Raw genomic sequence first — 70,204 nt, 5'->3', positions numbered from 1 at the left:
GGTGGGCTTGACACGAGTGGTTTTTTTTACTCTCTGGGTGACCTCAATGTGCACCCAGGGCTGAGAACTCTGCTCCAGAGGCTCCTTGAAGGCGCCCCCCCTCCAGCAGCACCGGCAGCCCCTGGACAGATACTGTCCATCCCCACCCAGGACCTGCTGGGTCAGAAGCTGCCTGTCAGCAAGATTCCTAGAGAATTTACACACAATTTGCATCTTACACTCACAGCCTGGGAAATCCCTGGAGGGCTCGCCAGGACACAGGTCCCTACGCCTTTGATTTGGCAAGCCTGGGAAGGGGCCAAGAATCCACATTTGGAAGCAGTCCCTGAGCGATACAGATGCTGCTGGCACAGGGGCCACACACGGAGGACACCAGGAAGGCTGTCATGTCAAGCTAATTGGCCAAGTGCAGCCCTAGGGTCTATCAGCCAGACAGGGAACCCATTTCCAGGTCCCCGATGCAACACAGTAATCCCTACGTCCTGGTCATTGCCCCCTGTTGATACAGCCTTATTTCACCTACAGGGCTTGGAATCTATAGATTTCTCCAGCCCTGGCCTGAACATGGTGGTGAGGGCTTGCAATCCTGTGGCATTCCGTGTTGGGATCAGACCTTGCTTAGGGTCAGGAAGCAGTGGCAGGTGGGGGGCGAATCATGAGGAAAATCGGCCCTGATGTCGGCATGGAGCTCTGTCTACACACAGAAAGGCGTCTTCTCTCCCATGATGTGGTGTGGGGATCTCTGCACAGAAAGTCACCTTTTCCCCACTGAGGTCAGCGTGGAGGTCTCTCTATGCACGGAAAGGTGCCTTCTCCCCACTGAGGTCAGCGTGGAGGTCTCCCTATGCACGGAAAGGTGCCTTCACCCCACTGAGGTCAGCGTGGAGGTCTCCCTATGCACGGAAAGGTGCCTTCTCCCCACTGAGGTCAGCGTGGAGGTCTCCCTATGCACGGAAAGGTGCCTTCTCCCCACTGAGGTCAGCGTGGAGGTCTCCCTATGCACGGAAAGCTGCCTTCTGCCCACTGAGGTCAGCGTGGAGGTCTCCCTATGCACGGAAAGGTGCCTTCTCCCCACTGAGGTCAGCGTGGAGGTCTCCCTATGCACGGAAAGGTGCCTTCTCCCCACTGAGGTCAGCGTGGAGGTCTCCCTATGCACGGAAAGGTGCCTTCTCCCCACTGAGGTCAGCGTGGAGGTCTCCCTATGCACGGAAAGGTGCCTTCTCCCCACTGAGGTCAGCGTGGAGGTCTCCCTATGCACGGAAAGGTGCCTTCTCCCCACTGAGGTCAGCGTGGAGGTCTCCCTATGCACGGAAAGGTGCCTTCTCCCCACTGAGGTCAGCGTGGAGGTCTCCCTATGCACGGAAAGGTGCCTTCTCCCCACTGAGGTCAGCGTGGAGGTCTCCCTATGCACGGAAAGGTGCCTTCTCCCCACTGAGGTCAGCGTGGAGGTCTCCCTATGCACGGAAAGGTGCCTTCTCCCCACTGAGGTCAGCGTGGAGGTCTCTCTATGCACGGAAAGGTGTCTTCTACCCACTGAGGTCAGCGTGGAGGTCTCTCTATGCACGGAAAGGTGCCTTCACCCCACTGATGTCAGCGTGGAGGTCTCTCTATGCACGGAAAGGTGCCTTCACCCCACTGAGGTCAGCGTGGAGGTCTCTCTATGCACGGAAAGGTGCCTTCTCCCCACTGAGGTCAGCGTGGAGGTCTCTCTATGCACGGAAAGGTGCCTTCTCCCCACTGAGGTCAGCGTGGAGGTCTCTCTATGCACGGAAAGGTGCCTTCTCCCCACTGAGGTCAGCGTGGAGGTCTCTCTATGCACGGAAAGGTGCCTTCTCCCCACTGAGGTCAGCGTGGAGGTCTCTCTATGCACGGAAAGGTGCCTTCTCCCCACTGAGGTCAGCGTGGAGGTCTCTCTATGCACGGAAAGGTGCCTTCTCCCCACTGAGGTCAGCGTGGAGGTCTCTCTATGCACGGAAAGGTGCCTTCTCCCCACTGAGGTCAGCGTGGAGGTCTCTCTATGCACGGAAAGGTGCCTTCTCCCCACTGAGGTCAGCGTGGAGGTCTCTCTATGCACCGAAAGGTGCCTTCTCCCCACTGAGGTCAGCGTGGAGGTCTCTCTATGCACGGAAAGGTGCCTTCTCCCCACTGAGGTCAGCGTGGAGGTCTCTCTATGCACGGAAAGGTGCCTTCTCCCCACTGATGTCAGCGTGGAGGTCTCCCTATGCACGGAAAGGTGCCTTCTCCCCACTGAGGTCAGCGTGGAGGTCTCCCTATGCACGGAAAGGTGCCTTCTCCCCACTGAGGTCAGCGTGAAGGTCTCTCTATGCACGGAAAGTCATCTTTCCTTCACCAGTGTTGGCGTGGAGGTCTCTCTATGCACAGAAAGTCATCATCTTCCCTCCAGTGCACTATCCCTGCACCTGCATCAGGAATCAACGGGCCATTTGTGTGTGCGTCTGCCTCTGATCTATCAGTCTGTTCAGTGATCTGTGTGTCCATCACTTAGCATTTGATGACTGTGGCTTTATATTAAGTCTTAAAGTCAGGTATGGTGAATTCTCTGATTCTGTTCTTTGCAAAACTGGCTGTTCTAGTTCCTTTAGCTTCCCTGATAACTTTTAGAAACAGAGTGTTGCTTTCTACGTAAAGTCCTGCTGAGATTTTGGCTGGGGTTGTGTTGAATCTATAGATGATGTCATACGCAATGACATCTCCATAACAATGCTCAGTTACGACTGACTTTTACAAGTGCTGTAAACCCACTACGTGACCACTGTGTTTTAGACCAAGGGTTGGCAAACTATGGCCCATGGACGAAGGCCAGGCTACCTATGAGCTAAGAATGGTTTTTACATTTTAAATATTTTAAGTGTGAAATGCCAAAAGGACTTTGCTGTTCTCTTTTTTTAATTATATTATTTCTAGGTGGGGTATGGCGGCTCATGCCATAATCCCAACACTTTGGGAAGCCGAGGTGGGCAGATCATCAGGTCAGGAGTTTGAGACCAGCCTGGCCAATATGGTGAAACCTCGTCTCTACTGAAAGTACAAAAATTAGCCAGGATAGTGGCAGACGCCTGTAGTCCCAGCTACTCGGGAGGCTGAGGCTGGAGAATCGCTTGAACCTGGGAGGCAGAGGGTGCAGTGAGCTGAGACTGTGCCACTGCACTCCAGCCTGGCAACAGAACAAGACTCCATCTTAAATAAATAGACAATATTATTTCTTTGTAGACGTGGGGGTCTCACCATGTTGCCCAGGCTGGTCTTGAACTCCTGGCCTCAAGCGATCCTCCTATCTCGGCTTCCCAAAGTGCTGGGATTACAGACATGAGTCCCACGCTGGGCCATTTCTGTGGTGACAGTTGTTTAAAGAGTTAGGACTCTCCCAGCCTGTGGCTAGGAAAGCATAAAATATTTACTGTCTGTTCTTTTGCAGAAAAAGTGTTGGTTTTTGTTTTAGACAATTATCTTTTAGATGATTAAAAATCTGGGACAAATGTTTTTTATATTGAGTTAATTTTAGCCATTCCAGGGTTCTTCGTTTCCTTGTCTGGTTCTCATATACCCTTCTACCTCAAGAACTTCCTTATCGTTTCTTAAAACATAGTCTGCTGGCTATAAATTCTCTTCATTATCTTTCCTCTGAGAATGCGTTTTCACCACCTTTTCTGAAGAGTATTTTCACTGTTATTAAATTCTGAGGTGAATTGCCCTCGGCACTTTCACAAGGTCATTTCTGCCTCCTGGCCCTCACAGTGTCTGATGAGGAGTTTGTGGTGGCTCGAACTGCCTCCCCCCAAGGTGAGGAACTGTTCTCTGGCCGACTGCAAGACACTTTTCTTTATCTTTGTCATGTTCCTGATTGTGGTTTTCTTTCTTTTTATTATTATTATATATTTTTTTAAGATGGGGTTTCACCATGATGGCCAGGCTGGTCTTGAACTCCTGGCCTCAGGTGATCCACCCACTTCGGCCTCCCAAAGTGCTAGGATTACAGGTGTGAGCCACCGTGCCTGGCCTCATTGTGGTTTTCTTTGAGTTTATCTTCTTTGGGGTTTGCTGAGCTTCTTGAATCTATAAATTTATCTCTTTTCAGTAAATTTGTGATTTTTTTTTTTTTTTTTTAGTCTTTATTTCTTCAAACATTTTTTCTTCACCAATCTTTCTGGGACTCTAAAGTGACATGAAAATTAGACCTTTGTTCTTTCCCCGACAGCTAGGTGTCTGGGGCTCAGTTTAGTGCAGTTTTAACATTTTATGTTCTTCAGATTGTATTGTTTCTACTGACTCCCTTTCAGGTTCACTGAATCTTCCTCTGCCAACTCCATTCTGCTTTTGAGGCCAGCCGGGAGATTAAAAAGTTCCTGATACTATTATTTTTAAATTCTAAGTTTCTTTAGAAAATATGTTTTCTACTTCTCTGCTGAGAACTTTGGTCTTTCTAAACTCTCAAAAGAGTTTAACTTAAGCAATCAGCAGAGCTGGGCATGGCAGCACATGCCTGCAGTCTCAGTGACTTGGAAGGCTGAGTGGGGAGAATTGCTTTGAGCCAGCAGTTCGAGGCTGCAGTGAGCTATGATTTTGCCACTGCACTCTAGCCGGTGCCATGGAGCAAGACCCCGTTTAGGCAGGAGAATAGGGTCTGGAGGCAGGGAACCTAAGGCAGATTCATGCTGACTTCCTAAAATTAAATGGAAAGGAAAACCCCAAGTTCCCACACCTCAGTGACAAAAGGAGTGGAGGCTACTTGTCCTGTTGTCTCACATACAATGTCTGGCTTTCAGTAAATAATTATGACGCACAAAAAAAGAAATAAAAACCCCATAACCAAGAGACAAAAATCAGTAGGACTAGATTCAGATATGACTCAGATGCAGGGGTCGTCAGATAGGAATTGATGTTAAAGGTTCTAGTGGAGAGGTGAACAACGTGAATGAAACGGTGAGAAACTTCAGCACAGAGACTGCAATGCTGAGAAAGAGTCAAATGAAAATGCTAGAGAGGAAGGCTGCCTCCGACAGGCTCATGAGTAGGCTCAACACAGCCAAGCACAGAAGCAGTGAGCTTCCAGATAAGTCCACAGAAATTATCCAAGCTAAAAATATGAGGAAGAAGTGAAAACGAAAACGTCAGCCACAAAAGAGCAAAAAGCCCTGGAGTGATTTCAAATGGTCTAACGTGTGATTGGAGTAGCAGAGGAGAAGAGAGAATGAGGGAGAAGAAATCTTTTACAAATAATGGCAAAAAAAAATGTTCAGGAATAATGAAAGACACCACACCACACATCCAAGTTCAGAAAACCATAGCCAGGGTTAAAAATGTTTTTAAAAAGAAAACGCCATATCCAGCTGCTCAAAATCAAAGATAAAGAAAACATCTTGAAGGCAAATAGAAAAAAAAAAAAAAAAAAAGACACATTACACCCAGGGGAACAAAGATAAGGCGTACAACACACTTGTTAGCAGAAGCTATGCAAGCCAGAAGACATTGAAGTGACTGACATCTTTCAGGATTATAAACCCGATTTCTATACCCAACAAAACATCTTTTAAAAATGAAGAGACTTCCAGTGCTGGACAATATGGCGCATTCTTACTGAAGACAACTGAAAGCTCCGGACAATACATGAACTATCTGAGGACTCGGAAAAATGAACAGTAGGAAGCAAATTGGGAAACGAGACTGAAACACAAAGAAAAAGCTGGTGGGGAGATTTTCCAAGTATTCTTGTCTTTCATCGCCCAGCTTAGACTGCAGGCTGACCCCTGTGTGGAACTGCAGGCCATATGTGGACAGAAAAAATTCCAAAAGAAATTCTGTTTTTTTCTGGCCAGAGGAAAAGAGACCCTACCCTGCAAGCCAAAGCATGTGAATTGAATTTGGACTTTTGGTTTGCTTTGGATTTTAACTTTTTAAAATCTTTCCCAGCCCTCTCTCAAGAGCATCCCATCAGAGCACTGCACCAGGGTGGCAGAATGGACCCCAAACCTCAAGACAAATACACATTTTCTGGCCACAGAAACTAGAAGAAAGGAAGAAAGGAGCCTTGTGATCCAAAGAGCATTGGGGACGTTCCTGCTATTCTCCCCCTCTCTTTTCTTCTGCCGTTTAGCTGCATGGGCAACCCCCTTGACACTGTGGGGCAGTGTGGGTGTTAAAGTGTCCAGACAAATCCCTTCCTTGTAATCAGAGGACTGGTAAAGGGGGCCCCTGGGGGCTGTGAACGTGGTAGAAATCTCAGTGAGGAGAGTGCTGGAGGTGGGGGTCCCCTGATTCTGTAAATGAATCAACCCTGAGCTGGGCATGGTGGGGTGATTTGTAGGGGGGAGATCTCATACGTGCCGAAGCAGGAGCCAGAAGCCTCTTTCCATATAAATAATGAAGAAGAAAGTAACTAGAAACATAACCATAGTAGTTATTATTCATAGGTGATCCTAGTTACTCATAGGTGATCCTAATTCTTTTACTAATGCCTCTCAGGTCAGAAGTGTGAACCCGGGTGACACTGTGAAAGGAATGACCCTAAGGCAAGATGCTCTAAGCCTTCTGTCACACCCTTGGAAGGGCTGCTGGAGGGCGCCTCGGCTGGGCAGCAGTGCCAGCACTGGGAAAGCGCCCGCTGTTTAGCCAGCTAGGGAAGGAGACGTCCAAAATAACTGAGCTGCCTCCTTCCCCGAGGAGTTAGGAGAAAACTCCGCTCCTCCGAGCTCTTGGGGTAGGTCTGACGCTGTCAGGAGGCCCGCAGACATCCGGGGGCTTAACTGTCTCTCTGTGAGGCTGCGCTTCAGCGGTCACGTTCCATGTCCACTGTCATGTTCCGCTTCTGCACCTGGTTTCTTTTTTCTTAGAAGGGATACTCGGTAAAAGTAGCGTAAATCTTACTGTCTTTGTTCTCTCTTGACAAGTATGGAAAAAGTGCTGCCGGGCGCGGTGGCTCACGCCTGTAATCCCAGCACTTTGGGAGGCCGAGGCGGGTGGATCACGAGGTCAAAAGATCGAGACCATCCTGGTCATCATGGCGAAACCCCGTCTCTACTAAAAATACAAAAAATTAGCTGGGCACGGTGGCGCGTGCCTGTAATCCCAGCTACTCAGGAGGCTGAGGCAGGAGAATTGCCTGAAACCAGGAGACGGAGGTTGCGGTGAGCCGAGATCGCGCCATTGCACTCCAGCCTGGGTAACAAGAGCGAAACTCCGTCTCAAAAAAAAAAAAAAAGGAAAAGAAAAGAAAAGAAAAAGTGCTGGTGCATTACGCTCCTTACCTCATCTCGGCTACCTGAAATTCTTGGGCCCCTACCTATATGACATGTGATGTACTTGACCCTATCACTGCCACGCCCTATCTGCCCCGCCCCCAGTAGCTGACCACCAAGGCCACGCCCTACTACCCTCCCCCCAGATTTGCAATTCAACAGAAGTGAGAACAACAGAGATCTCGGCTCACTGCAACCTCCACCTCCTGGATTCAAGCGATTCTCCTGCCTCAGCCGCCTGAGTAGCTGGGATTACAGGCGCCTGCCACCACACCCAGCTAATTTTTGTATTTTTAGTAGAGACAAGGTTTTACCATGTTGACCAGGCTGGTAAAGTTTCTTCTTTATAAATCACTTTTTCATTGAAATTAAACATGCATACTGAAAAGTGCATACATAACTTGAGCATTTTTCTATGTGTGTAAACCCCCATTATTCTATCAACAGATATTAGTATCTTTATGTTTTCACCTTGAACAGACAAGAACTGCAGTATCCTCTCTCCCTCTCCTGTATCTGCCCCTTCCATCTGCTGTCATAATCCTCTGTGATTTTAGTCCCAGATACTGTATTTTTTTCTACAGTATGCAGCACAAAGTATTTCGTATTAAAAATGACTTTTGCTGGTTTCCTTGCTCACTTTTTTTTTCCAGCCAGGAAACAACACAGAACTCTCAGCGTCATCCATCACACTGTAGTGGTGTTCCGGAGCTGCGCAGTGCGTGGCCCACTCAACAGCTAACACTGGTCCTGCTTGAATGTCTCTGTCATGAGTTCCATTGCATTTTGCTGCAGTAAATCCATGATGATTCTTTCAATGAGGATCCATGGATGGAAAACCCAGTGGGTATCTGCATTTCTGAAAATGTCTTAAAACCCTGTCCTCCCCTTTCCCAGCTTTTAGACACCGCAAGAACACTAGAACACTTTAATTCCTCCTGCTTTTGTGCTATCATTGTCACTCATTCTAATTCCACATCTATTTAGAACTCCAGAAGACGTGATTATTGTCGTTCTATGCAGTCAGCGTTCATCTTGGTTTACTCAGATACGCAGCCTTTTCATTGTTCTTTATTCCTTCCTGTACTTCACACTTCCATCTGGGGCCACTTTCCCTCTGCTGAAGAAATCCTTTTAGTATTGACTTTACTGTGTGCTTTCTGGCAGTTAATTCTGTAAGCCAAAAAGTGTCTGAGACGGGGCTCAATCAATTTAGAAGTTTATTTTCCAAGGCTAAGGACAATTCCTGGGAGAAAAAAGCATGGAGTCATAGAAATAGTCTGCCGTCTGTGCCTTTCGCTCAAGATGACTTTGAGAGTGTTAGTATTTAAAGAGGAAGGGTGTGGTCACATGACTGAATGTACATGGTGCAAGAGAAAAGGAGTCAATGGGGAAGAGTCAACTGTGCATTCATCTCATGACCAGCAAACTGAATTGGCATTTTCCCTAAGATAAGGTGAACTTAGAGCAGCTACCTGTAGAGATGTTTAACCTTTTATCTGTAGCTATCTGCTTAGGAACCAAAGGAAATGCAGCTTCTTGCAGGACTCAGCTTTCAGCTTAATTTTTTCCTTTTGACAGAGTGAACTGGGGTCCCAACATTTTATTTTCCTTTCACATTTCTCTATGATTTGCTTTTTCTGAAATATGTTTATTTCACTTCTACCTTTATACGATTTTGTCATTGGGTATAAAAGTCTATGTAGATAGCTATTTTCTTTCACCACTTTGAAGATGTTAATTCCATTGTTACATGGATTCCACGTTTATGTTGCAAAGTCAGTTGTAAGTCCTTAGGTTCTCCCATGTCTGTCTTCTTATAGGGTTCAGCCCTGCAGGGTTCTGTGAGCCCCTCCCTGCTGGTGTGGAGATGAGAAACTGTAGAAATAAAAGACACAGACACAGATAAAGAAAAGAGAGTTTGGGCTGGGGGGTCCACTGCCAACCGAAGTGCGGAGACCTGCAGTGGCCCCGAGTGCCTGGACACTGACTTTTATTGAGTACAAAGCTGGGGCAGGGAAGGTAGGGTGAGGTCACGGTGGTCAGTGACAGGGTCAGGTAAATCACGTGTCTTGAAGACAGGGGGCCCAGGACTTTCAAGTAGCCGAGGCGAGGAGAAAAGCTAATGCGTCAGCGCTCTTCACATATTTGTTAGAAATGTCAGGGACGTTAATTCTTATCTTCTGAGAAGAAGAGAAACCAGGTGCAGAAGCAGGGCCTGAGAGTGGACATGGAACGTGATCACTGAAGCACAGCATCACATAGAGGCAGTTAAGCCCCCGGGTGTCTGTGGGCCTCCCTGACAGCGTCAGGCCTACTGCAAGAGCTTGGAGAAGTGGAGTTTTCTCCTAACTTCCCCAGGAAGGGGATGTCTCGGCCATCTTGGATGTCTCCTTCCCTAGCTGGCTAAACAGTGGGCGCTTTCCCAGCGCTGGCACTGCTGCCCAGCCGAGGCGCCCTCCAGCAGCCCTTATGCGGGCGTGACAGAGGGCTTAGAGCATCTTGCCTTAGGATCACTTTGTTCACAATGTCACCTCAGTTCTATGTTTCATAACCTCATAGTTATTAGTAAAATTAAAGGTTATATTGAGTATATATCTTTCTGATTATAAGTGAGTAATCATAATATTATATATGATTATATAAAGGAATAAGTATGTGCCTACATTTCTAATTCTTTTCTAAATTAATATTTATATGGGAACAGGCTGAGGCTTCAGACCCTCCCCACGGCACTTGCGGGGTCTCCCCGCTACAGCTTCTATTGTCTTTGTCTTTGGTTTTCAGGTTTAGTATGTAACCAAGCATTTTTTTTTTTTAAATCTATTCCGATTGTGGTTGATAGTATATTTGTAATCTGTGTTTTGTTACCTTTGATCAATTTTGACAAATTCTCTTATTACCTCTTCAAATATCACTGCTGGCCTATTCTCTCTCTTTGTGTTAACTCCATTTTATAAATGTATTACACCTGTAATCCCAGCACTTTGGGAGGCTGAGGTGGGCAGATCATGAGGTCAGGAGTTCGATACCAGCCTGACCATTGTGGTAAAACCCTGTCTCTACTAAAAATACAAAAATTAGCCGGGCATGGTGGCATGTGCCTGTAATCCCAGGTACTCAGGAGGCTTAGGCAGAAGAATAGCTTGAACCCAGGAGGGAGAGGTTGCAGTGAGCCAAGACTGCATCACTGCATTCCAGCCTGGGCAACAGAGCGAGACTCCATCTCAAAAAAACCTATGTTACACCTTTTCACCATATTGCATATCTCTTAGGTCTTTTGCTATATTGCCCATATTTTTTCTCTCTCTGTTTCTGTCAGAATATTCTCTTTTCTTTCTTTCTTTTTTTTTTTTTTGAGACAGAGTCTTGCTCTGTCACCCAAGCTGGAGTGCCGTGGCATGATCTTGGCTCACTGCAACCCCCATCTCCCAGGTTCAAGCAATTACAGGCACCTGCCACTACACCTGGCTAATTTTTTTTTTTTTAAACAAGGGCTGAAGAACTGGCTAATTTTTTGTATTTTTAGTAGAGATGGGGTTTAGCCATGTTGGCCAGGCTGGTCTCAAACTCCTGACCTCAGGTGATCCACCCACCTTGGCCTCCCAAAGTGTTAGGATTACACTGTGCCCACTCTGAATATTTTCTTCTGATCTATCTTTCAGTTCATTAATTATCTCTTTCACTGTGTCTAATCTGTTTCAAACACATCCATTGAATTTATAACTTCAGCTAGTGTATTTTTTGTTTTAAAATTTCCATTAGATTCTTTTTTATATACTCCACTTCTCTGCGGAACATTTTCATCTCATAATCTATTTTCTTGAACATATTAATCACATTCCTTTAAAGTCTATGTATGACAATGTCAATATCCTGTTGACATAATAATTCCACGGGATTATTTCTTATATATATTTTGTCTTTGGATCATTTGTCTTCTGGTTTTCTTTGAAAACTTTAAATCCGGATATTGTGTATGGAAATATTTTTGTTGTTTGAGGCCCTGAATGATGCTATTTTCCTCAGTATATTTCCTTTTGCTTCAGGCTGGCCATGGGAAAGAGGGTAGATAGTTGAATCTGGGATTGAGCCCTTTGGAAGCTTGATTTCAGACTTTGAGAGGGATGATCCACTCACCCCTCAGCCTTCCTCCCCTATTGCAGCACTCAGTGCTCTCAGCTGAAGGTCTGGGTCACTCAATAGAGCCTATCTTGTGGGCCGTCACCAATTATTGTCTCCCCAACCCTATAAGACTCAAAAGCTCACTCAGAGTGTTAACTTCTTTCCAGTGCATATGTGAGACTAACTTGTGTCCTCCAGTATCCACATATTGATGCCCTGCCCCCCAGTGTTGATTTCATCTGGAGATAGGACCTTTAAGGAGGTGATAAGGGTGGGGCCCTAATCCCATAGTACTGGTGTCCTTATAAAAGGAGGAAGAGACACCAGAGATCTCTCCGTCTGCACACACAGGGGAAAGGCCATGTGAGAACATGCCAAGGTGGCCACATACAAGCTGGGAGGAGAGGCTTCACTAGACACCAACCCTGATGGCTCACTGATTTTGGGCTTCCAGTCTCCAGAACTGTCTGGAGGCTGGGAAATAACTATCCGTGCTTTGTATTTTTTTATGGAAGTCTAGGCTGAAGAATACAGGATACTTATCACCAAATGCCTCAAAGAAAAAAAAAAAACTTGCCTTTTTTTTTTCAGGTGGTGGGAGGTCTTTGCCCCTCAGAGAAAGTTTTGTTTTGGTAACTATTCAATATCCTTAAACAGATTTAAAAATATTTTATACCGATTTTTGGGCTATTTTTATTGGGTTTGTCTGAGGCAACCAGTCCTCCCTAACTGTAAGCAAAAACTTCTCTGAACGCTTCAGGGATTTCTCCTCACACACCACCCATCTCAGTGTCCATCTTCTCTCAGCCATTCAATACTCAGGGGTCCTTTCCATTTATGGAGTCAAATATTTCTTTAGTTCAGAGAATTTTCTTTTCTTTTAAGACAGGGTCTCCTCCTTTCGCCCAGGCTGGAGTGCAGTGGTGTGATCTCCGCTCACTGCAGCCTCTCACTCCTGAGTTCAAGCGATTCTCCAGCCTCAGCCTCCCAAATAGCCAGAATTAAAGGCATGCATCACCACACCTGGCTAATTTTTGTATTTTTAGTAGAGACGGGGGTTTCACCATGTTGCTCAGGCTGGTCTCAAACTCCTGACCTCAGGAAATAACACCTGCCTCAGCCTGCCAAAGTGCTGGGATTGCAGGCTAAGCCACTGTGCCAGGCCTCAGAGATACTTTCTTCAATCCTTTGATTTTTGTCCTGCCTTCCTTTTTTCCACCTTCTCCTTCTGCAGCTCCTGTAAGTGGACACAGCCCTTCCTGTACTGATGCCCAATGTCCTGGCTTCCCACCTTCCCTGTCTTTAGTTCTCTGTCACGGGAGAGTCCTGTGACTTTGGCAGTTGTGTCCTCAGTCAGGACCCCTCTCCTAGTCGGCACGTGGGTCGAGCTTTCACGTCAGCAATCCTGTTACTCATTTCCTAGTTCCTGCCTTCTTGTGAGTCTTCTTGGGACCATCACCAGGTGTGGCGACACTGCGGAGGGGCTCTGGCAGTCTCGGTTCTGTACCCCGTGCTCATGGTAGGCCCTGGTTTTTCCAGAGCTCCGGTTTCTCTGTCCATTCGATCCCCTTTGGCTGCGTCCTTCGGAAACCTCTTAGTGCTTGGTCCACCAGCAGTGCCCTTTGTGTCCCCGCAGCTGCAACGGAGGCTTTTTGCATCTTTGTGGTCAGAGTGTGGGAGCAGCGTTCTTTCTTCACAGACACAGCATGACTTGAATTCGGACCACCATCGTCTTTTAGCCTGCTCTTTGAAACTTAATGTCATCTGAGCAAATTTGTTATTCGTGACACGGCTTGGGCTGCATGTCTCATCAATTCTAAGTTGCGTGTTTCTCACTTCCACAACACCGAAGCGGGCTGCCCTTATCCACAGCCTGTCGGAATTTAATGTCTGTGCTACCTACGGTCGTGCTGTTTTATCATTAACAGTGTCTTGGAGTCGGTGACTCTACGAACCCTGTCTGCCCTAGGGCTCTTCCCACCAGCAATCTAGGGGCTCTGAGGCCCCGCTTCCCCTCGCAAGGGGCTGATTGTAGGGGCCCCCCTCCCAAGACAGCCTAAGCCGGCCGCCCACCTCCGCATCCTCTGCGAGGCCTTGGGTTCCAGGTTCCAGAAAGAAGGGACCACACCCGGGGAGCTGCGCTGACCTTCCGACCCTCTCACCGAGACTTCACCGGCCTTCCCGCTCCTAAGTGGGGGCTCTAGCCAAGAAACGGAATTCTTAAGAGTCGAAGACGGTTTGTGAAGTCACGGTCCATTAAGGTTTGTCCCCATGGCTTTGCGACCGCGCTCAGTTGGCTGGGCCTTACCCGGGCTCAGACGCTCAGGTTCAAATCCAGGCCCTGCCCTTTCCCAGCTGGGCTGTGGGGTCCGGCCTGCCCCGCCTCTGGCCGGGCTCACCTTCAGGTGAGGCCGCCATGCCGCGGCTGGCACCGCCCTGGCACTGCTGACGGACGCAGGGGCGTCCCCTCTCACGCCCATTCCATCCGAGAACCTGGGATCACGGACTCAGAGGCCGGGGAGGGCCGGGCATCCCAGGAATGGCGCCCGCAAGTCCGGGGAGGCCGTCCTGCCGGCCCGGCGCTCCAGCGCGTTTCCCGCCTCCACGGGCCCCTGTTCCGCCGGCACCGGCGGCGTCCAGCCTCGGCGCCGCTCGCCAGCGCTGACCTCCTAGTGCCTCAGTTTCCTCATAGGTAAAACGTGTCTTCTTGAGGACGGGTGCGGAGGGCCCGGCACAGCCCTGTGGGAGCGGCGGCCGAGGGAGCCCGGCCCCGGGCTGACGGCGGACAGGCAGCTGCGGCTGCAGGGAGGCGCGTGGCGCCCCCAGCTGTCCCGGGTGCGGGCCTGATTCGCGCGGCCTCGGCGGCCGGGACCCCGCGGGCCGCCTTCTCCGCACCATCCGCGGCTCCCGAGAGAGAACGTCGCCCCCGGGGGCCGCCCTCCTCCGCCTCACGTCCCGGCGGCCCCGGCCGCACTTCCCGCACCCCAGGAACGCTGTCCCCAGGAAAGGAGTCGGGGCCAGGGCGCGGGAGGGGAGGCGGGCAGAGGTCCCCAAGGCTCGGGGTCCCCAGGGCCCGGGCTCCCCGCACGCGCCTCTGGCCCGCGCCCCCCAGTGCCCTAGGCCGCCTGCGCCCGCCGGGGTCGCGCTGGACCCGCCCCGTGACGCGTCTCCAATCGCCCGGAGCCGCGGCCAGGCCGGCGCGTGCCCGACGCCCCAGGGAGCGCGCATCGTGCACGCGCACAGCCACGTGACCCCCCGCCGGCCAACGAGCGCGCCGGGATTTGGGGGATAAAGCGCGGCCCCGCGCGCAGTTGCGGCGGGAGAGCGGCGGGGCCGTGAGCGTGACTCTCCCGCTCCGCGCTGCTTCCCCCGCGCCGCCCGCCCGCGCCGCCCGAGCAGCCATGTCCGAGGAGAAGCCCAAGGTAAGCGCGGCGCCCCCGTCTGCACTCGCGGCCATCGCGGGCGTCTTGGGCGCGTCCGCCGCCGCGCGCCGCTCCCCCTCGGCCCGAGAAAACCGTGTTGCCCTCGGGGACCCGCGTCCAGGCCGGCAGCGCCGCCCGCGCTCCCGTCCCTTCCCTTCCCTTCCTTCCCCTCCCCCGCTCCCGCCCGGCTCGCCGCTCCCCTCCCCCGCCCGGCGGCGCTCGGCGGCGCGCCCCGCCCCCAGCCGGCTCCGCCCCCAGCCAGACTCCGCCCCTTCTCCCCGCCCCCGCCTGGCCCCGCCCCTCGCTCCTCCCCTAGCCTGGCTCCGCCCCGCGCCCTTCCCCTTGTAGTGTCCCGCCCCGAAGTGGACCCGCCTAAGGCGCGCCCCGCCCCGAAGCGCTCTGTGCGTCCAGCTCCGCCCCCGCCGGGCCTGGCCACGCCCTTGCTCCACGCCCCTCCCCAGCCGGGAAGCGGCAGGTCTTGCACCTCATTGACCTCCGGCTGTGGGCCCCGTGCTGCTTCTGCCCAGCGCGGCGCCCTCCGATCCGCCCCGGCGGTGTCCCCGAGGCGTCTTTTCTTGAGTCATTGCCCGGTGGCGTCGCCCTCTCCCGCGGCATCGCCCTGGGAGGGTTGCATGTTGAGCGCTAGGGTCGGCTCTGGAATTAGCGTCTGGGGTTAGAGGGGCGTGCCCTGAGGGGCTTGGCCCCTGTGAACAGCACTGCCATCCTTCCAGGGCGCCCATCGCGCCCCTGGTATTCACCCATTTCTCCGCATCGTGCCCCCCCATCGTGTCCCCGTGTGTGTCCACCTCTCTCCTTCGCGACCCCCAATCGTGCCCCCAGTGTGTACCCACCCCTCTCCACCATGCTCCCAGTGTGCGCCCACCCCTTTCACCTCGTTCCCCAGTGTGCGCCCACCCCTCCCCATCGCATCCCCCCTCGTGTGCGCCCACCCCCTCCCCATCGCGCCTGCCTCCCATTGTGTACCCACCCTTCCCCATCGCGTTCCCCAGTGTGCGCCCACCCTTCCCAACCCCCACCCCCACCCCCGTCTGTGCCCACCCCCTATGCATGCCCACCCCTCCTTAGCTAGCCTTGGGTGTGTTTTAGTTTCCTCGATTGCCACGCTGGAGTTTGCAACCCTGTCTCAGTCCTGTGGTGTGCACCCTTGACTAAGGTGCACTGGCCTGTCTTTGGGAGGGTCTGTAGTCACATTGACGACGATTAAAAAAAGAGAACCTTCTGAAGTCCTTGGTGTGCACTGGCAACCTCTGTGTCATATTCCAGTGGAAGATGACTAGGGCTGAAGGCTCTGTAAGGAGGCTGTCTCTGATACTGGCCTGGTCTGGAGGTGACCACCCGCCCTTTACAAGTGAGAGTGGAGGCTCAGTGCTAGACACTAGTGGGAACTGGGATTGAACCTCCTGGAACCAGGTCGGGGTCTCTGTGGAAGTCTGCACTCTGCTTGCTGTTTAGTGAAATTCCAGGGAAACCTCTATCCAGATGTGTTTGGAGTGACGTTTGCTTTTTACATTTTGACTCCAGTGAACTCAAACTTCTTCCACCCCCGGGGTTGTTGGAATATTTAAATACTTGTTAAAACTAGGCCAGATATACGGGTAGATCACCTGAGGTCAGGAGTTTGAGACCAGCCTGGCCAACGTGATGAAACCCCGTCTCTACTAAAAATACAAAAATTTATCCAGGCGTATTGGCACGCTCCTGTAATCCCAGCTACTTGGGAGGCTGAGGCAGGAGAATCACTTGAACCAGGGCGGGAGAGGTTGCAGTGAGCCAAGATCGCACCACTGCACTCCAGCCTGGGTGACAGAGTGAGACTCCATCTCAAAAAAACAAAAAACAAAAAAACTAGGCCAAGGATAAATATCCTTTATGTTTTTGTAGGTAGCTTCCTCTTAATGAAGAGTACATGTAAAATACATATGATACTCATTTTCTCAGCAGTGTTTAAACTTAGCTCTGCCATGTGGTCAACTTTAGGGTCCAATTCCGTTGAAAACACTTGTTCGATTCCAGAATGACTGCGTGGCTGCCACCTCACTGGACCCACTTGTGGTGGGCCCCCTCTGTGCGTGTGGGCGCAGCTCTGCCCTGGGCCTCTGAGGAAGGGGAGGACGTGGACCCTGGGACCCAGTGGTGCTGGGAAGAAGAGCTTTTGGGTCAGGCGGAGAATGGTTCTGACTTCCCTTGATAGCTGAGGCAGAGGATTGACTGTAGCGAATTGGGTGGCGCGATCTCAGCTCACTGCAACCTCCACCTCCCGGGTTCAAGTGATATCCTGCCTCAGCCTCCCGAGTAGCTGGAACTACAGGCGGCTGCCAACACGCTCAGCTAACTTTTGTATTTTTAGTAGAGACGGGTTTTCACCATGTTGGCCAGGATGGTCTCCATCTCTTGACTTTGTGATCTTCCCGCCTCGGCCTCCCAAAGTGCTGGGATTACAGGTGTGAGCCACTGCTCCCGGCCCAGGGCTTCATTTTTTAACTCATGAGTTCACTTGTTTATTAGGAATTCACCAGGGGTCTGGGACAGACTGTCCATTCCTGGCGTCTGTCTGTTACGGGGCAGAGGTGCTGTGGCTGGCCCTGCCCTGCCCCAGCCTCTTCTAGGGCTGCAGCCATTGCCCGGTGTGGGCGGGTCTGGGTCCTGCATCTGTGCCTTTGGACACACCCATTTCTTCCTTCCCTCAAGAAGCCAGTGTGTCCTTATGCTTGGGGAAGTGAAGGGGGTTCATGCAGGGGTCCCCACTATCATCCTGCCCGGAGCGGTCTGCGTGCCCTCACTTCCTGGGCCAGTTTTCTCTGTGCTGGAGGCCACATTGGGGGTGTCGGGATGGGGAGTTGGGGGGTGTGCCAGCTCACCACTCAAGCTGCTGCGAAACCACCGGCCTCCCTGGAGTGGGCAGGGATGCCTGGTCCAAGACGAGTTAGGGGGTGAGTGCCACCCCAGAACATACATCTTCAGGCTTGTGGCTGGAGCCCCTCACTGCCAGGGCCCATCACAGGCCACTCTAGCTCCCTTGACAGAGAGTACCATACTTCCCTAGGGGTCTCCAGGGAACGTACAGTGCTCCCTCAGGGAGCATCTCAGCGTAGGGTGAGAAGGTACCAGGGTGCTCCAGACTTGACGTTCAGAGTGACCCGGAGGGCCATCCCTCATCGCTTCACTCAAACGGCTTCGTCCAGCAGTGCAGGCTGGCTGAGGGGTGCCCCACTTTCCTGCTCAGACAGCTGCCCTGAAGTTGGCTCCCAGTCTGTTGACACAGCTTCTTGCCTCAACTCAAAATGCATTTCCAGGCAACAAGACACCCTGATCGTGCCATTGCTGAGTAGCTTCAAGCATGGCATGAATGAAAAAATAAAATACTACCACCTACTGCTTCAGATGGGACACTTTGTAACCAGAAGGTACTCGGAGGTGGCTCCCTTCACATTTGCCGGCGACAGGGCAGTGAGACAGGGCCTGGCTGCCGCTGTGGGAAGCGGCTCCTCAGTGGATTCCTGAGGTCACCACTTTAATGTCCCACAGGGTTCCTCCGAGTCGCAAATGTTCTGTTTTTGGTTTCTTTTATGAGTGCCGTAGAGCTGTAGTGACTTGTGGATATGTGTTTTTACTGCTTTCATAAGAATAATTTTTTAAAAAAAGAGATGGGGTCTTGCTGTGTTGCCCAGGCTGGTCTCAAACTCCTGGGCCCAAGCCATCCTCCCACCTCAGCCTCCCAGAGTGCTGGGATGATAGTTGTGAGCCACTGTGCCCAGCCCGCAAGAATAACTTTAAAATAAAGATGGATTTTCTCTCATTTTTCCCTAGATTTATTAAACAGGTTTTCTTTGAATTAACCATGTTAGAGGACTGTAGATTTGCATTGTTTTACCCAGAGATGCTTAACAAGTGGAAGTTAAAAATAAATTCCGTGTAAAAATAAAACAATCACATGAGTGATTCTGACTTGCTGGAGAATTTTAAGAACTAGGTTGGCTTTAATGACTTTAAAGAGCCAATGGTTACCTAAAGACTTGCCCTGTAAAGCCGTGGTTATTTTGAGACCCGGTTTTGAGGCCAGTCTCTGGTGTCCCCTACAGGAGGGCGTGAAGACAGAGAACGACCACATCAACCTGAAGGTGGCCGGGCAGGACGGCTCCGTGGTGCAGTTCAAGATCAAGAGGCACACGCCGCTGAGCAAGCTGATGAAGGCCTACTGCGAGAGGCAGGTGCGCGCCTCGGCCCCCAACACGGCCTCCCACGTGTGCGCAGGTCCCGTGGGTTCCAGGCATCCCGGGAACATGAGCGTCGGGGCTGGACCCAGATGCAGCTGCTCGAGGCGCCCTCTTCACGGACGGGCGGGTGGGCGGGTGCTTGTGTTGTAAACTTGGCCCAGGCTGGGCTTGCTGACTGTGTCCCCGTGGCCTTTTATGTGGCGGGGGACCTGGAGGCTCAGACGAGCATGGTGGGGTTTTCTTCCTGACAAGGCGGCTTCCTGGGTGCTGCGTTCTTCATGGGGCACTGACATCTGTGAAGTCTGTGACGCTGAAGGCTGTTGGGAGCCCCGCCCGGGGATGGCCTTTCTGGAGCTGCAGGTGGCGTGTGCCCCATGGCGCTGTCACCCTGTCCTCACGTATGAGCTGGAGTGGCCCTGGAGAGACAGCGCCCTCATCTGCAGTGTGGTTTTCCCTTTTGTTAGGAAAGGAAAGAAAGTGTGTGATTCTTTCTCCTCCTCCTCCAGCTTCAGGATAATGAGCTGCCTCGCTGGCAGTGCCCTGCTGGGCAGACGCCTTCTGGTGGCTGTGTGATTGTGGACTTGGTGTGTGTGTGCGCGTGTCAGTCGTTCTTGGTGTAATGCTCAGAGGACTCGCCCTGGGCCGGGGGTCCCTCTCCAGGCCACTCCCATGGGCTTTGCCCGCTGGCTGCTGCCTGGAGTGTTGGGGGTCCGGCCCTGCAGCCAGGTGCCTTTCCCCAGGGAGCCCTGCTTCCCTGAGTGGGACCTGGAGGCTGCTTTTCTTTAGCTGTTTTGAAAATACAGCAACTCGTCGCCCTTTTATTTTCCTCTCTTGCCTATGGATTTTCGGTTAGATTTTCTCCTCTTTACCTCGCGCTTCTGATGCCCTGCTTGTCGGGGCAGTCACTGGCCACCGCCTTGCACGCTGTTGGCAAGCAGGCTCCAACTTCTGTTTGCTGAAGGCAGATCTTATTTTCACCTGCAAAAGGTGAGACTGAGCGTCCGGACATGCAGGCCCCGGTCTTCCCAACAGAGCGAGCGCCCCGGCCTCTGCCCGGTGCTGGACCCTGGCCCTTGTTGGAGTTTGTGCCGCTTGGGCTGGTGGTCACTCTGTGTGTGACTTCCCGGGTGCCCGCATTGTCTGCTGTGCTGCGGGATGGCAGGCGTGTGGGGCCGTGTACATGTCTCGGGGGCTCTGCTCTTTCCACTGCTCTGCAGGGCTCCCTGCCTGCCCCACCTGCACTGCTGCTTGTGAGGCTGGCTGCACAGTCGTGGTCCCAGGGCCTCCTGTTCAAATCCTTCTAGAATTTCCTGGATTTGTCCTCCTCCCGTTTGTGGTGGAGCACATCCTCCAGGGTCTTGTCAGAAAGGGCACAGAAGGGCAGCGTCTTTGAGACCCTGCATGGCCGAAAGCGACTTTTGCTTTTGTAAACCTTCACACTTCAGTATGTGGCTGCATACAGTATTCCTGGTTAAAACTTTTTTTTTCTTTTTTAGAGGTCAGCCGTGAGTATAGCTTCCAATGTTAAAAATGAATACAGGCGTGGTGACTCATGCCTGTAATCTCAGCACTTTGAGAGGCTGAGGTGGGAGGATCACTTGAGGTCAGGAGTTCAAGACCAGCCTGGGCAACATAGGGAGACGCTGTCTCTACCAAACATTTAAAAAATTAGCCAGGTGTCATGGTGCAAGCCTATAGTTCCAGCTACTCAGGAGGCTGAGGTGGGAGGATTCCTTGAGCCCAGGAGGTGGAGGCTGCAGGGAGCTGTGGTCACACCACTGCACTCCAGCCTGGGGGGCAGAGCAAGACCCTATCTGGAAAAAAAAAAAAAGGGTGAGAATTTGAGTGGATTCTGATTTTCTGTGCTTGTTTGTGACTTGTTTTTCTCCAGAAGTATCTGGACCATATGCTGGCATTCCAGCGTTTCCTTATCATGGCCTCAGAGCTGGGCGACTCTCTCACTTATGCTGCTGGGTGCTTTATGGCTCTAGACATTGATTTTTATTCAGGAAGTATGCCTTATGTTACTCCTTTGATACTGTGTGTGCTTCTCCAGACTCTGTTGCCTCTTTCTGGAGTTCCTGTTCCTCCTGCTGCTAGTTGTCCCAGCTGTTGTGAATGGGATAAGTTGTCTCCCGTCTTGCTTTGGGCTTCATTTTGCTGTTGGCCTCCTTTCTGGGAGGTCATTTCAGCTTTGTCTTTCCACTCTTTATGGACATTCTCATCTCTGTCATGATTTTTAATTTCCAAAAGTTCCTTTTTCCTTCTGTTGAGTGTTCTTTTTTTCTCAGTACCAATACAGGGTCTCTCTCTATTCCCCAGGCTGGAGCACAGTGGTGAGATCATGGCTCACTGCAGCCTTGAACCCTGGGGCTTAAGTGATCCTCCTGCCTCAGCCTCCTGAGTAGCTGGGACTACAGGTGCACACCACCATGCCTGGCTCATTTTTTTATTTTGTAGAGATAGGGGTCTCCCTATGTGGTCCAGGCGGGTCTTAAACTCCTGGGCTCAAGTGATCCTCCTGCCTCTGTCTCCCAAAGTGCTGGGATTACATGTGTGAGCCACCGCCCCCATCCTCAGTAGCAGTTTATTGTTTTCTGAAGGTAGTATTATGTTTTACTTCGCATAGAGGTTGAATCGTGTGTGTAGCTGTGTGTGGTGTATGTATGTGTGTGGGGTGTGTGCGTGTGCAGGCCTGTGCTGGGAGCATTCTCCTGCCTCCTCCCTCTCCATTATTCTCTGTGCTCCTCTCCTCCTCTCTGGGCTGCTGCACAGTGGAGCCTTTCCCTGACTGCTCTCACGAAGGCCGACTTCTCCTGTGCAAGCATGGAGCACTGAGAAGCTGCTGAGAAGCCGTGTACCTTGATGGCTGTGCTCCCAGGGCTGTGCATCCACGTGGGGTGACCTGTCTGGATTGGGGGTTCTTCAGGTGCCCAGATGCTGCAGTTTGACAGATGCTCCAGGCTCTGGCCAGCCTCCTGGGGGCACATCCAGAGAGAGAGGGGGCTCGGTGCACAGGGTTGAGGACATGGGCTTCCATGGGCCGGCTTCCGCCCTGCGACTAGACCTCTGCACCCACCTCTTCAGAAAGCAGACCTCCTGTGCGCTGCGGTGGGAGGCACAGGGTTGTAGGGTCCTGCCTGAGGGCTCTGCATGCCAACTTCCAGGCAGCTTTTCAGAGTCAGCTGCCTGCCACAGCTCTGCCTCCCAGGCTGGGGCCTGCCCAGTCCCTCCGCCCCAGGATTCTAGTGCAGTGTCCATCAGACCAGCAGTGTCCACGCCCCAGCAGCCTCTGGCCCAGCCCAGCGGGACATCTCTGCCCATCCCCGCACCCATATTCTTTGTCCTTGCTGTTCGTGCCTTTTCCATTTCCGTCATTTCAGTGGGGCTTCAAGGGAGAGCAGATGCACGTTTTAACCCTGTGGGTCCTGCTTCAGTTAAATGAGAATGCTTGTTGAGGAAATGTTTCTGCCCCTGGCCATGTTTCTCCATTCCCTCAGGACACCAGAAAGGCTGCGTGCCCTCTTTCCTGCTGCCCTCCTCCCTGCTGCCCTCCTCAAGGCCAAAGTCATGGTGGTGACTGCTCCCCGGCTTTCCGCAGCCTCTTGTCTTGTACCTCATTGTCACACATCCAGTTCCTTGCTGAGAACTTTATAAAAGAGGGAGGTGGTGGTGCCAGCAGTGTAGAAGCTCTACTTGGCTTCTGGGAGGAAATGGGAGGGATGAGGCGGGGCAGGTCAGGGCACCAGGAGAGAGAGGGTTCAGTGTTTGAACTGACCATTCTGCGAGGCCACTGCACTGAGAAGCTTTGATTGACAAGCTGGCTGCTGGAAGGTTAGTATTCACCCGGCAGCTCATGTCCCCTCCCCTGGCACACTGTCAGTGCTAGTCCAGTTTTTCCTGCTGAGGGACAGCTATCTGAGCTAGCATCACCGTAACATGTTACCCTCCCTCTCCTGGGTTTCACATGTAAAGCAAGGGTGGATTTTAGAGGCAGATGAGTCCGGGTGTTAGTCTAGGACATCTCTTGTTTTCTGCTTTCCTTCTGCCATGGACAACTTACCTATCTGCTTTGAAACTGAACTGACCCTGATTTTGCTTTAAGAATTTCCCAGTATCCAATGGTGTAATAAAACCTGGGTTGAAAATGACCCGTTTTAGCCCATCAGAGAGAAGATGGTAGAACAGTGGGTTCTGAAAGCACTGGTGTCAGGCACCGCGTGAAAGAGATTGGAGGCCCACTGGCGAGTTTTTAAACTGGATCCTACATCTGCGTATCAGAATGCTGATATTGGATTAAAATGTTTGGTTTTTGAATTAAGCTGTATCTGGAAATATTTAATGGTGACCGCTTTTCCTTTTCAGGGCTTGTCAATGAGACAGATCAGATTCAGGTTTGACGGGCAGCCAATTAATGAAACCGACACTCCAGCACAGGTACGGAGCTGGCTTCGTGTGGGTTCCAGGGTGACTTGAGATTTGTGTGGGGTAACTGCCATTTGGGATGTGCTTAATTTGAGAATCACAGATGGGAGCTCATACAGAATGCCTTCTGCTTTTTCCTTAATGATTTTGATTATTAGATTATTTACTTTTCAAATTTAAAATATAATTTTCAAATGAGAAAACTGCTTTGCAGACATCATTCTTGCTGTCTGGAGATGGGGCCGAGTGCCGGGCCCATCCTCATGGTGGGGGAAGCGGGGCGAAGGAGCGCTCAGTGGCGCGTCCCACTCATTGTCTGGACACCTGTGGTTGTAGCCCACGTGCAGCTCAGTGGCTGGCTTGATTCTTGTGCCCTTTAAGCGTCTTGTGCAAGTGACATGAGTGGACAGAATGTGCCATCACACCTGATTATCAGTCAGCACAGGTCGTTTCTCTCAGGCACGTACCTGTCACGTGGTGAAATGAATGAGATTTCATATATCACGTCGCAGTGCATCATACTGTCGTGGAAAGAGCTTTGGACTCGGAAACAGACATTTTTTAAAACTTGGTTCAAGCTGCAGCTCTTGCCTTTTGTCAGCTGATGTCCCTGTGACCAAGAATCACTTCATCTTGTGGAGTCTCAGTTTTGTCTGTCTGTAAATGGAGCTAATACATGCTTTTTCTCCCTTTTGAGCTTGTGAGAATCCACTGGAATGTTTTATGTGGAAATATTTTTGTAAAACATTTAATACTTTAAATATTTAATATTTAGTATTTAATAAATATTGAAAACATCTTTGTAATAAATATCAATTTCTAGCTACTTTAGGAAATCTGCACAGCGCTGAGACAGTGGCAGCTCTGGGAGGGCTCACCAGGGAGAGGCTGTGAGATCAGCTGAGCAGGGAGGGCCTCATGGAGTCTCCAGGGCTTGACTGGGAGTCGGGGGGCAGGCTGTGGACAGGTGGACCGAGGGGCAGAGGGAGTCCTGCTGAGGGCTCTCCCTCCAGCCCACCGTCTGCGGCAGGGCGAGGGTGGCGTGCAGCCCTGATGGGACTCCTTTCCGTCTGGGAGTATGAATGCTTCCAGTCCTATTGTGTCTCTGTAGCAACTGGCAGAAGCTTCCGCTTGCTCAGAGAATGGAAGATCAAGGTGGGTGTTTTGCGCCCACTGTGTCAGGAGGAGGGAAGTGAGCCCGCATGTTTCACTGCCTTGCCTGGGCTTTGAAGGGGGAGGTGCAGGGAGAAGCGCCTGTAGACCCCCACTTGATGGGCCCTTCTGTGAGCTGGGGACTTGGCTTTCATGGCGTGTTTCCCTGCACATGGCTCCTGCAGTCCTAGGACTCAGTCCTGCTCATCAGATGTTCTTAACTAGAATCGGATTTTGTGTAATTTTCAGTAAGAATTTTAGATATTTCAGTTGATTTTTTAGACTCAGTTTTTCTTCTTCTTTTTTTTTTTTTTGAGATGGAGTCTCACTCTGTCACCCAGGCTGGAGTGTAGTGGTGCCATCTCAGCTCACTGCAACCTCCACCTCCCAGGTTCAGGTGATTCTCTTGCCTCAGGCTCTGGAGTAGCTGGGATTACAGGCGTGCACCACCATGCCTGGCTAATTTTTTTTGTGTGTGTATTTTTAGTAGAGACAGGGTTTCACCATATTAGTCAGGCTGATCTCGAACTCCTGACCTCATGATCCACCTGCCTCAGACTCCCAAAGTGCTGGGATTACAGGTGTGAGCCATTGTGCCCAGCCTAGACACATTTTTTCTATCAGCTAACATTTTAGCTTTGAATATGCTTTTGTGAGTTTTGTTAGGAGAAGCTTGGTGAACTGTAGGCCTGTGGTGAGCATGTAGTGATGCCTCTTACACGTGTGCTGAGCTGCAGTCCAGACGGACGAGAGCCAGGGTGTGATCAGGTGATGTCACTAGTGTCAGGAAACACTCGTACCAGTGAGGCTCTCATCCTCTGAGGAAAACTAACAGGCTCCCCTCTCTTTTGCTGTGCCTGTTGTGACAACCGTGACAGCTGGAGATGGAGGACGAGGACACCATCGATGTGTTCCAGCAGCAGACAGGAGGTGTGCCAGACAGCGGCCTGGCGGGGCATGGTTTCTAGAGGGCCGTCCCCAGCCTGGGCCGTCCGTCCTTGCATTGCTGTTGAATGGTGACCATGCCGACCACAAAGTCGTCTGTGGAAACTCGAGGACGTTCACCACAATGATTTTCCTCTCCTTGATGTACTTCAAGTGCAACTCCAAATTCTATCTGCAGGGATGAATCTGTAACTTAAATTAGGCCAATCAGAATTGTTACCTTTGTTCAGGTAAAATGAGTTGCAAGGTCTTTTGGGGTTTTGTTTTCATTTTTGTTTTCCCCTCCTGTAACATTTTCTTAACCCCAAAATTGTAGCCTGAATGTTCGCTTTTAGTCTGGCCAGGGATCCGACTCCCGAGTTGGTCGCCTCTCCTCGGCTCACTCCAGTCACATAGAGAATTGGTGTTTCCCGCAGTGGGGGTGCGGCTGTCGGACAGGCGTTGGGGGAAAGGTGGGGAGGGGGGACAGACTGTCATTTGTGGTTATAGGCACAGGTGATTAAAATGCTAAATATTGCAAATTTAAGCTTTGTGAGTATATGGTAAAGTTTAAGGGAGAATACTGGAATGTTTTTTCAGAGTAAAAAATAAGCGAGTCCTTTGGTAATTTGGCCCCATAGGCTCTCTAGCCCTTGAGCATGTGACCTTGGGGTCTGAGACCCAGGACCCACCCTCCTGCCACCCTCCCACCCCACTCCCTGCTCAGTACCTGGCACTGGCACACAGGCAAGGATTGGCACAACCAAAATTGGCTTTTTCTTCTTCTTAATACTGAAGAAATTCCCACATTTCTTATTTGGTATTGGTGTTGTGGCCTCAGATTTCTTCTAGTATTTGCTTCTGATGAATAATTATGGTCTATACATAAAAAAGTAAGATTAAGTATTGCTGAATTTGCAGTTACGTTTTTGTGTAAAAGAGCTACTTCCAAGTGTGGTTACAAATGAACCCACGGAATGATGACTTCGTGTTCTCGTGGGTTTGTGCTGTGCTGCTTTACAAATATGTATTGAATTTATGCATTAGTCTGGTGATTTCAGTTCTGTGAAATATTTTGGGATCTATAGCAATTAAACATTTTCATAGTTCTGCCTCTCGTCCTTCCCTGAGGATCCATTGCTGCTTGGTGGCCATTCTCTGCCTTTTTATAGTCACCTGAACAACCCATCATCTCTTGCTTGCTTGAAATCTTGCTAAAAATGTTCTCATTTCCTGTTTGCTGTATGGGCTTGGGTGGGATGTTTGTTGGCTCTGTTGTGTTTATTCACCGATTTGTACATTATTTGTTGTCCTTTACTACTGTAAACAGTAAATATAGTTTGGTATTCTGTCTCTTGGCTTCTACTACACACTGCATTTGAAGGGTGGGTCGTACTGGTACAATTCAGTGTTTGAATTGATCATTCCACGTGGCCACTGCACTGAGAAGCTTTGATTGAAAAGCTAGCCGCTGGAAGGTTAGTATTCACCCGGCAGCTCACGTCCCGTCCCTGGCATGCCACCAATGCTAGTCCAGTTTTTCCTGCCGAGGGATGTATCCTGTCCTCAGAGACCGCCTGGCTGACAGCTGTCTGAGCTAGTATTACTGTGACATGTTACCCTTCCTCTCCTGGGTTTCAGATGTAAAGAAAGGGTGGATTTTAGAGGCAGATGAGTTCGGGTTTTAGTCTAGGACATCTCTTGTTTTCTGCTTTCCTTCTGCCATGGACAGCTTACCTATCTGCTTTGAAAGTGAGCGGATGTTGATTTGGCATTAAGAATTTTCCAGTATCCAATGGTGTAACAAAACCCGGTTGAAAATGACCTGTTATAGCCCATCAGTTGAGTGAACCCAAGGTGAAGATGAAGGGCAGCTGTGGAGATGGACCCCACGATTCACGTGCACTAGGAAGAGTGCACGAATTAGGCACCATACACAGACGGGGACATCTGCCAGATGCCCTAGGTCGCCTGGGTCAAAGGGAATGCCAGAATCCATGAGGAAAGTGCTGTGTCCCAGGCTCCATAGGTTAGATGAGAATAATGGCCAGGAGCATATGTGGAAGCTTCAGGACAGCGAGGCTTGAACTTCCACCCACAGCCTCACAACAGAGGAACCAGCAGGATGTCCTTTTTAAAAAGGATTTTTAGAGATGGGGGTCTCACTGTATTGCTGTATTAGTGCATTCTCACATTGCTATAAAGAACTACCTGAGACTAGGTAATTGATAAAGAGGTTTGATTTATAGTTCTGTAGGCTGTATAGGAACCATGGCTAGGGGGACCTCAGGAAACTTACAGTCATGGCAGAAGATGAAGGGGAAGGAGGCACGTCGTATGTGGCTGGAGCAGGAGGAAGAGAGCAGAGGGAGACGCCATACACTTTTAAACAAGCAGATCCCTTGAGAACTCACAACATCAAGTGGAAAATCTGCCCCCATGATCCAATCACCTCCTACCAGGCCCCTCCTCTAACCTAGGGATTACAATTCAATCGTAAGATTTGGGCAGGGATACAAATCCAGACCATAAATCAGTTGCCCCAGCTGATTGATTCTGAGGTGGCCTCAAGTGATCCTCCTGCCTCAACCTCCCAAGTAGTTTGGATTACAGGTGTGAGCCACTGCACCCAGCAAAGGTATGTTCTTGAGATTGTCTTTTTTCTGAGATTTATGCAAATTGTGCATTTGGAGTAATAGATCTGTTGGGATTACTATTTTCAAGAACATTAATTATGTGAACTTGACTCCCAGAATCCTTGGGTTAAATTGATGCTCCTGGAGGAGAGAGGCCCTATTTATCCTGGTTATCTATGCCTGGGGTCCCAACTGGATCCTCTCCAATTTTTGCACCCAAAGGTTCACATCCCAAGAACCCCCACTCCCAGGAAACTTGTCACGTTAGCCATGCTGCAGGAGTGCCCAGCTGGAAACTCGTGGTGTAAACAGGAAAGCCCCACCCTATAAGTGGTTAAGCTGTGAGGTCCTTTTGCTGTTTCAGAACTTTAGTTGCTAAAGCTATAAGGCATTAATTTTATTCTGTCCAGTTGGCCTCCCCAGGGTGTGCTGCCATGCAATAGTACACACTGCTCGAAGCCCCTGGGACTCCAGCACTGACTGATCCAAGTGATAGTTGGCACGAGTTAGCCAATTAAAATACAAGATGCCCAACTAAACTTGAATTTCACATAAAGAACTCAACGATGACCATGAGGAGAAATGTTGCAGAGAGCCTGGTTCTCTGAGGGTAAGGCTGTTGTACCAGCCCCGTTGAGGGGAGAAGCTGCCATCTTGTTTCAGCAACTCCTATTTTGGACTTTTGTCACTTGAAGCTGAAGCTAATCCTGATAGAAGCTGTAAACTGCATTTCTAAAAAACAATAATTGGAGAACATACTGTGTTCTACAATAAGATCATGTCTGGAGAAGACTGATGGAATCATGAGAACATTGAGCACATGACGCTACAGCGAGCATCACGGCATGGACAGTCATGCTTTATTACCCACATTTCCCGTAACTGGAAGAGAGCTGCCTGCCTTCGGTAGCACTGGACAGACTGCTTTGGGGGGCGGGGTGCTGTCTGATTAGAGAGAGAGCAGCTCTGGAATGGGGGAGGAAGCACCTCCATTGTGACTTTTTGCACATTGTAGTTGCACAGATTACTCACTCTGAAACAGTCTCAGAGGACCGGGTTATTTTTATAAAGCACTGTGGTCATTTAAAATGATAGAGGTCGACTGAAATTTTGAATTTTAGGGAATTTTCCTACAACATGCATACTGTGAAGTTTGTTTGTATTGTTAAATTTCATTTGATTTGACAAATCTGTGTTAAGAATATATGGTGTCCAGGTACAGAGGCTGCGCCAGGAACAAGACAGAAGTAGGCAGAGACCCTTGGCTCTCATGGAACACGCTTTTGGTTAGAGGCGACAGATAAGGGTGATACATATATTGTATGCTAATAAGTTCTATAGTATAAAAAGGTATGGGGCGAAGGCCAGGTGGTGATGGCCTAGGCCACACTCAAGAGGCACCATTTGAGCTCATACTGAAAAAGGCAGGGTGCGAGAGGCGGGGACTAGAGCCGCCAGAATAAAGTGCTTCCGGGGAGGGAAGAGCCCGGGACTCTGAACCAGGCCAGGGCGGCTGGAGTGGAGTGAGGAGGGAGGGAGGGAGGGTCTGGGAGGGCGGCGGGGGTGGGCAGAGGCAGAGCAAAGCACTGGACTTCAGCTTTGCTGAGTGAAATGGGCGGAGCAGGGTGTGAATGTGACCAGATTTCCTTTAAAGGGATCATCTGCAATGCTGGAAAAGAGGGGAAGAAGAGGAGACAACATGTGAACAGGTTATTGCAACAACCAACCAGGTAAGAAATGCAGACTTTTGCAAAGGGGTGTGTGTGTGCGTATACATCTCTGACCGGACAGCCACGAAGCACTCACTGTGCTTTCCTCTGAAGTCAATAACGATGTGGGTTCGAATCACAGCAGGTCAATCGGGAAAGCACACCCATTCACTATAGCTATCATGGGAAAAGGGCTCGCTCCTTACAGGATCCTCAACTGTGGAGAGGCCGGGAGCCCGCTCGGGGCGTTGGGGACTCTTCTCGGCACCCCAGGGGCTCGGGCAGGACCTGAGTCGCGCCCGCCCTCCCGGGGATGCCTTGGGGTCGAGGCTGCTCAGTGGAGTAGGCGGTCCCGAACGGGGCTCTCCCCGCAGCTCGCTCCCTGGGAGTTGACGGGACCCGAACTCCAGCGGAGCCGCACAGAAAAGGGGGAAAAGCGCCAGCACTTCCAGCCTTCCCACCTTTTCAAATCTCAAAGCCGGCCGGCGCGGGGCGGTTGGAGCGTTTAGAGCGGACCCGCGCCTCAGGCGTCCTGTCCGCCCCACCCCCGGACCGCCCCGCGACCCTCTTCCCCATCCCCCGTCCCGTCCCCGCATCCTTCCCACGCCCTCGTCCTCCTATCTCGTCCCCGCATCCCCCCGTTCCCCGTCTCCGCCCTGCCCCCGCTCAGCACCCGTTCTCCCGCCCTTCGGCCGCGCGCGGCTGGCACAGAACAGGCAGCACACACACACTAGACTGGGCGCCGCCGTCTACAAGACCAGGGCCCTGAGGCCTCTGGAAGTGCCGAGACCGGAACCAACCCCGCAGAGCGATTAATACCGGGGCAGGAGCCAAGAAAACCTTGTTTGGCGGCCGCGGGTTGGGACGCCGCCGCCCGCGGGTTGGGACGCCGCCGCCCGGACGGCGAGCCTTGGCGATCGCGCACGCGCACTAGGCGCCACGCCCCGGAAGAGATCCTGGTCCTGCGACGGCGACCCGGAAGCAGCCCCCGGCGTCGGGGCAGGAGGGACGCGCCCGGCTGAGGCGAGGTCGCTCTGCGCAACTGCTGCGGGACCATGGCGGGGACGGCGCTCAAGAGGCTGATGGCCGAGTACAAACGTGAGTTCGGGGACCGGGCTCTCAGCAGCGTCCCGCGTTCCTGCTCCCGGGCCCCCGTCGTCCGGCGGGGCTGGGGTAGGGAGCCTGGCAAGGGAGCCGGGCCCGGGGCCTCCTCCGCGAGCCCCGCTGTGGGTCTGTGGTGGGTCCCGCGGAGCGTCGCGCTCTGTGCCGGCTGCCCGCCCTCACGCGTGGAGTTGTGAAGTGAAGCCTTCCCAGCGTCGGTGCAGGCAGCGCCGGCGCCGTGTTAGTTGAGAGCGCACACAGTTGAGTCTGCGGGCTGTGTGTGTGTGTGTGTGTGTGTGCGCGCGTGTGCGTGTGTGTGTGTGCGCGCGCTGAGGAATTAGGGGGGAAAGTGTGTGGGTTAAAAGGGGAAAGGCTCGTTGGTTGAGCTTTAGGTGAAAGGTCAGATTTTGGCTTTCTCTCTAATGAAGGAACAGGGCTTTTGAACAGTGCCACCTGTCACTCCTCCTGGGTAGTGTTGAGAAAGCCTCACTAGTGCGTTCCTTGCCGGTAAATTATTTCTAATGTCTGAGGAAAGCGAAGGGAGAATGAGAACCTAGGAACGCTCGGCGTTCCGTCATTTTCCACCGAAAGCCCGCTTGGGAGAATTGCTGCGAGAAGTCTTGGGATGCCGTTATGTTTGAAAGCGCCAGGAACGTGATTCGCCGGTGGAGACAAGACAGTGGCGGCCCTGAGTTCAGACCCAGCGTCTCTGCTCGTTAGCTCTTTGACCTTGTTCCTCTCTGTCGCTGCAGTTTCCTTGTCTTAAAAGGTTAAAGTTGACACTGCAGATGAAGTGCATACTCTTAATAAGTTAGCGGCTGCTATTGTAGTTAGAGTGAGGGGAATTTTGGAAAAAAGTTAAAAATAAGCTAAAAGAATGAATGTGATTTTTAAAAACTGGCAAATGGACATGAAGCTTGAGTTCTTAAACCTGTATTGGTGACACTACACAGTGAGAGTTGTTGTTCGGCTTACGCAGACCAAAACATTGCAGATACAGGCTCATTCACTTACGGTCATTCTTCCCTTGGTATCTGGAGGCGATTGGTTTCAGGACCCCCTGCAAATACCAAAATCTTCGGATGCTCAAGTCCCTACTATAAAACTGGTGTGGTATTTGCATTTAATGTATGCATAGCTTCTCATAACTTTTAAACCATCTCAGGGTTACTTATAGGACCTAATGCAATGTAAGTGCTGTGCAAGTAGTTATACTGATTTTTTAACTTGTATTTTTACATTTTTTAAAAAATTATTTTTCCAAATATTTTGTATTCCTGTATTCGTCCATTGGTTGAATCCATGAATATGCAACTGCAGATACACAGGACCTGCTGTAAACGTTCAAATAACGCTCGCCACCTAGTGTCTCCGAAAGCAGAACATAGAGGCACACCTCACTTTCCTGCGCTTTGCTTTCACTTTGCAGAGCTTGTTTTTTTTTACAAGTTTAGAAGTTTTTTTACAAGCAACCCTGCATGGGAGCAAGTCTGTTGGCACCATTTTTTAACAGCATGTGCTCGCTTCATGTCTCTGTGTCACGTTTTAATCTGTTAACGGTGATGTATGATCAGTAATCTTTGATGTTACTACTGTAATTATTTTGGGGCATCACAAACTATGCCTCTAAAAGATGGCAGTCCTAGTAAATGTTTTGTGTGCTTCACTGACTGGCTGTTTCCCCTTGTCTCTCCCTCTCTTCCGGCCTCTCTCTTCCCTGAGACACAACAATATTGAAATTAGGCCAATAATAACCATACAATGGGCTCTACCTGTTCAAGTGAAGAGTCACACTCCACCCATTTCAAATCAAAAGCTAGAAAAGATTAAGTTTAGTGAGGAAGGAATGTTGAAAGCCAAGATAGGCTGAAAACTAGGTCTCTTGCACCAGTTAGCTAAGCTGTGAATGCCAAGGAAAAGTTCTTGAAGGAAATTAAAAGTGCTGCTCTGTTGAACACAATGAGTGATAAAGTGAAAAAGCCTTACTGCTGATATGGAGAAAGTTTTAGTGGCTTGATGAGAAGATCAAAGCAGCCATGACATTCCCTAAGCCAAAGCCTAATCCAGAGCAAGGCCCTAACTCTTCAGTTTTATGAAGGCTGAGGGCAGTGAGGAAGCTGCAGAAGAAAAATTGGAAGTTAGCAGAGGTTGGTTCATGAGATTTAAATAAAGAACCTGTCTCCATAACATAAAAGCACATGGTGAAGCAGCAATTTCTCTGGAAGGTCTAGCTAAGATCAAGATGAAAGTGGCTCCTAAATTGAGCAATAGAAAAACAAGGTATATAAAATTGCCTTTACAGTATTGGGAGGAGATGCCATTTACAACTGAAACAGCTGGAGAGAAGTCAATGACTGACTTCAAAAGACAGGCTGACTCTCTTGTTAGGGGCTAATGCGGGTCACTTTAACTTGGCTTTGAGTTGAAGCCAGTGCTCATTTATCATTCGGAACATCTTAGGGCCCTTAAAAATTATGTTAAATACTCTGAGCTCTAGAAATGGACAAACAGCCTGGATGACAGCACATCTGTCTACAGCATGGTTTACTGAATATAAGCCCACTGATGAGACCTACTGCTCAGAAAAAAATACTATTTTCAAAATATTATTGCCGACAGTGCACCTGGTTACCCAAGAGCTCTGATGGAGATCTATAAGGAGATAGATGTTTTTATGCCTGCTAACAACATCTATTCTGCGGCCTGTGGATCAAGGAGCAATTTTGACTTTTATTTAAGAAATACATTTCGTAAGGCCTTAGCCGCCATGAAGAGTAATTACTTTGATGGATCTGGACAAAGAAAACTGAAAGCCTTCTGGAAAGGATTTATCATTCTAGATGGCATTAAGAACATCTGTGATTCATGGGAGGAGGTCATCGTATCAAACATCAGCAGGAGTTTGAAAAAGTTGATTTCAATCTTCATGGATGACTTTAAGGGGAGGAAGCAACTGCAGATGTGGAAATAGCAAGAGAACTGGAATTATAAGTGGAGCCTGAAGCTGTCACTCCGTTGATACAATCTCATGATCAAACTTAAACAGATGGGGAATTGCTTCTTATAGATGAGCAAATAAGTAGTTCCTGAGATGGAATCTACTCCTAGTCACAATGCTGTGAACATTGTTTTGAAATGACAACAAAAGATTGAGACTATTCCATAAACTTAGTTGACAAAGCAGTGGCAGGGTTTGAAGGTATTGACTCCATTTTGAGTGAAGTTCCACTATGGGTAAAATGCTGACAAACAGCATCACAGACTACAGAGCAATCTTTTGTGAAAGGAAGAGTCATTCCTTGTGGCAAACTTAATTTTGCCCCTCCCCGCCCCGCCTTCATCACCTACCACCCTGATCAGTCAGCAGCCGTCAATATCCAGGCAAGACTGCACCAGCAAAGAGATTATGACCTGCTGAAGGCTCAAATGATTGTTAGCATTTTTTCAGCAATAAAAATTAAGCATATTTTTGGCAAATAATTTTTTTTTAAAACAGGGTTTTGGTCTGTCACCCAGGCTGGAGTGCAGTACACAATCACAGCTCATTGACATCCTGAGCTCAAGCTATCCTGAGTAGCTGGGACTACAGGCACATGCCACTATACTTGGCTGTTTTTTCTGTCTTCATCTTGACCTCCCTCCATGTTGTCAGGGCTTGACAAAAGTGACTCCATTTTGATTCTGACAGCGTTCACACTAGAACAGGGGACTTTTACTTCTGTGTCCTCATGGGAAGCCTGGCTGGTGAGTTAAATGTGTGAACACCTACCATTTCTTGGCATCCTGGTTTGTATTTCTGTCTGTTTTAGTTTTATTTTATCCCTATTTCTAGGGTTAGGCTAGGCTGTGAGCAGGTATTTTCTCATTTTGATTGAGAAGAAAATCATTAAACCCTGCATAGGAAATTAAGTTCAGGCCACTGCTTCAGGCCAGTCTTTGCATTGTTGAACTTGTATTTTCTAAGGATATTTGCATTAGCAATGATATGTTCTCCCTTTTACTGTCCTTAACAAGTCTCATTTATTATTTCAATTATATTGTCATTTAGTTTGCAGTAGTAAAACCTAAATAATGGTTGATTTTCAAAGGTGTGTTGCGAAGTGTATTGTGTGCTTTTAAATGTTAACATGAAATTTTGGATCATGTGTAGAAGGTAGAACTCTAAAGCTATCTCCCCAAGATCCCCATGCCCTAGTTTTTCAAACACTTTCTAGTATTGTGGTGGAAGGACTTTGGAGATATAATTAAGGTTACTGTCAGCTGACTTAAAGAGAGGGAGATTATTCTGGATTATCCTGGAGGATCCAGTAATCACATAAGGCTGAAAAGGAGGCAGTGAAGGCAGGATGGGGAGCAGTCAGAGATTCAACATATGACAAGATCTCTCCCTTCTGTGGCTGTCTGTGAAGATGGACGAAGGAGCCATGAGCTAAGGAAGGCAGGCAGCCTCAAGAAGCTGAGAATGACCCCAGGCCAACAGCCCCGTGGAACTGAATTCTGTCAGCAACCTCAGTGAACTTGAAGTGGCAGCCCTGGTGAGACTGTAAGCAGAGAACTAGCTGGCCCATGCTATGTCCAGACTTCTGACACTTGGAAACTCTGAGATCATCAATGGGTTTTGTTTTTTTTTTTTTCTTTTTTTGAGACAGAGTTTCGCTCTTGTTACCCAGGCTGCAGTGCAATGGCGCGATCTCGGCTCACCACAACCTCCGCCTCCTGGGTTCAAGCAATTCTCCTGCCTTAGCCTCCCGAGTAGCTGGGACTACAGGCATGTGCCACCATGCCCAGCTAATTTTTGTATTTTTAGTAGAGACGGGGTTTCACCACGTTGACCAGGATGGTCTCGATCTCTTGACCTTGTGATCCACCCGCCTCGGCCTCCCAAAGTGCTGGGATTATAGGCGTGAGCCACTGCTCCCAGCGGGTATTGTTTTAAGTCACTAAGTTTGTGGTAATTTGTCATAGCAGTGACAGAAGATGAATACAGCATGTTAATGAGGGGACTTTTTTCCCCTGTATCTTAATAATGTGATATGTTTGTTATCCATTTAGTGTTTATTTTTTTGTGTATCTTAACATCTAGTTTGTCCCCCTAATGTATTCGAAGGTAGCACATCCCAGTGTAAAGGTGGACTTGACAGAATCAACCTCTAGACAGAATGGGATTTAGATAGATTTGGATAGATGTTCAGGCACACCTTATTGTTTTTGGGAATAGTCATACAACTGCAGAATTTAGAGGTGGTGGGACCTTGGCTGTGATTCTGCTCAGGCCCCCTAATTTTACAAATTTTATGGAATTGAGCAGCAGACAAGGTTTTGCCTAGGTTCATAAACAGGAAAAAAGGAGAGTCAGGAAAGAACTCAGTTGCTGGCCGGGCACGGTGGCTCAAGCCTGTAATCCCAGCACTTTGGAAGGCTGAGGCGGGTGGATCACGAGGTCAAGAGATCGAGACCATCCTGGTCAACGTGGTGAAACCCTGTCTCTACTAAAAATACAAAAAATTAGCTGGGCATGGTGGCGCATGCCTGTAATCCCAGCTACTCAGGAGGCTGAGGCAGGAGAATTGCCTGAACCCAGGAGGCGGAGGTTGCGGTGAGCCGAGATCGCACCATTGCACTCCAGCCTGGGTAACAAGAACGAAACTCCATCTCAAAAAAAAAAAAACAAAACTCAGTTGTTGTAAACTGCTGTTTTGTTTTGATGTTGTCTTCACCCATCATCCAGCCTTTCCTAGGAGTGTCAGAGATAGACCCAGGTAGAAGTGGGCTACCATACAAAGTGCCACCCATGGGGGGCACTAAAATCAAAATCATCTAAAATTAAGGTGTTGGTAGGGTCATTCTTCCTCTGAGGGTTTGAGGGGAGAACCCTTAACTTGGCTCTTCCAGCTAATGGTGGTTGTTGGCTATCCTTGGCGTTTATTGGGGTTCTCTTGCTTGAGGTAGTGTAATTCCAATCTCCACCTTCATCTTCACTTGGCCATCTTCCCTCTGTGTGCATTGGTGCCCAAATCCTCTCTTACAAGAACACCAGTAATTGGTTTGGGGCCCACCTAAATGATATGACCTCATTTTAACTCGATTACATCTGCAAAGACCCAATCTCCATTTGGTCACATTCGCAGAACCTGGGTGGGCTTGAATTTTCAGGGGACACTATTTAACCCAGTACAGTATCTAATAGGAACCCAAAACTTAACGTGTATATGAAACTGAGCTCTGAAACTGAGCTCCTGCATTTTCTACCGTCATTGTTCACACACCCTTCCCTCTCTGCACTGACAGCAGCCTCGTTCTTCCAGTTGTTGGGCTAAATTCCTTAAAACCTCACTTTTATAGCCACGTGTAATTTTGTGTCTTTCCTTCAGACTTGATCACGGTCTCTACTCACTGTTCCCTGCTTGTCCAAGCGCCTCTCGCCTCTGGCCTAGATTCCTGCCTAGAATCTAGCCAGGTCCTCTACCTCCTGCTCTTGATGCATTTTCCTCTGCCTTCAGCACAGCAGAGAGCCATCATGCCGCCCTGCTCAGGACCCTTGTTGTGCCACAACCAGAGTGGTCATGGTGACCTGTGTGGCTCAGCATGCTCTGTCCTGGTTCCCTCTCCTCCAGCCCTCCTGGCCTCATTGCTGTCCCCTAACTCTGCAGGCTCAATATGCTCCTCTCCTGGGCTCCTGGGTGCGGTGACACTTTACTTACCTGGCTGACCTCATCACTTGTGCCCTCCCTGAACCACCAGACCCAGTCTGTCCTTCCTGTTACTGTCATGTTTCCCCATGATTGCCCCTTTTTAGTTTTAAAAACTATTTTTGTAGAGACAGGGTCTTGCCCAGTTTAAAAACTTTTATTGTGAAGAATATCGTATACGTAAAAGTGTAGAAAAGGTGTATGTTTAGATTAAATGATAAAATGAGTATCTGTGTCCATGGCACCAGCTTCAGTGGAACAGTGGCAATAACTTGGAAGTCTTAGTGCTCCTTCCTACCACCCCCAAAACTTAACCACCCTTCTGAATTTTGTATAAATCTTTCTTTATATGTACCACTTAAGATATTGTTTACTTTTACCTGTTTTTGAACTTAGTAGAAATGGAATTATGCAGTATGGGTTCTGTGAATCAAATCTTTTGCTCAGCTTTGTTTCTGAAATTCATTTATGTTGAAACATTTATGGCCATGTTGCTTAATGCCAGCGTAGTGCGAAATATGTTGTTAGGTGATTTCATCATTGTATAAACATCTTAAAGGATGTTCACACAAACTCAAATGGTAGTGCGTACTATACACCTAGGCTATACGGTGGAGCCTGTTGCTCCTAGACTGCAGACCTGTGCAGCATGTGACTGTACTGAATACTGCAGGCAAAATGTGACATACATCATTAGTGATCCCTCAGCTCCATTATAATCTTAGGGGATGCTCTTCATATATGCAGCCTATCCTCTACTGAAATTGCATTATGTTGTGCATAACCGTAGCCTTAGTTCATGTTCGCTGCTGAGAAGTATTTCATTTTGTGAATCGTAGGGCCTCAGCCCCACTGGGTCATGGGGTGTCCCCTATAGCTGTACTGCATCCGAGAAATAGACAGGTCACAGAGGAACTGCAGAAGAGCAGCTGGGCTCAGGGGCCATGCCACCTATGAGCGGAGACAGGCGAGGCCCCGAACGTCCGGAAGAGTCTGTATTTATTAGGTACAAAGCAGGGGGAAGGGTCGTGAGGTCATCTATAGGCTTAGTGATAGGGCATACATAATCATGTGAGTAACAAGCGAGGGGGTCACTCCATTAGGTCACCTGGGCAGACAGGTGGGTCAGGTGTAGTAGTAGAGGGTCATGTACAGAAAAGGGGGTCCACCCCCATTAGGTCACCGAAGCAAGGAGGTGGGCTGTGTGCAACAGGTGTCGTGCGCAATACTTCTTATCTGGGGGCTGGAGACTTCAGAGGATTCTAATAGAAGAATACTGTAAGCCAATGCAGTGGGAGCTGACAGACTTGTGCTCTTCTCTAGCTATTTTATGGGAGGATGATTTGAGCTAGCACAGAAGCAAGAAAAGACTGACAGGGTGTACAGCCGCCGTGACTGGTCACACCAGAGGGATTCTTTTCCCTCGGTTATTTGCGGGATCTCAGGCCTGAGGCCAACTTTCCACAGGAACTGGATGCAAGGTACTACAACTCCTTTATCAGGAGGAGAGGCTCTCATTCCAAGCCTGCCATACAGTGTGTGCCCTTTCAGGCAGGGCCGCTGCCGCCTGGGTCTTTGGTTCTCGTCCTGGTCTGGCTGTTTTTCCATGTACTGCTTCTGTTCTGTGACTGCTCTAGGCATTCCTCCTACTATAAACTACTATATGGTTATATAGAAGGATTATATAAGTTGGTGCTAAATGTGTCGGTATAGCTCCAACTACAATACCTATATGATTATATAAAACATATATATGATTATATGGACTACAGTATTTATATGACTACATAGAAAGATTATATGGAACTAAGTATGCTAGATATAAGTACTAAGTATGATTATATAAGCTAGATATATATAAGCAGTAAGTTATACTTCAGGCACTAATTGTTCCGACTATAAACTAATACATGATTATATATAAAGGATTATATAAAGGGAATAGCTAGTAACATTATAAACTAAGGTATTATTCAGGCACTAATTGTGCCTGGGGTTTGCACAGCTCTCCTTCCTTGGTGCCCATGTTGGGGGTTACCCACAGTGACTAAGCCAGAATTCATCCATTCCATCATTGGACATTTGAGTTATTTCCAATTTTTTATTTTTACAAAGAATGCTGCTGTGAATGTTTTTGAATGTGTGTCTTGGTGCGTACATTTGGATTGTAACAGGGTCATGGAACACTCATAATCAGCTTCACTAGGTAATACCAAACTGCTTTTCAGTGTGGTTGTCTAGTATGTATTGCTGCTAGCAGCAGCTGAACTTCCCCAGTGCTGGTCATGGTCGCTAACACCTTGGTGGTGTGTTGCGTTTCGTTAGCAATTTGATGAATATGATGTCGTATCTTCAGGTTTTAATTTGTACATCGGTGATTCTGAATGAAGTTGAATATCCTTTTATGTACATAGGCTATTTGTGTGTTTTCCTGTGTGAAATGTCTGTTCATGTTATTTTTAAGAAATTTTACATGAATTATTTTTTTCTTAATTACTTGTAGGAGTTCTTTATATATTCCCATAACTTTATATGCCCCAATCTTGTGTTGGTTATACATGCTGTAATTATTTTATCCCTGTTTGTGTTTCATTTTTAAGCCTTTGTGCTGTCTTTTTTCCCCCAGCCACCTTAAAAATTAAAAAAAGCTCTGAGGTACTATTGACATATAGTAAATTGACATACTGAAGCGTACAGTTCGGTGAGTTGTGATATATGTGCATTCCCATGAAACCATAACTACAGTCAAGGTGATAAGTGTGTCTGTCATCCCCAGAAGTTTCCTCCTGCCCCCTTTTTAATTCATCTTTCCCCTCCTCCCTTCTTCTGCCCAGTTCCCAGGCAGTGACCCGTCTGCTTTCACTTACTATATAGGTTGTTATGTACTTGTCTTCTGTCAGACTTCTTTCATTGAGCACGATTATATTGAAATTCATCTGTGTTGTTGCTGATGTCAGTATGTTGTTTTCTATTGCAGAGTTGTAGTCCATTGCATGGATAGACTACAATTTGTTTATATATTTACCTGTTGGTGGACAGTTGGTTGTTTCCAGGTCTAGGCTATTAGAAATAAACCTGCTATGAACATTTGTGTGCATTTCTTTCTTTGGATATGTGCTTTCATTTCTTCTGTGTAAATAGCCGGGATTATAATGGGAAGTGTATGTTTCATTTTTAAAGAAGCGGTGAAACTGTTTTCCTAAGTGTTTGTACCAGCTTACATTTCCCTAGCAGTGTATTAAGCATTCCAGTTGCCGGTTGCTCCACCTCCTTGCCAACACTTGGCATGGCCAGTTGTTTTTTGTTCTTGCTTTTTTTTTTGAGACAGGTTCTCACTTTGTCACCCAGGCCAGAGTGCAGTGGTGTAATCATGGCTCACTGCAGCCTCTGCCTCCCAGGCTTAAGTCCTGCCACCTTAGCCTCCCAAGAAGCTGGGGCTATAGTCGTATGCCACCTTGCTTAGCTAATTTTTGTGTTTTTTGTAGAGATGGGTTTTGCCATGTTGCCCAGCCTTGTCTTGAACTCCTGGGCTCAAGCAGTCTGCCCACCTTGGCCTCCCAAAATGTTGGGATTACAACTGGGAGCCACTACGCCCATTTAGTTTTAAAAATTTTAGCCATTCTACTGGGTGTATAGCAGTCTTACTGAGGTTCTGTTTTATTTATTTATTTTTTTTTAGACTCAGTCTCACTCTTTCATCCAGGCTGGAGTGCATTGGCATGATCTCAGCTCACTGCAACCTCCACCTCTTGGCTTCAAGCGATTTTCCTACCTCAGCCTCCTGAGTAGCTGGGACTACAAGCATGCGCCGCCATGCCCGGCTAGTTTTTGTATTTTTAGTAGGGTTGGGGTTTCACTGTGTTGGCCAGGCTGGTCTCGAATTCCTGACCTCAGGAGTTCGCCTCAGGCTCCCAGAGTGCTGGGTTTACAGACGTGAGCCACCGTGCCCAGCCCTTACTGAGGTTTTGATCTTCTTTTGCATAAGACTCGTGATGTTGAGCATCATTTCATGTGTTTATTTGCCATCCATATGTCTTTTTTGATGAAGTGGCTTTAGTCTTTGCTCCTTTTAAAGTTGTGTTGATTTTTGTAAGAGTTCTTTGTATAATGTATTTACAAGTCTTCTGTTGGATGTGTGTCTTGTAAATGTTTTCTGTTAGTCTGTGGCTTGCCTTTTCTTTTAAATTGCAGTGAACACAGTTTTATCCTCTTAACAACTTTTAAGTGTACATTATAGTATTGTTAACTTCGTTAACTGTGTGCTTATTGTTGTGCCACAGATCTTTAGAACTTTTTCATCTTGTGTGAATGAAACTCTACCCATTGAACAACTCTTGTGGCATGTCTTTTAATTTTTACAATACTGCCTTTGAAAGAGGAGGGTTTTTATGATTTCAGTGAAATTCAGTTATTGACTTTTAAAATATTTTTTGTTTTTGTGTTATATTTAAGAAATAACTGCCAAACATCAGGTGACAGTAGGATTTTCTCCTGTGATTTCTTCTAGATGTTTTATAGTTTTAGCTCTTATATTTAGGTCTGGGATTCATATCAAAGTTTTCCATATGGTGTGAAATAAAGGCCAAGGTTTGTTTGTAAATTATTTGTAAATATCAGTGCAGTTGTTTCAGCACTGTGTTTACGAGGGCCACCCTGCCACAGGCTGGGCGCAGCTTAAATAACAGAAATGTATTCCCTCACAGTCCTGGAGGCTGGAAGTCCAAGATCAAGGATAGGGCAAGGTTGATTTCTTCTGAGGCCCTGTCCTCTGTGTTTATGTTCTCATCTCTTATAAGGATGTTAGTCAGATTGAATTAAGATCTACTCTAATGACCTCATTAATTTTAATTAACTCATTAAAGGTCCTAGTCACACACTTTTCTCCACCTTGTTTTTTTCATATACTGTGTCCTGGAGTTTGTTCTGTACTAACATGTAGAGGTATTTATAACTGCGAAGTACCCTACCAGTATACATACCATAATTCGACTCTCCTCTGTTGATAGACATTCAAGTCCTTTCTAACTTCTTTTTGCTTTTACAAATAGTCCTGAAATGAATAGCCTATGTATACATCTTTTATTTTCAACAATGTTGTCTGTGGGATGGATTCCTAGAAATGGAATTGTTGGGTCAAAAGTTAAATTTATATTTAACTTTGTGTAGTGGCTGTTTTTTAACTCACTATTTTAAGTCGCGAAGAATGGCCTTTGAAAATGTTCCTGATACTAAGATTCGTCTCTTTTTTTGAACTTGTTTCTTGACAGTAAACATGAAACTGTATGATTTTGTGTACATGTGTATATGCTTTGGAAGCAGAAAACAAAATGGAAAAAAATCAAGTGTCCAGAACCATTCCCTCCATCCTCTGAACTCATTTACTGCAATTCTTTATTGACCAGTAGAGGCCACTATTGAATAACAAAGCTGGTGGGAAGTCCAGCGCACACCTGGGCGGTCTCTGTGCAGAGCATGGATCGCCAGGAACAGGTGTGGAGCTGCAGTTTTTAGACCACGCTTTCCCCTCCCTAAGGGAGGTTGTCACACAGGGGAGTGCCAAAGGGGAACTCCAGATGAAGATTAAAGCCAGCTCTCTTTGGTGGGAGCTCTTCTTCATGGTGCCACGAAAGTGATTTGTAAAACCCTTGTGTATTCTGCTGCCAGGTCCCACTTAGTTGCCCCCTGACATTGTATTTCTCCCACACCCCACCTGCTTAGCAGTTTACAGTCCATCTGCCTTCATCTGTTATTTTTTTCTTATAATTAGGTGGTTTGACTTGAGATACAAGAATGGGACTAGATTTTTAGATGACTGGGTGTAGGAAGCCTGGCAAATCAGAGAAATAACCAAATCTGTGGTTATTTCTCTGATCTACTTCCCACGGAGAGACACAAAGGGAGTCCTTCAGGTCCTAGCTTGGTACTTGACCCCATTCACATTCAATTTATCCCCACTTTGAAATATTTAATGCACTGGGCCCTTGGGGCCAGCACTTGCCTTCAGCCTGCCTTGCTGGCCCCTCCTTGCCAGTGCCCCCTCTCACTGCCGGGGTGTTAGCACACCCTCCTGACTGCACTTGGCTCTCTTCAGGACCTCTGTTCTCTGGAGCATGGTTTCTCAGCAGGTGTTGGTGGCATTTTCAGTGAAACAGTTTTTCCTTGTGTAGACCTTGTTCCTAGCATGATGTTGAACATTCCTGGCTCCTTGCTGCTAAATGGCGGTAGCATTCTTCAGTCATCACGGACTCCAAAAAATGGCACCTTCTATTTCCAGATATTCCCTGGGAAACACTGCTCTAGAGGGTCCTGTCCAGTGCCCGGTGGTTATGTATGTTCCATATGCAAATAACTCCCTTGAGCGTTAGCCTCACTCCTCCAACCACTGGCCTGTCACCTCTGCTTGTCTGTGTATTGGACATCTCAACCTTAAATATGTCTCCATGAGAACTCCTGGTTTTCCCTCAGATCAGAGCGTCACGTTCCAGGTGAAGGGAGTGCACCGGCTCCAGAGAGACTCGCGTTGTGCCTCCACCCCCAAGGCAGCTCAGTCCTTGCTCACAGGAGCATCACTGCCTTGGTTCCCATTGTTTTCCTGCAGAAGCAGGTGTTCTTACTAGTGAAGTTTAGCTTTGACTGTTTGGAGTTATCTCTAAATGCAGTTAGGTATTATATATTTTTTTAGGCCTGGCTTATTTCACACAACATATTTTGTGTAGCTGTGGGTCGTATATTTTTGTTTCTGTTCCATTGTAAGGAGAATTTATTGACTTCGTCTCTTGGCAAATATCTTGTTTCCATTTTCTGGCTTCTATGAGTAATGCTGCTGCGAAAATCTGTAGACATGTCTTTGGTGCACATGTGTGCATGTATTCTTGTTGAATATGTGGAATTGCTGGGTCAGAGTCAGTAACTCCAGACTCTTCTCCAAAGTGGCTCTACCAAGCTAGACTCCCACCAGCAATGTGTTTCTGTCTCTAGATCCTTGCTGACACTTCCTACTGTCAGTCTTAAAAACGCTGAGGATAGGGTTATTCTGGTAGGTATAGTGATAGATTCCGTGGCTGCAGTTCACATATCACCACAATTACTGGTGTTCAGTAACTTATCACGTGTTTGTGGGGCACTTATATGTTTTTGTGTGAAGTTGTCCAAGTTTCTTACTGATTTTTCTTTTTGGTTTATGTTTTAAAAATTGATTTGTAAGGCATTCTTTAGAAGTTGTGGATATTAGCCTTTATGGATTAAATCTTGCAAATTTCTTCCTCTCTGGGGCTTATCTTTTCATCCTCTTGAAGATACCTTTTGATATCAGAGGTTTTAATTTTAATGTTCTTAATTGTATCTGTCTTTTCCTTTATGATGAGTGCTTTTTGGCTATTTATCGTTAGTTCTGTTTAAGTTTTTATACTAAGAGCATGAAGATATTCTCCAGTATTATCCTCTAAGAGGTGTATTGTTTTCTATTTCCTAAAGCAGCAAACATAAACTTAGGGGGCCAGCTTTACTGAGGTAAAATTTACACAAAATAAAATGTGCCAATTTCAAACAGACAATCCTTTGAGCTTTGACAGGCATATGCTCTTGTGTAGCCATCATTACAGCTATGATACAGGAATACGGGACATTTCTGTTACCCTGTGAAGCTCCCTTTGCAGCCCCCTCCCATCCCCCCAGCCTCTGGTGACATTGGATTTGCTATTAACTGTAGTTTTGCTTTTTGTAGAATTTCATGTCAATAGAAGCATACGGTGTATAGTCTTTCGCATCAGGCTTCTTTCACTTAGCATGATGCTTTGGAGAGTCATTTATGTTTCTGTGTGTGTTTGTAGTTTGTTCCTTTTTGTTGCTGAGTAGTATTCCATTGACTAGATATACTGTGGTTCATTAAACGGTTGATGGATGTATTAGCCCGTTCTCACACTGCTATAAATATACTACCCGGGACTGGGTAATTTATAAAGGAAAGAAGTTTAAATTGATTCACAGTTCCACATAACTGGGGGGCCTTAGGAAACTTATAATCATGGCAAAAGGGGAAACAGACCCCTTCTTCTTAAGGCAGTAGGAGAGAGAAGAGCAAGCCAAGGAAGAACTTGCCACACACTTGTCAGATCTCGTGAGAATTTGCTATCATGAAAACAGCATGGGGGAAACTGCCCCTATGGTCCAGTCATCTCCTACCAGTTTCTTCCCTCAACACTTTGGGATTACAATTTGAGGTGAGATTTGCGTAGGGACACAAAGCCAAACCGTATCTTTCCTCCCTGACCCCTCCCAAATCTCAAGTTGTTTTCGAAACCATTCATTCTGTGATTGGTTCCATTTTAAAACCAATCGTGCCTTCCCAACAGTCCCCCAAAGTCTTAACTCATTTCATCATTGACTCAAAAGTCTAAGTCCAAAGTCTCATCTGAGACAAGGCAAGTCCCTTCTTCCTAGGAGCCTGTGAAATCAAAAGCATGTTAGTTACTTTCAAGATACAATGGGAGTACAGGCATTGGATAAATGCTCCCATTTCCAATGGAAGAAGTTGGCGAAAACAAAGGATTACAGGCCTCCATGCAAGTTTGAAATCCAGCTGGGGAATGATTAAATCTTAAAGCTCAAAATGATCTCCCTTGTGACGCCATGTCTCACATCCAGGGCATGCTGATGCAAGGAGTGGGCTTTCATGGCCTTGGGCAGCTCCGCCCCTGTGGCTTTGCAGGGTACAGCTCCCCGACACCCACCCCCTTCAGCTACTTTCATGGCGGGCATCGAGTGTCTTCAGCTTTTACAGGTGCACAGTGCAAACTCTTGGTGGATCTATGGTTCTGGAGTCTGGAAAACGATTGTCCTCTTCTCACAGCTCCACTAGGCAGTGCCCCTGTGGGGACTCTGTGTGAGGGCTCCAACCCCACATTTCCCTTCTGCAGTGCCTTAGCAGAGGTTCTCCATGAGGGCCCTACCCCTGCAGCAGACTTCTGCCTGGATATCCAGGCATTTACATACATCCTCTGAAATCTAGACGGAGGTCCCCAAATGTCAGTTCTTTAATTCTGTGCATCCACAGATCCAACAGCACATGGAAGCTGCCATAGCTTGGGATTTGCACCCTCTGAAGCAACAGCCTGAGCTGTACCTTGGCCCCTTTTAGCCATGGCTGGAGCTGGAACAGCTGAGACACAGGGGACTAAGTCCCAAGGCTGCACAGAGCAGCAGTGGGGGTAGACCTGGCCCACAAAACCATTTCTTCCTCCTAGACCTCCCTGCCTGTGATGGGAGGGGCTGCTGCCAAGATCTCTGACACGCTCTGGAGACATTTTCCCCATTGTCTTGGCCATTCCTTGTTACTAATGTGAATTTCTGCAGCTGTCTTGAATTTCTTTCCAGAAAATGGGTTTTTCTTTTTTATCAACATCATCATGTTGCAAATTTTTCAAATGTTTATTCTCTGCTTTCCTTTTAAATATAAAAGTTCCAATTTCAGATCATCTCTCTCAAATTCAAAGTTCCACAGATCTCTAGGGCGGGGCAAAATCCCGCCATTCTCTTTGTTAAAACAAAGCAAGAGTGACCTTTGCTCCAGTTCCCCAGAAGTTTCTTATCTCCATTTCAGACCACCTCAGCCTGGGCTTCATTGTCCATATCACTATCAGCATTTTGGTCAAAGCCATTCAACAAGTCTCTAGGAAGTTCCAAACTTTCCCACATTTTCCTTCTTCTAAGCCCTCCAAACTGTTCCAATGTCTGCCTGCTACCCAGTCCCAGAAGTTGCTTCCACATTTTCAGGTTATCTTTATAGCAGTACCCTTGGTACCAATTTACTGTGTTAGTCTGTTTTCACGCTGCTCTAAGAACTTCCCCGAGACTGGGTAATTTATAAAGAAAAGAGGCTTAATTGGCTTACAGTTGGACCTGGCTGGGGAGGCCTCAGGAAACAGTCATGACAGAAGCCAAAGGGGAAGCAAGCACCTTCTTCACAAGGTGGCAGGAGAGAGAGGAGTGAAGGAGGACCTTCCAAACACTTGGGAAAGCACCAGGTCTTGTGAGAACTCAGTATCACGAGAACAGTATGGGGTAAACCGCCCCCGTGATCTAGTCCCCTCCCACCAGGTTCCCCCCTCAGCACCTGGAAATTACAGTTCAAGATGAGATTTGGGTGGAGCCATGGAGCCAGACTTTCCAGTTTGGGGCTATTATGCATTTAGCTACTATGAACATTTACATACAAGTCTGTGGCAATGTAAGACCCAGTAGAATTGCTGGGTCTTAGGCTCAGCGTATGTTTAATTTTAGCAGAAATGGTCAAACTTCTTTCCTAAAGAGTAACCAAACTGTTTTGCATTCCCATCAGTGATGCTAAACTTGCCAGCAGTTAAAGTCTTTAATTTTGGTTATTCTATTGTGACTAAAGATATTGATAATGCTAAAGCTGTTGAGCTCTATCTTATTGTGGTTTTAATTTCCATTATCCTTATGATTCACAGTGTTGAGCATTTTCTCAAATGCTTATTTGCCATCTATTTTAGTCAGTTCAGGCTGCTGTAACAAAAATACCAAAGACCAGGGAGCTTAAATGACAAAGATTTATTGCTCCCAGTTCTGGAGGCTGGGAAGTCTGGTAGGGCTGTCTTTCTGGTTTGCAGGTAGGTGGCTATCTTCTCTTGTATCCTTTCATGGCCAAGAGGCAAGTCTCTCTTGTTTCTTCTTAAAAAGGTGCTAACTCCCCTCGTGAGGGTTCTGCCCTCCTTACCTAATCTCCTCCCAAAGGCCTCACCTCCCAATGCCACATATATTGGGACTCAACTTAGGAGTTTTGGGGGCACACAAGTATTTAGACCGTAGCACCATTCATGTTGACTCTGGCAATGGCTGTTCAACTGTGTTTCCTCTGTCTCCTTTTTTTTTCTCTTACCTATTTTGATTTTTATATTGGTGCGAGATGGGGAAAGTTTTATTTTTTGTCTTAGAGATGAGCATCATTCGTGGAAAAGCGTGCCCTTTACCTCTGGGCCGTAGCTCTGTGTTCCCTCGAGTCAGGGTCTGTGTTGGCACAAGTTTGCTTTTGGGCTCTCTCTTCTGCTCCATGGTTCTGTTTAACTTAGAGCCAGTGCAACATTGCCGTAATTTCCATAGCTCTGTAAGGAAGACTTGGTAACTCATAGATGAAACTTTTTGTTTATTCATTTTAAAGATAGTGCCTTGAGGCCAGGCGCGGTGGCTCACGCCTATAATCCCAGCACTTTGGGAAGCCGAGGCAGACAGATCATGAGGTCAAGAGATAGAGACCATCCTGGACAACATGGTGAAACCATGTCTCTACTAAAAATACAAAAATTAGCTGGGTGTGGTGGCGCTCCTGTAGTCTCAGCTGCTCGGGAGGCTGAGTAGGAGAATCACTTGAACCTGGGAGGCGGAGGTTGCAGTGAGCTGAGATTGTGCCACTGCACTCCAGCTTGGTGACAGAGTGAGACTCCATCGCAAAAAAAAAAAAAAAAAAAAATGTCTTGGCTATTCTTGGTTGTTTGTATTTTTATATATCTTTTAGAATCATCTTGTAAAATTCAAGCAAGAAAACTTGTTAGGATCTTGACTAAGGTTGCATTGAATCTATAGATTCAATTTTGAGGATTGATAATTTTACAATTGAGTTTTTAGTCCATTAACGTGATATCCCCACTTATTAAGGTCTTTTAAAACTTTTTGTTAATAATGTTTTCTGTTCTGTTAGAGACCTTGCACATCTTTCAGAAACTTATTTTCATGTATTTTCCTTTGTAATTGGTGTCTTTTTAGACGTATTTTCTAATTTGCTAACACGGTCGGTCTTCTGTATCCATGGGTTCTGCATCTGTGGGGTCAACGAACTATGGATTGAAAATACTTGGGAAAAAAAGTTATATCTGTACTGAACATATACAGGCTTTTTTCTTGTCATTAGTCCCTAAGCAATATAATATAATAACTGTTTATATAGTATTTATGTCATGTTAGATAGTATAAGTAATCTAGAGATGGTTTAAAGCAGGAGTCCCCAAGCCCTGGGCCCCAGATCTGGTCCATGGCTGGTTAGGAACTGGGCCACACAACAGGAGGTGAGAGGCGTGGGAGGGGGCATTACCACCTGAGCTCTGCTTCCTGTCAGATCAGCAGTGGTGTTAGATTCTTAGAGCACAAACCCTATTGTGAACTGCATATGTGAGGGATCTAGGTTGTGTTCTCTTTATGAGAATCTAATCCCTCCACCCCCTACTCCCCGGTCCGTGGAAAAATTGTCTTTCATGAAACCAGTCCCTGGTGCCAAAAAGGCTGGTGGCTGCTGGTTTAAAATATCCAGGAAGATGTTTGCAGATTATATGCAAATACTACACCATTTTATACTAGGGATTGTGGGAGGTCCTGAAACTAATTTCCCATGGATACTGAGGGTCAAGTGTACATAAAAATGCAGTTCAGTTCTATGTATATATATAGACTTCATATTCAGCAGCTGCACCAGACTCACTTTTACTGATCATCTTCAGATTCTTTTGGGCTTTCCTATGTATGTGGACGTAGCATCTGTGAATAGTAAGTTTTATTTCTTTTTCAGTCCTTATACCTTATATTTATTCGGCAAGGATTTATTAATTTTCTGTCTCCTCAAGGAGCCCCCTTTTGTTTCATTGGTTTTCTGTATGTTCGCTTACTGTTTTGTTAATTTCTCCAGTACTCTGCCCACCGCACTCCAGCCTGGGCAACCAGAGACCCTGTCTCAAAACTAAACAACAAAGTAACCAACAGGAATCGTTTGGAAAGACAATTTGCCCCTTATGTTTGCTTTTGCATTTGTAAAAAGAAAAAGAAAAATAAAAGTCTGTGTTTTGTTGGTGTAAAGAACTCTTTTTGTAGTCTTTATCAGAACCGTTACTGGTCTAGGTAGTCACTTTGGGCAAACAGAACTTTCACTTGTTAGTATGTGTATTCTATGGTTTTCAGGCTTATATATCTTGTAAAGGTGTTTTGTTAAAATGACAGTGTAACATTTATTCTGTTTGGTAATGGTTTTACTTATTAATTTTATAGAATTAACACTGAATCCTCCAGAAGGAATTGTGGCAGGTAAGATACTAAAGTTAACTTCCTTATAATTTACTTTTAATTGCCAAAGTTCCCTTCAAAGTTAAAATGGTGTGAAATTTTTTCTTACTCTACAGGCCCCATGAATGAAGAGAATTTTTTTGAATGGGAGGCATTGATCATGTAAGTTAATCATATGTGTACTAGTTTTTAGGGCTTTGCTGGAAGTCAGATGTAAGAATCACATCAGCAATGTGACTGTGCCCCAAAGTCACCTGGAAAAAAGACCGAATTCTCCAGTAATGCCCAGCTCTTCTCTAGGCTGCTGATCTGAAAGCAGAGAAGAACCTGAGCATTGATCCAAAAGAAAGGAGTGTTTCCTTAGAGCCAGTCAAAGGTTTAGTTATAAACACGTAATATATGTATTATATATTAGCGAGTTTTAAGGTGGTAATTTTGGAATGTTATATGGTCATGGTTAACCTCAAATGGTGTGAGTGGCTTTGGCTTCCAGAAGTCCCTAAATATCTGAAATTTTGACAAGAAAAGGGTCCTCAAAGGTATGGGGATCACACCAGCATGTTCGTGCAGACTTGCCTGCCCTGTCTTTGGGCCAGGACGTTTTTTTCTTTTTCTTTCCTCTCAGTTCATCTCTTCTGTGCTGCTTCTCTTTTTTCTGTTGCCTTGTCTAGGCTTGTTGGCCTTGCTTTCTGACCCAAGACGTGGCTTAGTACTAAGTGAGTAGTGTGGTTCTTGTTTCATGGCATTCAACTTAGGGTGACATTGCTTGGAAACACATGGACCTCTGATTTTAGAGTGTTCTGTGGCCCTGACTCACTTTGCTTTTTCTTCCTTCTACCTTAGATGTGCAATTTTTGGCTATTCTTAGTATATTTTCACCAAAGTGAGGTTAAGTAAAATTTAGGAAGTTGAAATTTGTAATCAGTCTCTGTTTTCTTTCTTTTATTTTTATTTTTGATGGAGTTTCGATCTTGTTGCCCAGGCTGGAGTGCAGTGGCGTGGCCTTGGTTCACTACAACCTCGCCCCCTGGGTTCAAGCAATTCTCCTGCCTCAGCCTCCCTAGCAGCTGGATTACAGGTACTCGCCACCATGCCCGGCTCATTTTGTATTTTTAGTAGATACAGGTTTCGCCATGTTGGCCAGGCTGGTCTCAAACTCCTGATCTCAGGTGATCCGTTCGCCTCAGCCTCCCAAAGTGATGGGATTATAGGAGTGAGCCACCGTGCCCAGCCCAGTTTCTGTTGTCTCATTAGTGAGATGTTTTAATTTGCAGAAAGGTCTCAGGTTGGGTTTTGTTGCATTGAGAACTGCTCTAGTGGGCAGGGTCTGAAAAAGTGAGGGCTGTGGAACAAGCATGCGCTCTGGCTTGATGTGTGACCTTAAATTTCACTGTGCTTTTGGAATTTGCCGATTGCTTGGATCACATTAATTCTTAATGCTCTACAGGTTAGTCTGAGAAACAAATGGCAGCTAAGTGTTGTCTGTGGAGGTTAAATTGATAGGAAAATTAGTTTTTTTGATAAATAGAATGTTTTTAAAAAATCGTCACTCTGCAGATGGCACAGCAGGCCTGCCATTTCCTGATCATTTGTAATATCCTAATTGCTTGGGCCCATGGCACACATTTTTTCTGTGTCTGAAGGTTTCTGGAATCTGTGTTTGTGTCTGATGTGACCCCGGGGCAGTTATGAGATGGACGGCAAGCAGGTTCCACAGTTTGCGCTGTCCTCGTTAGTGGCCTGTTGGGCTGTGTCGGGTCAGCTCTTTGTATTTCTGTCCTGCTTGTGTCACGTGTTGACGCAGGCGCACCTGCACCCACTCCAGTGGGCCAGCACGCCTGCTGCAGGGGCACAGAGACGCGGGAGGCCTGTCTACGTGTAGACGTTGAAGGCGCCTTTTGGGTCTGCAGTGTTTGGAGGATGTTGGCGCCTCAGTAGGCCTATTTAGAAGCTCATTAAAGGAACAGTTGAGCCTACTCATGTGCTTTTAAAAAAGTGTTCATTGTTAAAAATCTATTAGGGTAACTATTACCAATTTTAAATAAACAGTATAAAATTAAACCAATATTTTGAAAACCTGTCTTAAAAAGTAATTAGAACTATTTTTAGGTAGAGCACTTTTGTGTTTGAACAAGGCTTTTTGCATTAGTGTGGAATTCCCCTGCTTGAAGATCCTGGTGAGTTTGTGGGTTTTGGTCCTGTTCCAGACCCTTCACAAACAAGAGGCCGTTTACAAGTGCACTTAAAATGCCTATTAGGGAATTAACTGTCCTCCCATCGATTTATCTCACCCTGCTATTTTGGCAGACATCTCGCTAAGTCTTTACTCGTTGGCAATAGGTTTCTTCTTTTTCTCTTTATTGTTAGATGGTTTCCAGGGCCACGTCTCTACCCTAGTGTTTCTAAAACGTGGGCTTGCCTCACGGAAGTCTAATGGCTGTCGGTTTTTGCTGTTGTGCTTGCCTTAAGACCCAGTGAAGAAAATGTCTTCTTAGATACCCAAGCAGCAAATACTAAGTGCCTTATATATTAGAGCCCTTGTGTGAGCATACAGACTTGTCAAAGATGCACTGAAATCTTTACCTTGGAAGATCAGGGTTGAGGGGTTAGGATAGAGAGTAGAATAGCTTCGTGAGTAAGAGGACCAAATAATAAGAGTTAGCAGGCTGCATCTTTAGTTAAACACGGGAAATAACTCTGCTGACCCTGCCGAGCTCATGGTGGAGTCTGAGCCTGTGGTGAAATAGAGTGTGGCTGGGACGGCGGCACGCTGGGGGATGTGGCCTCCGTGGCTGTGATTGTCAGCATGGCCTCTTGCTCTTGGCCCAGTCACTTTGCCTCTCTGACCTTCACTTAACGTGGATCAAAACAGAGAGGTTCATCAGCATCTTCTAGACAGATGGTTACAGGTCTCGCCAGCTCTAGGGTCCATGGCCTGTGATCCCATTGCCACTAAGCCACGGTGATGGGGGTGTACCTGCGGGGGGGCTGGCCTCTTTCATTGATGCACTTCTGTAGGGTGCACCCAGCGCTAGGTAGCTGTTCAGTGCCAGTGGCGGACGAGGCATGGAGTCCATTGGGCCTTGCTGTCTGCTGTGTCCTGCTCCAGCATTCCCAAATCAGCTGGCTGATTGCTCCATGGATTCACTGGTCCATGCTCCACTGCTGTCACCTCCCCAGGCTAGTGGCTCTAGAGGCTGTGGTGAAATAAGAAGGACCTTCCTTTACTGAATGTTGCGTTTTGGGTCCAGTTGGTGGATGGGTGCTCCCAGGTTCTCCAGCTGGCTCACAGCAGCCCCTTGAGGGTTCCCAGGCTGCCACTTCTCCTGCCGGGAGCCCTCCTCACACTTCAGGCAAGTGTCAGGGGCACACAGCCTCCCTTTATGTCCAGATTTCTTGTTGACTGAAGACTGTCACAGAGCATATCTTGGCAGTATTGTACCTTGCTAAAATAAACGTGAGATAATAAAATAGGTGTTTATAACCTGTGTTGTATGTAATCCCACCATAGCAGTTTCTTCAACAAAAGTATAGCAGAGATCTCTATATGAAGAGGCTATTGCCACATTCATTGTGGCAATAAAACTAACTCAACATAGATCAAAGGCCACATTTATTGTAGTAATAATAATGAAAAGGGGAATGTCACTGTTCCACATAATTGATGGAGCATCTATATAGAAGAATGCCATGTAGCACTAAAACTGTTCAGGTAGAATTTTCATCCTGGAAAGTTGTACACAATATGAATGGAACAGGCAAATTCTAGAATAATAGGATCACAGGTTTCTGCCTGCCCACCCGCCCGACCTCCCTCCCTGTCTGTGTCCCTCCCCCTTCCCCTCCTTCCTCTCCCTTTCCCTCCTTTTCTTTCTCCCCTCCTTTCTCCCCTCCTCTCTCCCTTCCTGTATTTCTCCCTTCCTTTCTCCCCTCCCTTTCTCATGGAGACGTGATCTAGTTCTGTCACCCAGGCTGAAGTGTCGTGGCCTGATCACAGCTCATTGCATCCTCAAACTCCCAGGCTCAAACAGTCTTCCCACCTCAACCCTTCAAGTAGCTGGGGCCACATGCGCACACCACCATGCCCAGCTAGTTTTTAAAATGTTTTGTAGAGATGAGGTTTTGCTCTGTTTCCCAGGCTGGTCTTGAACTCCTGGCCTCAGGTGATCCTTCTGCCTCAGCCTCCCAAAGTGCTGGGATTACAGGCAAGAGCCAAGGCATCGGCCTAAACAGCTTTATTGAGATAATTTACATACCGTAAGTTTTACCTGCATTAAGTATAAAAGTCTGTGGTTTTAGTAAATTTCTAGAGTTTTGTAGTCATCATCACAAGGCAGTTTTAGAACGTTTCCAAAAAGACACTTAGGCCCATTTGTAGTCAATTCCCATTCCAGCCCTTGGCCACAGGCTGCGCCTACTCGGCCCTCTGAATATACATTTGACTTTTCTGACTTTTCCTATACATGGAATCATACACTGTCTAATCATCTGTGCCTGGCTTCTTTTTCTTGGCAGAACGTGTTTGTGATTCATCCATGTTATACCATATATCAGTAGCTCCTTGCTTTTCCATTCCTCAGTTGATGGACATTTGGGCTCCCACTTTGTGGCTCTTGAGTGATGCTGCTGTAAGCAGCTGTTATGTCATACTGTCTGTGTGGACATGGGGTTCATTTCTCTAGACCAGATAAATAGGTGTGGAATTGCTGGGATGTGGAGTAAATTTGCAGTTAACGTTTAAAGAATCTGTCAGACTATCTTGTAGAGTAGCTCACCATTTTGCATTCCCCCAGCAGTGTGTGAGCGTTCCAGTTTCTCCACTTCCACACCAACACTGCTGTTGTCTGATAACAGCTGTTCTAACGGTGTAAAGTGGGGTCTCCTGACAGAGTTGACTTGGATGTCCATGGTGACTAATGATGCTGCAGCTCTCTTAATGGGCTTATTGGCCATTCATGTATCTTCTTTGGTGAACTTCAGAACTTTTCCCCATTTTTATATTAGGTTGTTTTCTTGTTGGTTTTTAAAATATGTTTTGATACAAGTCCTTCATTAGACATTTTCAAATACTTTCTTCTAGTCTGCAACTTTCCATTTTGTTTTCTGAATAGTCTTTTGAAACTAAAAAGTAGGTAATTTTGATGAAGTGCGATTTTGCACTTTTTTTCTTACATAGAGCATGCTTTTGGTGTTGATATAACCCAGGGTTGCAAAGATTTTCTCTTATGTTTTCTTTTAGAAGTTTTGTGTTTTATCACTTTTCCATTTAGGCCTTTGATGTATTTTGAGTGAGTTTTATGTATGGAATGAGGTAGGAGTGTTTCATTCTTTTGTCTGTGCTTGTTCAGTCGTCTCAGCACCATCTGTTGAAAAGATAGTTCTTTCCCTGTTGCATAATTGTGGCACCTTTGTCAAAAATCAGTTGACCATAGAAGCAAGGATTTGGTTTTGGACTCTCGGTTGGGTTTCACTGATCTGTGCCCATCCTTTAGGCCAGTATACTACATTGTCTTGATTACTGTAGCTTCAGAGTAAGTTTTAAAGTGGGGAAATGAAGTCCTCCAACTTTGTTCTTTTTCAGGATTGTTTACTGGGCCGTTGCATTTCCGTCTACATTTTAGGGTCAGCTTCTCAGTTTCTACAAAATGCCTGGTGGGATTTTGATTGAGACTACATTGAATCTTTAGGTCAGTTTAAGAGGTATTGGCATCTTACCCATATTCAGTGCTTTTATTCATGAACATAGACTCTCTCTCCATTTATTTCGGTTTTTAAAATTCTCAGCAATGCCGTGATACATTTGAATTTTTAAAAATCCAGTTTTGTGGATGAGAATGTGTGAATTGATACACACATAGAGAAAAGCCTGGAACAGTAACCAAACTTGACTGTGGTTACCTCAGGGAGGTGATTTAGGGAGAGGGAGGGAGTGAAGGAGGTATTTGGTTTTTATTTTATAGACTTCTGTATTTGAATATTTTCCATCATTCATATATTTTCCTAGTTAAATAAGGTCAGAGTTTATGATGTAAAAGTGATTGTCTGTTGGAATTTACTATGAAGTTCTTACAATTGATGAACTTATTTAGTACACTTTACAGTTCAAATATATTTGGTTTAAAATTTTTAAGAAATATCTATATTGCAAAAAATCACGGTATGGCTGTAGGCTCCTTTTGGACAGGTTTAACCATGAAAATAACTATATGGAGCAAAAGCTATATTTGCTCCTACTGTGATTTCCTGAAATGGAAATGTACCCTCTTTTCTTCCCAGCAGTTCTCAGCATTGATTCTCTACCTGAGCATCACCTGGAGTGATTAGAACACCCCAAAACAGAAAGCAAACACAAGGCTATCTCTGGGTTTAAACCAGAGCCAGGGCCCTGCTGTTGGGGGTGAGGGTCAGATATCCTGGGGGAGACCACCAAATGCCTGAGGGAAGTGCAGGAAGGCGCCGTCCCCAAGTCATGGCTTCTTAACACTCTCTCCTCTTGCTACGAGGATGTTGGGATCAGTTTCTGTTTTAACTCCCCACTGCCTGGCACAGCAACATGCACGACTTGGCATGGCAGAGCCGGTGTCCTCGGGCTTTTAAAGTGCCCAGTGTGGGGTTGTGAATGCAGCCCACCTTGGTCCCATTGTCCCAGGCATTAGTGGGGTGGGAGCATTGGCAAGAAGCTTTTGTTGAACTGCAGAGCAGGGACTGAAGGAAGGAGATGCACCCATGCTCGGATGCCAGGCGCCCTCATGCCCTTTCTGCTGGGTGCCCTCTGTGGATTCTGTGGTGGAGGGAGGTAGGGTTCTTCCCCCAGAGTGGAGGGTGCCCATGAAGCAGTCTGCCCTTCCCATCTCCAGTTCAGCTGGCTCCAGCTTCAGGAGGCCCATCGTCCGTTAGTCATCCACTTCGGGTTTTAAATACTGACAGATGAGTTTGCATTCACTGGGATTTTAATTCTTTGTCACTTGTGCTTTGGGGACTTTTTGTCTGTGTGCTGTGACAAACTTGATAAACAGAACAGCAGCAAAAGCAGTCAGCTTCCCCAGCACCTGCCTGCAACTGCAGTGGCGAGCGCACCAGTTCCTGGAACGTGCCTTGCAGGCGAGGCTCAGGACCTCCACTTGCCCCAGTTACTCCATAAGGCACTCTGACCTGCCTGCTGCTTCTGTTATCTAGAAGGTAAAAGGTGTTAGAAGGGCAATGCAAAGAAGAACAGTCTCTCCCTTGAGTTCAGTGTGGAAAGACAGAAGAAGCCGATTTTCACTTTTCATTGGCTTTGTAAGTGACCTGTGCTGTTGCTGAGGAATGGTCACAGCTCTGGGGGAGGACAGTGACAAGGCAGTTGTCCTCTGTGAGGAAGGAGAATTGCTAGTCAGGTGTAGGCCATGGGTGTTGCTCTCAGTATTTGCTTTTGTATCTGATTCACCCACAGACAGCAAACCACCTGAGCTGTTGCAAGTGTGCTTCATGTGTTGAGTGCAGGTTAGAATGCTAACGCTCACAACTTAGCTCCCCGAAACAGTTAGGTCATCATTTCGATCAATAAGGCAGCATAATGTGTAGGCTTTGAAAAATTTACATTTGCCTTGGATATATTTGTATCCTCGTTGTTCTTGTTTCGTTTGAAGATTTCCAGGTGAGACCATCTTCAGTGAAAGAGAAGTGAGGTTGTCTGGAAGCAAAGCAATAAACCTTGTCCAAAACCAGCACTGTGGTGTCTCCCACTCCTGGCTCGGAAGCTGCCTTGAAGGCATGTTCCATAGGGTCAGGCATGCCGCTGCACACCCCTGCCCACCTGCCCACCTGTCTGGGTGCCAGGTATTCTAGAAAAGAGAAAGAAACCCCAGTTTCAAACCAGTAGTAAACCAGAGCATTTGCAAATAGCTTTGATATTTAAGATGTGGGTGCACTTCAGGAAATGTTTGGTCATGCTTCTGAGGCTAGGAACGACCTGGTGGATTAAAAAAATTTTTTTTTAAAGAAAGCCCTATTATGAGAAACAAAGAACTGTTATCAGAGTATTGAGCAAATACCACTGGGCTCATTCCAGAAACACTACCCAGACATTTTTTCTCATTCTAGACTCAGAGGTGCCAGAAATATTGAGTGCTGGCAAGCATTCCTGACATATGAACAGTGTTACTTTTAAAGATAGTATCTTTATGTGCCTGACTTCTCATTTCGCAGTTTGAACTGTGTTCTCTTAACCCTAATGCTAAATTGATCTAGGACCTTGACTAAGTCATTTCATCCTTGAATTTTCGAGCTTTGCTTGACAGTAAAATGAAAACCCCAATCCTTGGTGCTCTTTCATCGGAGGGCGTGTGGAGAGTCAGTGGGTGGCGGTTATCGTGCTCTGAGCTCTTGTACTGGATAGGAGGCTCGGGGTGGCCTTGCGTCACTCTGATACGTGGTGTGTCCTCCTGTGTTGAGAAGACGGGTCTTCAGGGCTGTTTGCTCAGGCCATTGCTGGGGGAGCAGAATAACCAAGGGTTGAGGCATCCCCAGGCTGCCAGGCGCAGGGGGCATTGTGGGTGGGGGCTCATCCGGGCACTGCCCTCTCCAGCACAGCTGCTGTACCAGTAGCAAGACGCCATGCTCGTGCCTCCCTTGGTGACATTCCCTGTCCTGGTCATGCTGAGGCTCTGGGGACTGTCACACAGTAACCCGCCCCCCTCGCCCCACCCCCCCCCCCCGCAAAACAAATTGGCCATATTCACTATCCTTTTCCCGAAAAGTAGCAGAGACAGTTTTCAGAATCAAAATTTTTCTTTTAGATTGAAAATCTCCATGAAGCAATCACTGCATTGCTGTTCTCTTCTGACTGTTGCCCTCAGACCAACCCCGCCAGGGCCATGAGCCGTTCTGGCATCTGGTGCTGCCCCCAACAGCCCTGAGTGCCACCTCCAGATGAAAGCTAAAGCTCTTCCTTCAGTTTCTTTTTGATTTTTGTCTTTTTTCTTTAATTGTAGAGATAAATATTTCCAAATCTGTTATTAGTTTCACTGAACCAAGATAATTTTAAGATTTTTTAAAACAAATTTTTACTTTTAAGAAATCTGTTTTTTGATTGAAGATTTAAAATGTATTTTTTAATTATTTTTTTCCTGTGCCATATCCTGGATTCTTTCTGAAGGCAGTAGGTCTGGTATGGACTGTCCTCTGCTTATCCAGGCCTTGGCCCCTGTGCCAGTGTTCTTTCTGCCTTAGCCATTATGGTTAGAGGGGCAGAGCTGTTTATGAAGGGACTTGTTCTTTCAGCTCATAGAAGTAGGGTGGATTGACTTACTTATTTATTGATATGATGAGTCATACCCAATGTAATTTCCACTGTCTCAGTGTCTGTCACTGTCACTCAGCAGTTCTGCTTTCTTATCAAAGAAACGTGGTCCAAGATCTTTAGAACTCCTCAAATGCGTGTTTTATTAATGTGATTTGTAGGAGAGGAAGAGTTCGTCCCTGTTGTGAAGGTACAGGCGTGGTGGCTGTCACTCTTCCTCTCCTGCAGCCACCACACTTTGAACTATTGGTTAAGACAGAGTTAATTTATACTTGTTGGGTTTTAAAATGTAAGCAGGACTTCTGAAATGGTTTCATCTATTTCTTCCATTTACATGTGAGGGAAGTATGTCCAGGGAGACTCTCGTGCCTGTGTCTGTGCCCATGACTCGGAGTTGCTCCAATGTTGCGTCAGTGGGATGAGGCATGGCACGGGGCCTGCAGGTGTAGCCTGGGGTCGTGGTGCCTGTGGGCCTGGCCTTTCACCAAGCGTGCAGCAGTGATCGCATGTGTGCTCTTTGTCTGCTTCTTGAAGTTACAAAGATCCCTTCTTAAGCACATTGAAAAATTAACAATCACCTTTGAAGTATAACTCTTAGCCCCTCGTCTGTTGAAATACAGTGGAATCTTGCTCTCCCCTGTGTCGTAATTCATACCCTTACCCTAAAATATGATTGGACCACATCTACAGAAAAAATTCCCAGATCCTAGAGCACTGGCATTCGTTCTTTTCTCTGATCCCCTTATTATCAAGAGGTTCTGCTACTTGACTCAACCTTTATCAGTGTAAAAACTGCTGTAATTCAGTCTTTGTGCTTGTACCTAAGATTTAGACCAGATTGAAACAGGAGAATGGGACAATGCTTTCCATTGAGAAAAAAAAGTACCAATTCATTGTTATTTAGATAATCTTTTCATGTGCATTTTAATTATTTTTTTATTTATGTTTACATTTATTTATTTTTTTGAGACATAGTCTCGCTTTGTCACCCAGGCTGGAGTACAGTGGCGAGATTTGACTCACTGCAACCTCTATCTCCCGGGCTCAGACGATTCTCCTGCCTCAGCCTCCCGAGTAGCTGGGATTACAGGCATGCGCCCCCACACCCAGCTAATTTTTGTATTTTTAGTAGAGATGGGGTTTCACCATATTGGCCAGGCTGGTCTCAAACTCCTGACCTCAGGCAATCCGCCCGCCTCGGCCTCCCAGAGTGCTGGGATTACAGACGTGAGCCACTGTGCCCGGCATTGTGCATTTTTAATGTAGCAAAAATGTTCTTAACCCATTTCTCAATTGTGGTAGACATTGAAAAATGTACTTTGAAGTTCAATCTATATTTTGTATCTTCTAGGGGCCCAGAAGACACCTGCTTTGAGTTTGGTGTTTTTCCTGCCATCCTGAGTTTCCCACTTGATTACCCGTTAAGTCCCCCAAAGATGAGATTTACCTGTGAGATGTTTCATCCCAACAGTAAGTGCTTTTGGAAGTAGTTTTTGTGGTACCAGGATAGGTATGGAGATTATATAACCACCTGAAATGTGGTATATTCTATATATCTATGATATAGATCTTTAGGAAACAGTTCTTAATGTTTTGAAATTTCAACCAGGTAAGCATGGTGGTGGTAAACACATGATTTCAATTTTGAAGGTCAGTTTAATGTAGATACAAGAAAACAGGCACCTAAAACTGGATGCCATTTGACCCAGCCATCCTACTTCACTGGGGAGGAAGTTTTATGCATGAGTGTGTGCTCAGAAGGGGTTTCAATAACCCGAATCTTTGTCATAGTGTTATTTTTAATGGTGAAAATTTTGACTTAATCTGGGTTTTTAACACGAGAATCAATTAAGTTACATATTGTATTAGTCTGTTCTCACACTGCTAACAATATCCGAGACTGGGTAATATCTAAAGGAAAGAGATTTAATGGACTCAGTTCCACATGGCTGGAGAGGCCTCACAATCATGGCAGAAGGCGAAGGAGAAGCAGGGGCACATCTTACGTGGTGGCAGGCAAGAGAGTGTGTGCAGGGGAACTGCCATTTTTAAAACCATCAGATCCTGTGAGACTTACGCACTGTCATGAGAATAGCATGGGAAAGATGTGCCCCCGATTCAGTACCTCCCACTGGGTCCCTCTCACTACATGTGGGAATTATGGGAGCTACAATTCAAGATGAGATTTGAGTGGGGACACAGCCAAACCGTATCGTATATGTTAGAATGTGATGTAGATTTTTAAAATAATCTAAAATAAGAATCATTGATACAAAATAATAATTGTTTTATATTGTCTGGGAAAAGCAGTAGGACTGTTATAATTTCCTCTTTTGAAAAATTCACATGTAAATGTATATATAACTGGAAAACTAAGCACAAAATTGTTAAAAGTGATTCTTTTTTCAGATTGGAATTATTTTTGCCTTTTTATAAATCTTTTTTTGCCCTAAAATTAATATATTTTTTTAAAAGAGGAAAAAACAAGGTCATTTAAGTGAATTGTACTGTAGCTTATTTGAAAATGTGTCCAGTAATAGGAATTGGAATTCCTAAACAGCTGTAGTTTTTAAGTCTTCCTTTACACTTGGGGATTATACATAAGAGAGTTAATAAGTAAATACGTTATATTTTCAATGATTGTCTTTAGAATAATATTTCTTACAAATGATTATTATTGCCACTGATAATCATGATCTTTTTTTTTTTTTTTTTTTTTTGAGACGGAGTTTCACTCTTGATACCCAGGCTGGAGCGCAATGGCGCGATCTCGGCTCACCGCAATCTCCGCCTCCTGGGTTCAGGCAATTCTCCTGCCTCAGCCTCCTGAGTAGCTGGGATTACAGGCACGCGCCACCGTGCCCAGCTAATTTTTTTGTATTAGTAGAGACGGGGTTTCACCATGTTGACCAGGATGGTCTCGATCTCTTGACCTCGTGATCCACCCGCCTCGGCCTCCCAAAGTGCTGGGATTACAGGCTTGAGCCACCGCGCCCGGCCTGATAATCATGATCTTAATAGTTATAGAGGAGAAAAGGAAATAAAGTATCCTATTTTGTAAAAATGAAATGTTTATTTGAAACCAATTGCTTATTATCAAATAAGAAATTGCTTATATCAAATTATCAAATGCTTATATCAAATAGCATGAGAGAATTTTCTGAGCTTTTGACTTCTCTCTGGGGTTAAAACAGAGTCCGTTTGGCACACTTCCCCCTCGTCTACACCTGTGTAGGCAGAGCCCCAGCTGAACTCCTGCTAGCCATAGGGGTTTTCAGGACTGCCTCCCCCTCCCTGCTTCCCTGGTGGAAATGCTATCTGCTGTTGGACTTGCTGTCCTAAGCCTCACTGAGGACTTCTCATTTACTGCAGGTATTGGTACACGTAGGTAGCGGGCGGCCCCCGAGGGACGATTCTGCCCTTGTCCTCATCTCATCTCTAATTCAGTCTTGTGTGCACGGGAGATGCTCAGAGGCGTGCCTTCTTTCAGGGAGACTGGCCATGAGCCTGAGTTAGATAACAGAGAGGCTCATCATACACTGTCTACTTGAGTGTGGGATTCTCCATAATAAAAAGTTAAAAAGTATAATTGATAGGTAAGAGTAATTGAAGTGGTCAGTTTCAGGTTGGTTAGCTGTAAAATACAACCATGAAGAGGATTGTAGGTAATTAAATAAAATACTAAGATTGCATTGAGGATAAATATATTATTACTAACAATACCTGTGACATGGCATTAGAGACAAATATGGCCATAAACTGATTACGCGCTGTGACTATGTGCTATAGGTGGTCTGATTTTTTTTTAATGTTCTGGTAATTATTTTTAATGTTCAGATAATATAATTGGAAATTTTTGCCTTACTGTAATTAGATTATTTTGATTTCGTAAAAGTTATCTTTGAGAACTATAGGTCTACCAATATCATAAAAATTAGACAGTCAATAAATACTTAAAAAAAATCAACACATATACTGAAAGTTGCTGGGATACGGTATTGAGTAAATAATAACCGACCTTCAGGAGCTTACAGTCTAAGGACAGGGATGGACATTGATGGAAGAATCATACAAATAAATGCAGAATCACATCAGGAAGGTCCAGGAAGCAGCCTGCAGACGTGGTGGCTGGACGAACCATCTGTAGGGAGGGAAGCAGGAGTTACCTAAGTGATTCGGGGAGGAGGGGCCCTTGACATGCACAGGCCCTGCACAGAAAGTAAGGGGAGAAGAAGGCCTCAGGCCTTTTGATCAGTCCTAAAGGTTTTGATGTTTTCTCCTGGAAGCAGTGGAACTCCATTGCAAGTCCCCAAGGGAGTAGCATGACCAGAGTGATCTCTGAAGGCTCCCTGTGCATATAGTGCAAAGGGTAGATGGGAGGAAGCCAGGCGGGCCTTTGGGCGGAGCAGTCAAGGGTAGAGACACTGGCGGCTTGGGGACCGAATGTTGTAGGCTTGAAAGATGAGGCGGCGTGGGTGGATCCATGAGAGGTTCAGGACGTGGCGCAGCTGAGACTTGGTGAAGGAGGGGCTGTGGCAGGGACACAGGTGGTTTGGGTGCTTCTGTGGATGCACAGTGTCACCCTGTGGGACCACCACCTGGAGAAGGCAGCACAGAAGTGGGAAACTTGCAGATTTCATGGATGTAGTTTTTAGGTGGACAGCCTGATGTCCAGGACAAGTGCATCTGGTTTCTTCAACTGTCCTTGAGTGAGAGGTTGTGGTGCAGTTCCTGGATAGTTAGAGAGCATTCACCACTGAAACGGTGGATGAGTGGAAAACACGGGACCAGGTGTGGAAGACAAGCCTGTTTGAAGGTAAATGATCACTATTAACATTTGGAAATTTGCATGAAATTCAGAACTCATGAATTAAGGTGAGTTAAAAAAATGTATTTTAAAATTGCTATTTCTATTAGAACTGTAATGGCTTTATAGTTTTACAGTTGAGTCTATCCAGATGGATTACTGAGTATATATATGGAGCCACCTGAGAATTTCTCCTAGTTATATGTAAAAGAAAAATAGCATGCTTTTAAATTTATTGATAGGACTGATTACATGCTGTGAATTGAAAATTGATTTATCGGCCGGGCGCGGTGGCTCAAGCCTGTAATCCCAGCACTTTGGGAGGCCGAGGCGGGTGGATCACGAGGTCAAGAGATCGAGACCATCTTGGTCAACATTGTGAAACCCCGTCTCTACTAATACAAAAAAAATTAGCTGGGCATGGTGGCGCGTGCCTGTAATCCCAGCTACTCAGGAGGCTGAGGCAGGAGAATTGCCTGAACCCAGGAGGCGGAGGTTGCAGTGAGCCGAGATCGCGCCATTGCACTCCAGCCTGGGTAACAAGAGTGAAACTCCGTCTCAAAAAAAAAAAAAAAAGAAAATTGATTTATCTTTATCAGACCTCATGTGTCTTTTTAATGACAATGTTTGGTGGAGAGGGATTTGCTTTAGACACGTTGGCCTCCATTCCAGGTAGTACTGATAATTTACTTACTATTAGAGTACGCTGCCAAGAGAAGTCCTGGTGCCTTTCTTTTTCTAGAGATTTAAATAATTCCAGTTACCTTTATGAGAGCCATGCGAACCTATATTTTACACACACCAGTTCAGGAATTTAATGGTAGAATTAGAAATATCTAAGAAACTAGCTCTGAAAAGTATTGTAAATAATCCTAATCATATTAGATACTTTGATAAAATATTTGCCAGATAACCTTTCATTTGCTCTTTCTAATACAATGCTTCAAAAAATTTATATGAAAGCAGAACTCTACTACAGCTGATTAGAACTGGCTGGGTCAGCCTGGAGCCCGTCAGTGAGTGAGCAGGCCCCACCAGGATTCCTGCAGACTTGAAGCGTGATGCTCAGTGCCCCAGGCTGTGCCCCAGCTGTGCAAACAGCTTGGTTTCTGTGTCTACAGCCCTTGTTTTCGTTATCTGTGAAGCCTGCCCAAGCGCAGGGACGCCTGGGGCACCATTCCTGGGCTCACCCGGCTGCCTCTGACCCTTGCAGTCTACCCCGATGGGAGGGTCTGCATTTCCATCCTCCACGCGCCTGGCGACGACCCCATGGGCTATGAGAGCAGTGCGGAGCGGTGGAGTCCCGTGCAGAGCGTGGAGAAGATCCTGCTGTCGGTGGTGAGCATGCTGGCAGGTAAGGCCCAGCCTCCTGGCAGGAGCTGCTGCGGAAGCCCAGGCTGCAGGTGTTCTCCTTCCTCGGGTAATCCTGTCTTTATAATGGACTTTACCTGCATACACTTTTCCAGTTGTAAGGATACTTTCTAGCACAGCCTAGTATTGTATATTTTATAGTCGACCATAATTAACTGGTTCCTCAGTAGGTGTTTATTGAGGACCTACTACATTCCACACACTGAACTGGGGGTGTAAAGCTCTGTGTGACAAAACCCCAACTCTGTGTTTCTACGTTGTAGGGAACTCTCCAAGCCCCCAGCAGTTGGAGGCCAGCAGGATGCACCCCGAGATCATACATGCAGGGACTCTCAGGCCATTTCCTGGTGGAGCTGTCTGGGGTGTGTTTAGGATACATAGGTGTTAATGAGGTAGGAGGGCGGGCAAGACATTTGGGGCAAATGATGCAGCCTGGGCTGAGGCCCAGAGGCAGGAGGTGGCTGACTTGATGGGGCACTGCCAGCTCATTTTGGCTGGAGCCAAGGTTACAGGGAGAGGAGCCCTGGCAGACCCTGGCAGTGGGAGTGGGGACGACATTATGTGAGCTGTGCCTGAGAAGGACCGCCCTGGAAGCGGTTGCTGATAGTGCGGTGGGAAGACAGCAAAGACTTGGGGTACCACAGTAGCCCGGGAGAGAAGAGAAGAGCGGTCCCAGAGCTGAGAGGAGGGGCGGGTTCGGGGGACCTTAAAGGTACGGGCTCTGGGACTCCTGGTTCTTTGTCTGTCACAGGTGCTGCTCTGGGTTCAGGAGGCAGCAGGATTTGGGGAACAGTTTGGGGTACACGGGACAAAGGGGTCAGTCGTGGGAGTGAAGATGGCTCATTTCTGGATGAGGCAGCAGGTGAAGGAGCAGGACAAAGTGTGATGGCGTGGCAGGGATGAGTCCTCCAGGGCAGGCGGGGGAAGGTGTGGGAAAGGAAGGCGTTGAGTCTGGGAGGAAGGAGCAGACCCAGCTGAGGGCCGGGGATGGACGCCAGAGTGAGGCCACTCAGCTGTTCTCAGCAGAACCCTTGGGTGCGGTCGAGTGGGGTCTGGAGAGATGTGAGGTCAGGGCTTGTGACATGAGTGTGTGTCCTAAGAGGGATGAGGCAGAACTCTCTTCATGTGCTGAGTGGAGGAAGCCAGGCCAGGGGATTGGACGTTGGGAGGGAGCCAGTGGCTCAGGCTGTCCTCAGATGTCAGCTCTGGGTTTTATCCTCATCCACTCTGCTCTGAACCAGCCCCCGCATGCATTCTGAGCAGCGCCGCCACCACACGGCACAGCTGCTGCTTCAGCATATTGTCATCCAGTTGTGGTGGTCTCTGTCCTTTCTGCCTTCCTGGCAGGCCCTGGCTGTTCCTTCCATGCCTCCTGACTGCAGTTCTGGAGTGAGTGCCAGGGCCGCTGGCTAGCGGGTGGGTCAAGTATCTTGGGGTCAGGCATCTGCCTTAGGCTGCACATTTGCTTGGGATTGTCCTGGTAGGAGCTGTGAGGGGCAGTCCTGCTGAGAGGTGCTCTGTGAGAGAGAAGTCACATGGCAGAGTGTCTTCAGAAAAGTGAAATAAGCAGCAGGTGGGCCACGTGTAGCTTGTCCAGGTGCCGGAAGTGCAGCAGCTCACGTGGGTGCTGTGGGAGGCCATGTGGGCCTGTGCTTAGGTGGTTGGTGCGTGTTCAGAGCAAGACAGATGACAGCTTGTCTTGGCGTCTTCAGACACTCAGAACACAGGAGTGGCTGGCTCTCTTTGAGACCTGCGTGGCCAGCACTCTGGAGGTGGGGCCCACCCCATGCACTTCTCGGGTTCTTGTTTGTTTCTGGAACGCAGGTCTTGAAAGCCCCCTCCATGTTTTAAATAAATGGGAGACTTGCCAGGCTGTTTACATGTCAGACTCCCTTTTATATGGAGGGTGTTCCCTTTTCTTTCAGAGCCCAATGATGAAAGCGGAGCTAACGTGGATGCGTCCAAAATGTGGCGCGATGACCGGGAGCAGTTCTATAAGATTGCCAAGCAGATCGTCCAGAAGTCTCTGGGACTCTGAGACCTCCCCACCCACAGGCGCACGCACCGCCAAGCAGCTCGGCATTCTCCCCCAGAGCACTTAGTGACTCCGATACTCTGTGCTGGTACCAAACAAGGCAGACTTGCAAGAACCGCAGCATCTTTTTTTTTAAAGCTTTCCCACCCCAAACAGGCTTCTCTTCTGAGATGACTTACGTCAACTATTGACAGCTTACTGCAGTTTTACAGTATTCCTCACAAAGGGCTTCAGGTAGTTATCAGAGCTGTCAGCACTACCTCTCCCCGCTGAAACCAGCAGTTCATGGCTCCCTGTGGATTCCCTCCCTTCCTGGAGTGCTGAGGGGGTTGCGCCTGCCAGACCTCCAAGGGACGATGGAATACCCAGGATGCTCCTTCTGAAGAGATGGGGCCCTGTGGCTGCAGCACAGGGGAAGGCCCAGCACCCCTTCGGGGTCTCTCCTGGTTCCCTGTGGCCCATGAGGAGTCTGCTCTTCCTTTCTTCCTTCATATTTTACAGGCAGATGCTTTTGTTATAATCTAGTTACCCTTTTTCATTTGTTCTGTATTACATAAACCATCACACTTAGAAATACTTCCAGAAAATGGTTTTTTTTTAAGTGTGAATTAATAAGAAATAGGGTACATAGAAAAATTTATTGCTGATCACGAGGATGGATAGTTTTTTCCTGACCTTACTCGACAAAGATTTACATTTGTGTATTAGTAACTAGTGCATTACTAGAGCAGGTGCAGGTGAGGTCTTAAAGCTTCAGTGAGGATTTCTTCTAGATCTACAGTACTTTTTCTTTTCCAGCCTAAAAACTGGAAGCTCTAAGGTTTTGTACATTTTGGATGCACTAGGAATTTATTAGCACAAAATCATTCTTTGCAACTCAAAAGTCAGAAGGGACTCTACCGTATCTAGCCCAGAGCACAGAGTGCCTTATCCCCACACTTGACTGGGCTGTGGAGGTGGCCATGTGGGCCCATGGGCCCTGGTTGGGGACAGAGCCCTTGTTTTGTGACTTAGGATTTTGATGTGGCTCCCATGTTCTCTAACAGGGCCAACTGAGCAGCACAGGCCAGGAGGCCACAGTGTAAGCAATAACAGAACTGCCACATGCAGAAGCAAATATCAGGCCTGTTGCACACGGGTGACATTTAAATAGGGATTTCTATTTTTGAATAAGGGATGGTCTACGAGGCCTGCAGTAGACTTGACGTGATCCTTCTCTCCCTCCCGTCTGTAATGGATCGTGGTCTGTGTGACTGAACCCACACGGAGCGTCATGGTTTACTGTTCCTGGTTGAAGCAGCTCCACATTGGGCTTCTGTGGACACCAGATTCTTTCCTTCTCACAAGGGACTTATTTAAAATTTGGAACGCAAGGCAAGAACTCGTATTTGGAAGGAGATGGGGAAAGGAGTTGGTATTGTACCTAAGTAGTATTTGCAGGCAAATGAGATGGAGCACTCTCTGTAAAGAAGAGTCGTTGTACAAGTAGAATGGGGGCTGCGGACGCAGTCCCCAAAGGGCGCAGGATTGCCTGCGGCTTCTGTGAGATGAGGAGAGGGAGGGGAGGCAGTCTCTTGACAAAATAAAATATTTTTATTCATTTGTATTTATTAAATGAAAAACCCCATGGTGTCCCTGTTGTGTGAAATAAATCACTGTTGAAATAAAGTTCTGTGTTTGCCCTGCCCTGCAGTGCGTGTCTGTTTGTTGTATTGTCACCTGACCACAGCCAGCCTGTGGCCACTGCCCCAGGGAGCACACCAGCCCATCCCAGTTCACACCTGGCCCTGGGATTCCTCCCGGCCCTGGGATTCCTCCCGGCCCTGGGATTCCTCACCATGCGGCTTCTCTGCAAGCTCGGGTTAGCTCTGGCGCGTTTTCTTCTGTTTCTCATCTCCCGTCATTCTCTCTGGTCTTTCTCTGGGCTTCTCAGGTTACTTGGTTGGGGTCTGTGAGACAGATGTGTTCACTAACCTAT

The 70,204-nt window shown here is 47.3% G+C and overlaps 2 protein-coding genes across 5 annotated transcripts; both read left to right on the top strand.

Annotated features, from left to right (window-relative positions):
* Positions 1-14,724: 14,724 nt before the first annotated feature.
* On the top strand, positions 14,725-26,889 carry SUMO3 (small ubiquitin like modifier 3). The gene is made up of 4 exons (XM_021669479.2): positions 14,725-14,800; positions 18,901-19,029; positions 23,401-23,472; positions 25,491-26,889. The coding sequence occupies exons 1-4, from the start codon at positions 14,780-14,782 to the stop codon at positions 25,578-25,580; spliced, it is 312 nt and encodes a 103-aa protein (XP_021525154.1). The 5' UTR covers positions 14,725-14,779; the 3' UTR covers positions 25,581-26,889.
* Positions 26,890-29,858: 2,969 nt separating this feature from the next.
* On the top strand, positions 29,859-69,918 carry UBE2G2 (ubiquitin conjugating enzyme E2 G2). 4 transcript variants are annotated; one of them, XM_012444421.3, is made up of 7 exons: positions 29,859-29,902; positions 50,719-50,754; positions 50,850-50,895; positions 61,365-61,483; positions 66,034-66,174; positions 66,455-66,553; positions 68,117-69,918. In XM_012444421.3, the coding sequence occupies exons 3-7, from the start codon at positions 50,855-50,857 to the stop codon at positions 68,227-68,229; spliced, it is 513 nt and encodes a 170-aa protein (XP_012299844.1). In that variant the 5' UTR covers positions 29,859-29,902; positions 50,719-50,754; positions 50,850-50,854; the 3' UTR covers positions 68,230-69,918. The 4 variants fall into 4 exon arrangements, with proteins under 4 accessions (XP_012299844.1, XP_012299839.1, XP_012299851.1 ...); XM_012444416.2 differs by lacking the exon at positions 29,859-29,902 and adding an exon at positions 30,887-30,979; XM_012444428.2 differs by lacking the exon at positions 29,859-29,902 and adding an exon at positions 30,887-30,979 and having other exon boundaries at positions 66,455-66,583; positions 68,117-68,204.
* The last annotated feature ends 286 nt before the right edge of the window (positions 69,919-70,204 follow it).

This window comes from Aotus nancymaae, unplaced genomic scaffold (assembly GCF_030222135.1).
Source record: "Aotus nancymaae isolate 86718 unplaced genomic scaffold, 86718_ANA_hifiasm-v0.15.2.pri h1tg000022l_1, whole genome shotgun sequence".
Taxonomy (NCBI): Eukaryota; Metazoa; Chordata; class Mammalia; order Primates; family Aotidae; genus Aotus; species Aotus nancymaae.
This window is presented reverse-complemented; position numbering and strand designations above follow the sequence as displayed.

Coding starts and splice junctions, on each gene's coding strand:
- SUMO3 (XM_021669479.2), top strand. CDS start 14,780: ATGTCCGAGGAGAAGCCCAAG. Junction 14,801..18,900: donor TGTCCGAGGAGAAGCCCAAG/GTAAGCGCGGCG, acceptor TGTCCCCTACAG/GAGGGCGTGAAGACAGAGAA. Junction 23,473..25,490: donor AAACCGACACTCCAGCACAG/GTACGGAGCTGG, acceptor CAACCGTGACAG/CTGGAGATGGAGGACGAGGA.
- UBE2G2 (XM_012444416.2), top strand. CDS start 30,937: ATGGCGGGGACGGCGCTCAAGAGGCTGATGGCCGAGTACAAAC. Junction 50,755..50,849: donor TCCAGAAGGAATTGTGGCAG/GTAAGATACTAA, acceptor CTTACTCTACAG/GCCCCATGAATGAAGAGAAT. Junction 50,896..61,364: donor GAATGGGAGGCATTGATCAT/GTAAGTTAATCA, acceptor TGTATCTTCTAG/GGGCCCAGAAGACACCTGCT.